This window comes from Xenopus laevis, chromosome 9_10S (assembly GCF_017654675.1).
Source record: "Xenopus laevis strain J_2021 chromosome 9_10S, Xenopus_laevis_v10.1, whole genome shotgun sequence".
In the NCBI taxonomy this organism is placed as follows: Eukaryota; Metazoa; Chordata; class Amphibia; order Anura; family Pipidae; genus Xenopus; species Xenopus laevis.
In genome coordinates this window covers 94,504,080-94,576,168 of record NC_054388.1, presented here as the reverse complement: position 1 = coordinate 94,576,168, position 72,089 = coordinate 94,504,080, and the positions used below count along the sequence as shown (strand labels likewise).

Below are 72,089 nucleotides of genomic sequence, written 5' to 3'. Positions count from 1 at the left end.
TTAGAAACACTGAAATGGTGAAAAGATATACAGGTATGGGACATGTTATACAGAATGGTCAGAACCTGTAGTTTTCTGAATAAGGGATCTTTCTGTAATTTGGATCTTCATACTTTACGGGGCAGATTTATCGAATTTGTAAAAACTCCCATAAACTCCCATGAACTCGAAATTCGGAAAAAAAAGACCAATCGAAAAAATTTTTTAATTTTGAATGGGTGAATGGGATAGCTTTAAGAAGGGGTTGGATGGCTTTTTAGCAAGTGAGGGAATACAGGGTTATGGGAGATAGCTCATAGTACAAGTTGATCCAGGGACTAGTCCGATTACCATCTTGGAGGAATTTCATTAGAAACACTGGAAAAAAAAAAGATCAATCGAAAAAAAATTAAAATTTTGAATGGGATTGACCCACAAACTTGAATCGAATTTGAATCTGAATCGTGTTTTTTCACCAAAAAAAAACATGATTTTTAGGATGTTTCCAAACAACTCCAAATTGATTCCAGGACATCTCCCATAGGCTAAAACAGCAATTTGGCAAGTTTAAGGTGCCGAATAGACGAATTCGAACTCTTAAAGAGCCAGTACATGATAAATTTCAAAATTCAAATCCAATTTTTTTATAAAACTCAAATCTAATTTTAACTATTCCCTAGTCGAATTACACTAAAATAAATAGAAGTCACACTTTTTAATTAGAAATCAAAATTCTAATTTTCATTTCAACCCCTGGTAAATCTGCCCCTAAGTCTTCTAACAAATAATTGAAACATTAATTAAACTCAACAGAATTGTTTTGCCATGAATAAGGATTACTTATATCCTAGTTGGGAACAAGTGCAAGACACTGTTTTATTATTACAGAGAAAAAGGAAATAGGAGTCTGTGGGAGATGGCCTTTCCATAACTCTAAGATTTCTTGATAACAGGTTTCCAGATAACGGAACCCATACCTGTACACACAACTAGCTTGTGATAGATGTTCTTTAACCAAAAATGGATCTGGTTTAACATGGGTTTTGTTTTTGGGCTTTACCCTTGCTTGGAAAGCGGCAACAGTATCAAACTACTTCAAATCTGATATTGTTTCAGATCATTTCTTCCAACCGCTCTACAATTTCTACAGCGTTAATGTAATTAAATGATGTGGGACTTTTTTGTCTAAAAATATCAGTGAGTGGGCGTCTCTGACAAGATACAACATGGCACCTGTTACATAGGGGATTACCCACAGCATTAATAAGACGACCTCTTAACAGGAGACTGCAGCACAACTAACTCAACATTTTTATAAACAACCGAGTCATGTAATTTCACATGGAAACTGAGGGCTCCAGTTTAGCTCAACACATTGGTCGTACTGTATTTGAAGGGGGTCAAAAATTGTCAGAGAGAACTAATTATACTTCTAGCTAACTGCCTCAGTGACTGTAAACTGCCATCACACTCTCACTGACTTGTCTAACATTTGATCACATATGGTCATCCATGACCTTCTTCATGACTATTGGCCCTAGCAACCTATGGTAAATAGGATACTGATGCCATGAATAACCGATAAGACATATGGTGCAAAGTGATGTCATCTGTGCTTTGTGGTGTCATGTGTCACATTATTAGAATACGCATATTATAAAAAGTAATATACTATTGTAAAATACAAGGATATTTGAAGCCACTTTGAAGTGGAAGGTGACTTCTGTAAAAGGACTCAGGGGACATGGGGCTCTTAATATACTTATATATTATAATAGGGGGTACAGCTAATATAAGTAATTTTAAAACAACCGGACTTGCTGAGTAATCATTGAAGACGTTTCACTACTCATCCGAGCAGCTTCTTCAGTTCAACTGATTGTCATGGGAAGTCCTCGGCATATAAACTCTTCCACTAATCCAATCACAGTGGCACATTGTAACTCTTCATATGAAAGCACATTATATATGTTAATACACATCTGTATTAATGGTGGAGAAGAGTGTCTACACCTGTCCGGGACGGCGAAGCATCCAAGGAGAACTTGCAGATAACAGGCAAAAGCTCTAGTATGTTGTAGCAGCTCCAGGTCCTGTCTTACATATTGGGCTATACTTGCAGATTCGTTTCTATGTGTTTCTAGACCTGGACCCAACAGTGCACATGTAATTATCTTAATAATAATTTCAAAGTCTTGAATGTGTAAAATTCTAAATGAGATGAAATTAAACGTCAAGCCACCTTGGTACAATGGCTTGGTTTTGACACAATTATAGCAACTATTTTACTAGTAACAAGTTGACACTTCCATAACCTTTTCATCTCTAATATTAGAGGGTCAGTGGCATTCCAGTTGTATCTCCCACAAGCTAATGAAGAATGTTGCGCTTGGAAGACACAACTCAGTGTTGGGCTGTATTATTTGCCTGTGGCTACAGGGCTTAACGTATACAATAGTTTCTTTTTTTTGTACCTTAAATTTTATTAAGCATAGCAATGTTATCAAACAGTCAGCTGTTATAACCATACATTAGTGCAGTGCTCAAATTACAAAAATAAGAAGATCAACAACATAGCATTAAAAAAATTACAATGTTATCTTTGAAGAACAGAAACACCGGCAAGAAAAAGATATGGTGGAGAGGAGCCAGTCCTCAGGATCACGGGATACGATATCCCGTATTGCCTAGGTCAATCCTCAGAGGCAAGTATTTCCCATGGTGCCCATGTCTCTAAATAAAGGGGAATTTTATTATGAAGTTTGACGATACCATATTCAAACTTCTGATTAGCCTTTACTCTCTGCTTAATTTCATGTAAAGTGAGTATAGTGACAGATTTCCAATGACATGCTATCGAGATTCAGGTAGCCGTAAGAATCTGATTTATCAAAGCTTGGCCTGTTTTATCTACTTTAGAGAATGGTCTGCCCATCAAAACGGTACACATGTCCATAGGGACAGGGGTCCGCAAGATCCTGCTCAATAAATCTGCGATTTCGGACCATAGTGGGGTGATAACTGGACAGGACCAAAATATATGTGGGAGGGTACCAACTTCCCCACAGTTCCTCCAACACAATGGGGAATGGTCATTGAAGAGGGTATGAAGTTTGGCTGGAGTGTGGTACCAGAACATCAGTATCTTGTAAATATGCTCCTTTTGTCTAGAGCATTGTGACATCCTTTTCCCGTTATCCCATATAGCAACCCAATCATGGTCCGATAAGGGCTGATTTTAATCTAGGGGAGGATCTACCTGCGGCTCAGAAAGCTCGGTATATTTTAAAAATCATCCCTTTTTGTGGGAGATCCCGCTTAGCCAACATCTCAAAGCAAGTTGATGGATTTGCCTTCACACTGTCCCTATATGGTTTAGCAAAATGTCGTAGCTGAAAATATTCAAAACCCTTTAAATTATTTTGGGGTAATTTTTGAACTAGATCCTCAAAAGACAGAATCTCTTTTGTAAGAGGGTGGACCAGGTTGCCTATTCTTTGAGTATCTGTAGCTTTCCATTTGTTAATAAAAGAGGAATGAACTCCTGGTTGAAATTCTGGGTTGTTCAGAAAAACAGTGTTAAGTGATTTAAGAGACATAAGCCTGTGTTTCTGATTGGTAGCGTACCATATAGATAGAGTGTGCCTTGTCGAGGATAGGAGAGCAGGCACTCCAGCCAAACTACGTGTAGGTGACCAAATTAAATGATTCAAGTGAGGTAGGGGAGTCATGGAATTCTCAGTTAGGCCCCATTTAGTGTCAGACTGCCAATATGACCAAGCCAAAAGTTGTCTGATGTGAGCCGCTTCATAATACCTCCGGAAGCTAGGAATCCCCAAACCTCCTAATCTACAGGGTCTTATTAAAACCTTCGCCTTCAATTTCCCCATATAAATTCATGACATAGTAGAAATTGAAGACCTTTAAGTGTCCTAAGGGAGACTGTAACCGGGAGTGTTTCAAAAAGGTACAGGAGTTTTGGCAATCAACATTTTGATAGCCGAAACCATGACAAAGAGAACTTGGACCATTTCTGTAAAAGTAACTTAATTTGCTGGATCATAGGGACAAAGTTGTGTCTATACAGGTCTGAATATGTCGGAGTAATATGTATACCTAAGTACGAAATTGAATCCGTTTTCCAGTGATAATGATGCGCTTCCTGAAGACGTGACAGCAGCTGGTGGGGGATATGTATAGGGAGAGCTTTGGTCTTTCCCATATTGATCTGATAATCGGAAATTTCACTGTATACATTTAAGACTTTGTGCAGATTCGGAAGAGAGATAAAGGGCTTGGTCACTGTAAGCAAAACATCGTCTGCAAAGAGAGATGTATACAATGGTTTCTTATAAGACATTAAAACAATTTCTGCCCATGGATCACATACAGGATATGCCTAATTGAAATAATTAGCAGTTAGCATAGCTCAAGACCAGGCGTTTTATTCCAGTTAACAACGGGCCATTGTTCATCCATCGGCATAGCGAAAGGATGGACAACTTGAGCCTGAGATTAGAACTTCATCCCAAGTATTGAGATGTGCTGCCAGTCTGAAATGTGTTGATAAACCTGTCCTGACCTATATTATACCCTCTACGTTCTCATGGGAAAGATGCCGCCTTTTCATGCTCGGTGACCATGAACGATTCCAGCCAAGGACAGGTGACCTTGGACTTATAGATGTTTTACTGGAAAATTAAAATTTCAAAACCATTTAAAAGTTATGTAGGTCTCCAAGCATGACAGCCTAAAAGCACGCTTGTCTGGGAGAGACTGAAAGTATAGATTTACACACCAAAATCACATTGTCGGGGGGGAGGGGGTTGAATTTCCATTTTCAAGCATCTCCATTGTGCTGCTATGGGATTCATAAAGTCAGCTAATCACTGTGCCACAGAATGAATCAACTCCAGATGCGGACGCTGCTGGAGTCCGACTCCTTAACAAATGTAGCTAATTTATTAAAGCAATAACTCCTTTGATCGGCCAGTCGTCTTTCACCTACACATTCGCGTGTCACTGATATTTCCTGTGCCATAATTGCGCAAATCAAAATTTAGAGAATTTTGTAGGGGTTTAATAAAAATTCTGACATCCACAGGACTCTTGATTCTGCTTCACTTTGTTTCAGCTAATCCCTTCAAAGCCAGTCTGACATGTCACTCTGTGTTTCCCAGGGCCCACGGCATTAAAAGGGCCCCACGGGAGAAAAAAAAAGGAAATAAAAGTGAGCGTTTCTTTGGGCTGGATTTGAAACTGCTGTCAGGTTGCTAGATTCTAATCACCCTAGCAACCAGAAAAGATGAATAGGAGCCTGGATAAAATCATATGCAATATGGAGCCCAGCAGTCATTACATTTTTCTTTTGGTTGACTGGGTCAGTGACCCCAGCAATTCGATACCATTTTAAGTTACAGGTTTGAAACAGGCCGAATGGGAACATTTAAGGGGTTATCTAATAAAAAGTGCTACAAGTCTTCTTACCAATCAGCAGGTCACATTTACTGGTCACCTGTAATAGTAATAATAATAATACAGGTATGGGACTTGTTATACGGTAACCCATTATCCAGAAAGCTCTGAATTAATGATTGATAAAACAGTACCTTGTACTTGATTCAAACCAAAATAAAATGAATCCTTATTGGAGGCCAAACTAGCCTATTGGGTTTATTTAATGTTTACCTGATTTTCTCGTAGACTAAGGGCAGGACTACATGGCTGATTCAGCCGCGATCCGATGCGCTGCGCAAAATCGCAGGCGTCACGTCGGATGCGACGGAAACAAGGTAAGTAATGGCAGTTTCGCATCAACATTGTTGATGCGACACGACTGTTGGATGCAGACGCAGCGTGCAGCGTCTGTATCCGACAGCCGTGTCGCATCAGTGCTGCTACACAATGCGACAATTTAATTACTTACCTTATTTCCGTCGCATCCGACGTGATGCCTGCCATTAAGCACAGCGCGTCGGAATGCAGCTGAATCGGCCATGTAGTCCTGCCCTTAAGGTATGAAGATCCAAATTACAGAAGGATCCATTATCCAGAAAACCCGGATAACACCGGATAACAGGTTCCATACCTGTAATAATAAATCCATTAAAATCACTAAATAAAAAGTGTAGGATATGCCCATATATTCCAGTGATTCTTAACCTGGGAATTGGAACCCACAAATGACTGTTTAGGATGGGTATCTGAATACAGTAAAACGTTTTCCTACACTAGAAAATCATCAGACGAGGTATATAATGTATCCCACATTATTGGGCCCGCAAGCTAGTTTTCTAAAACTCAATTTGTGCCCCCTGATAATAAGGTGTAAATGATCTACGACATACCAAACGTTTATTTTATAGGGAACTTCCACTTTAAAGATGTCAATGAATATTACGGCATAACCAATTTGCTGAACTGCAACATCTGACATCACTGGATTCAGGGTGTTGTTGCCTGTTTTAATTCTCCTAAGCTGTGGGGTTTAACACGTCTGTATTGTCCCTGATTTTTATATTTTATTTATTTATATATTATTTTATTTGTATTTCTGCAATGTACTATGTAGGAGAGCACCCTTAAATAGAGGCTGTAAGACCAGATACAAGTATATAATTAGCTTCTTCCTGAGGACTCTGAGAAACACTATAAAAGTCTCCGAGGGAATCCTGGGCTCTGAAAGATGCCTCTTAGTCATGCCTCCGCGTCACATCTCTGTCCAAAAAAATGCCTTCTGGTCATAAGATCTCCAAAAGAAGCAGAAATAAGTTAATCTTCACTGGGAACTTGACTCATTCTTGGCTCAGACGGGCAGACACTATCCCATGGCCCTGCTTTGTTCGTCTGTGTCTGAGGCACTTCTTGATTCCCTACTTTGAGAGGAAAGCCCCTCACTCAACTCGTTTCTGTTCTTTCCTTTTGATGGAATATTAAATCCATATGATGCTGCCAGTATCATGCATAGTTTAGGCTGTGTTGCCTATTAAATCAACCGACGATAGGGTGGGGGACAAAAGCCCTTATACGACCTGAAAACACTACACCCTAAGTTACATTTAAGTTATGCATGTTAATCCGTCTCTACATGAATATCATTTATTACATAATAAATACATTTTAACTCTACAATATATATTTATTGTTTTTTAGCATTTTTATGTTATGCATGTTAATCCGTCTCTACATGAATATCATTTATTACATAATAAATACATTTTAACTCTACAATATATATTTATTATTTTTTAGCATTTTTTTCAATCACATTTTCAGCAATCAGTATTGAAAGCAGCATATGTCTGCCCATTTATATATTTTATATTTGATCCCAACTAAGATATAATTAATCTTTACTGGAAGTAAAAACAGTTTATTGGGTTTATTTAATGTTTAAATGATTTTCTAGTAAAATTCAGATATGAAGATCCAAATGATGGAAAGATCGATTTCCAGGTCCCAAGCATTCTGGATAACAGGTCCGACTTTTTATTACTCATCTTTCTATTCAGGCACTCTCCTATTTATATCCCAGCTCTCATTCAAATCGGTGCATGATTGCTAGGCTTATTTGTACCCTAGCAACCAGATGAAATTGCAAACTGGGGAGCTGCTGAATAAAAAGCTAACTCAAAAAACACAAATAATAAAAAAAATGAAAACTGCAATCTGTCTCAGAATATCACTCTTTACAACATTCTAAGTTGATTTGAAATGTGAATGGCCCCTTAAAACTATAGCAGAGGGCCTACTACCACCACGTTAAAATCTAATAGGACCAAATTCTATGTTTGACCAAAAAGTCTAAACCCAAAGTCTGAAGACTTCTTGCCAATACTTTTTCTGTAATCATAAGCATTTGATTTGTGGAAAAGTTTATTCTTACTTATAAAATAATCAAGTTCTACACTAGGTTGGTATATTTATTGGAGGTGTGGACTTATGTGACTTTTCCCACATTTATCTAGAACATGTTTTGCTGCAGAGACAAACTACGATTCAAGAAAACCTTTTTGAATATTTTGATGGAACCTCCTTTCTTCTAAACTGCATGGATGCCCTTGTGTCTTCTGGATGGACTTTCAGTTCAGTAAAGCAACACAGAGTTTATTACTCCCTCTATACTTTCATACATAGTTATCATTTCTCTTCGGTAATCTTCGGGTCCTCTTCCGGCAATTTCCGTCACTTTCGGCGCATGCGCAGTTGCAGAGAACCAGAAGATTGCTCCAACTGCACATGCGTCAATATGTTGATCTCTTCCTGGAGAGAAGAAGATGGCGCCCGTGAACGCAGCTGCACAGAATCTGCACCAAGGGGTAAGTTAAGAGGTGGGGCATTAACCGGGGCTAACACCTAGGCTGGATGGTAGGGTCTATGTAGGGTAGGGGTTTTTATAATTAAGGGTTCGGTTCTCATTTAAGCACCTCTACTTCAATGTAAACAACCCCAACTTGTTAATTCTTTCCTCATAATGGAGACTCTAGATACCCTTAATCAGCTAATAGCTGCCCTTCTTTGACCTCTCTTTAATTCAGTGATATACTGTATGTTTCAGCGCTGGAGACCAGAACTGCATGGCCCTTTTATAGATGGGGCCTGACCAGAAGTTTATAAAGGTAATAAAATTACCCTCTCCTCATGTGAATCTACACTACTTTTTTTAAATACTTGTTTTTATTGGAAATGATAAAATTAAATCACATGATATATTTGTACATGTTTCCATAAAGCAAAGATTATAGTGATTATGACATTAAATATAAAACATTTCAACAACTTTGCAAACATTCATCTCAGTTATGGTGAATAGCATGGGGGGTAGGTCCTATGGGGATTAGTTTAGATAGGAGGTCAGCAATCTCTTTATCGGGTGACTTCTTGGAGGCGCAGTATCAGGTTGCAATTGTTCTTGTTGTAGTGCTGTTAGATATTGGGATGATTCCATGATCAAAGGGTGGTCCTTCAAAGTTTCCATATCATACCATGATATATGTCTAAAAGTATAAATTGTGAGGTATTTGATTTGTTGGGGGAGGTATGTTATGTAGGTTGTCCAAGTATTAAAGAATTTCGATGTATTATGTTCTTTTCTGGTTATGGTTTCTAGCCAGTTCATGTGAAAAATATGGTGTAGTTTATTTTTCACCAGTATCAATGGTGGAGGGTCAGTGTGTAGCCATTGTTGCAGTATAGTTTTCCTGGCTGCTGCTGCCAGTCTCCCCATGAGGCGTTTGTCGGTTTTTGTAATTTGTGTGAACGAATTAGTGTTGCTGAATAAAGCCCATTCTATGTGTGTTTGGAGGGGCTTCCCAATCATCTGTGCACCGTAGGAAATTACTTCCTTCCAAAAGGATTGCATTAAGGGACATCATATGGTATGTTCTAGGTTTGCTTCAGGAGTGCGGCATTTTAAGCATTCATCTGAGGAGAGGTTACCCATCTTAAATCTCCTAATTGGGGTGAGATAAGAGTTATGGAGAATCTGCAGTGACATTTCCGGATATCTGCTTGCCGGGAGTAGTGTCATAATTTTAGTATGTTGTTTCAGAATGTGTGATTCTGTGGCATTAGGTATCTCTGTAGTCCAATTAAAGTTGGGTTTATTTTCATTATCTATTTCTATTAACGGTTTAATGGTTTGGTAAATGTGTGAAGTTGTAAGTTTCTTGCTTTTGTTTTTCCAGAGTTGGTTTAATAAGTTGTTTTTGTCGTTATTTGTTAGGAGTCTTATTGTAGTATTCGCAAAGTGAATGATTTGCAGACTTAAGTATATATGGGTGTTTGTAAATGGAAATTTTTCATATTTAAAGAGAATACTGAATATTTATTGTCTAGTATGTCATGTATGTTATGTAAACCATTTACACTCCAGTAATAAAGGATAGGATTTCGTATACCTTGTGGGAAATTTTTGTTGTCTATCCATGATAAGTAGGGGGAGATGTATTGTGAGATATTTTGTTTTTTCCTGACCTGAGTGGCATGCTTTGTATGTATCTAGGAATAATGGCTTATTTTTTATGTGTGTTGGAATGTTTGGTATAGGCATGTGCAATAGATAATTTAGTGAATGGTTGTCAGTTTGATATTGGTCTAAAGAGAGTGGTGTGTATAAATTTCTATTAAGAATCCAGTTTCCTGCATATCGAAGAAGGGCTGCTTCGTTGTAAGCCTTAATGTTAGGGAAATTGAGACCGCCTAGAGTTTTGGGTTGTTGTAGTTTAAAGAGACTGATTCATGGATGTTTTTTATTCCATATGAAGGTTCTGAATATTTGGTTTAATCGTTTTGATCAGTTGGCTTAATACAGTATGGCAACATCTGTATTGGGTATAAGAGTTTGGGGAATAAAATCATTTTAATGAAATGTATTCTGCCCAAGAATGACAGGTTAATGTGTTTCCATTGCAGCGTTTCCTGTTGTATAGCGTCAATTATTTTCCTTATGTTTAAGGAGTAAAGATCTTTGTGATGTGAGGGGATTTTGATTCCTAGGTATTTAATGTTTTGTTTTTTTGAAAGGGAAGTGTGAGAGCCAATCTGTATTTTCTGTATGATGTAGTTGAAGGGCTTCTGATTTATCTAAATTGATTTGAAATTCTGCTATTTTGCCAAATCTCTGTATAATTTGCAAGAGAACGGTATTTCCGTTTTTGGTTGATTGACAAAAAGCAGGATGTCATCAGCAAAAGCTGTCATTTTAAGATTTGTTTGGCCTATTTGTATCCCCTGTAATTGTTGGCATTTCAATATGTGTCTTAACAATGGATCGATCGCTATGTTGAAGAAAAGAGGCGATAGTGGGCAGCCTTGACGTGTGCCTCTGCTGATTACAAATCTGTCTGAATTAGTGTTATTTACCTTTAGGAATGTAGTGGGTGATAAATATAATGTTTTACATAGGTTAAAGCTTTGAATGCCGAAATGTTGGAATTTAAGCAAGCGATGTAAATGTGCATGTGATATCCTATCGAAAGCTTTGTCTGCGTCTAAGTTTATTGACATTCCATGTTTTCTTTTTTCTAGGTTACTGTGATAGACTGCTGTTATTATTTTCCTAAGTGGCTGGACTGGGTGACGGTGTTTGATGAATCCTACTTGCTGTTCGGTAAGTATTGAGGGTAGTATTTGTTGCAATCTATCTGCCATTATTTTAGTCAATATTTTGAGGTTCTGATTAAGTAATGATATTTGTCTGTATAAAGTTGGGTCTGTTTAATCCCTTCCTTCTTTGGGAACCAGTATTATTCTAGCTACGTTGGCTTCATGCAATAGGGGTGTGCCTTGTAAAGTGTCATTATATAGTTTAGATAGAATGGGTGTTATAACTGGTGACAGATGTTTGTAAAATTCTGCTGAAAGGCCATCAGGCCCGGTGTTTTCCCATTTTTTTAATTGTGTGATTGTATGTGATATTTCTCCCTCTGTTACAGGTGCATCTAATATCTCATGGTCTTGAACTGTCAATTTATGGAGACCAGCTTCCTGTAGAAATTTCACACAGTCATGTGGATCCTCAGGGGATGACTCATAAAATTTGTCATGTGTGCATCCATTTGGTGGTTTAATTCTTTGTATATATGTGTTGCGGACCCTTCTTTTAGCTATTTGTGCCAATAATTTTCCTGATTTGTTACCATATCTGTAAAATTTGTTTGCAGTATGACTGATTCGTGTGCCTTTTCCATAAATAAAATGTCAAAAAGTTCCTTTGTTTCTTTGTATTAATTTTTGTCTTCTTGTGTATTTGTTTTTTTAAAGGTTGTGTAATGGTTGGTTATTTGTTTTTGTAAGAAGTTACATTTTTCATTATATGTCTTCCTCTGTTTGATTAAGTATGAGATAACTTGTCCTCTTAATACTGGTTTAGCCGCTGCCCACAGTAGTTGTGGGTTATCCCAATGATAAATATTATCGTCTATGTAATTGGCCCAACATCGTTTTAAAAAGGTTTGGAAGTCTTCGCTAGTGCACAGATATGCTGGAAATCTCCAGTTATAAGAATTAGATTGGGGTGTAGGTAACTTTAAAGTGATTGAGATTAGCGAGTGGTCTGAGATGTCTATAGTATCTACACTACTTTTAATACAAGTCAACAGCTCACTGGCCCTTGCAGCTGCTGACTGGCATTGCTTGCTACAACAAAGTTTATTATACATCATTAATACCCATAGGTGCTTCTCCAACATTAATGAACAAATTAAAGTTAGTTTCAAAAGCAGTAGTTTAGGCAAATCTCGGTGCCTTGTTCACATTAATTTTGAGTAAACATTTAAGAACTATATCCTGTCAGTCACTGACTTGATAAAGTTGAGCCATCTGTGCTCCTACTTTGTGAGACTTGAAACTCTGACTCCGCTGTATACTGATGTATAATCAAATAATTAAAATTTTTAATAGAAACAAACATTATTTACTACTGATATACCTCAAAATGTTTTGGGATTAATCTTTGCATGTGAAGCAATGAGTTCCTTATTCAATCCAAGAAAGAAAATACAATTCTCATTGACTTCTCTGGCATCTCGACAGGTTTTGGGTGGCAAGATTTTTAATGATTGGTCAGTAGGATTTTTTCCGTATTTAAGAGGTGTAACATAGCTACCCAGCAGATGAATGAATATAAATATTTCACACACACACAAAGTACAAGAGCATGGTAGGTGCATCACAAGTTTTCATCTACATCAGTTTAATGGATATACAAATCTTTGTTTCATTAGATATTTTTAGGCAATAAACAAACTGAGCAACATTATTGGCATCCCATCAAAACATAAATATATAAATTACACTTTTATACAGGGTTTCTTTTTCTTTACGCAGACACAGACATTCATGTGCATAACATTATGAATTGTACACTTAATTGCAGAAGAGCACACACAACTGAATACACGTTCTTCCAGTTTGGGCTTTGGATGCAACTTTGCGAGAAAATGATTACAGCATAAGGCAAGAACGTCCAGCCTGCATCCCTTTAACTGTTTATGAAAGGTGGTCAACCCCCCCAAAATAAAGATTAACAGAGGGCACAAGCAATCTGTCACTTCTAGCCAATAGCCTACAAATTGAAAGATCTTCCAGAAAGGACGCTATGGTTGTAGGTCTGTAACAGCTTTGGTACAACTGATAACATATTTTTAAGACTGTTGTGGATACTTAAAACGGCAATGGCTCAGGGCCGGAACTAGGGGTAGGCAGAAGAGGCACCTGCCTAGGACACAACAATAAGAGGGTGCTTGGCAGGTACATATTAAGAGTCTTCTGTCTACCCGTAGTTGTTGTTCACTGCCCTCTGTAGCTCTCCCCTCTCCGCTACTGCGCAGGAGTGCATTCATGGCGCACACACGGAGGTAGTGGGCTGGCCGGTCAGTTTGACTAGGGCGCCCAGTCGGCTTGGCCTGCAATGGCTTATGGGAATGTTCTCTAAAGAAATTGATTATTTCGAGATGCTTTTATATTCCATGTAACATAATATCAGTTTAATCTCTTTAACAAAAAAGTTTTTAATTTGCCAAAAATGCATTTTGGCTATAAATTCTGAAACTAAATTTTTGGCTCACACTGGCATAGTTATTTTCGAAGACACTTTAACATATATAATCTTACATGTGAGCGTTGCCACGTGTATATGCATGTGGCAGTTTCCATACTACAATAGACCCTCAAGATATGCAACATCAGCTTACTATTTTTCAACAGGAAGTATGAAATGTTTTTCAGGATGAACCAATTTGCACAGTTACAGTATCTTTTTCTACTGTAAATGGAAAAATCCTCCAATAACCTCAAAAATAATGTACTTATTAAATTGGGCGTTAGCTTTAAAATGACCAGGGTTATGGACAACCCCTTCCATAGCCTAGAAGTCCATAACAACCAATCAACCATTTGCATCGGAGTAGTCAAGTAAAATCGAACAGTTAATTGGTTGCTATATGTTACAGACCAGGGTTAACTTATACTGGGCATATCTATATTACTTTCACTTTGTAGGGTTCTTGGACTCAGACCATATGGATTAACCAAAACACCTGCTGAGAAAGAGTAGATCAGTTTTAGGTCTTAAGGTCTACTGGAGTATGAAAATGTTTATTTATCTGCAATGGCAGAAATATTATTTCATGCATGTGAAAACTGGATTTAAGCACATGTTCATTTAGCAGCAGCCTAACAAATCCAGACCTCCTATCTTGATCACGTTTGTTTTGTAGTCAAATTATACCGTTTATAAATCGTTATCATTTGCCCCCACAACGAAACAAAAACAAAGTGAAAACACCACTGGTCTGTGGAAAATATCTCTTCTCTGCATTCATTAAGACATTTAAGGTGCCGTATGGCTACCATAGCAGATCTGTAAATCGTTAACCGTCATTTTATAATGGCCATAAGAGTGTTCTGTCATATTGAGGCCCATGGAATGAAGCCCTTTTTTCATAATGTGTAAATGGAAATTTGCAGAGAATGAATATTCTGTACACAGAATAATCTAAGCATCATACGATACCATTAGAATATATATAAAAAGTGGAAAACATTATTAAAATAGGAGCAGGTTATAAACAGGGTGTAACATTACTTTTATGATATTCACTCAACCATAATAATAATGAGTATATAAGTGTGTGCATTTACACATGTTGTGTGTGTATCTGCATGTGAATCTCAAACACTGCAATGTTTCCACTCTAGTAGTGTGTTTCTTTTACAAAGCCTTTAAATGCAAACAATACGACTTTGTCGGCTTTCCCAAACTGACTTTATCCTCAATGCAGACTATTTAAAATAAGGCCTTACTTCACCGTAAATCAGTTTGTCTCTATACAAAATTGTCATCGGTTTCCTAGAACACAGTCCACTCAATGAATAGGGAGGTTATGGAGCTTTTGATTTGTATGAATTAAAAAGTCAGTTGGACCTACTGATATTCAAACAATCTTGATGTCAGTATTAGGTAGAAGAAACAATCTAGACAGAAACAAAGGATAATGTGCATCAAGTGGTTAATATGTTATGTGTACTGATACCCATTCATGATTTTCAGTACCGCCAAGTTGCCCGTCGTGTTAACTTGCAACTTTAAAGGGAACATAAGTGCAACTTTGTACCAATATCATAACCAATATGGATCAATTAATCTTGATCTAGGACACAAAGGGGCAGATTTACTTAAGAGTGAAGTGGCTAACGCTAGCGACTTTTTTCCAGCGTTACCACCTGCAGGGACATCGCCAAATTACTAACAGGCGCCATCGCTAGCATTCATCCGCACTCTATCGACAGACGACTTTTCGCTCTGTCGAACGGACGTTACTCCGCAAATTCACTAAAATGCGGATTTTCTTCTCTTGTCTTTATTAAGGTTCCCTGGACGTGTGTAATAAAAAGTGGTAACTTCAAGCATTTGCACCAACATTTATAATAAAGTCCATACAACTTTAAATAACCCGCCGTATGCAAATTGACCTAAGCGCAAGGTCAATAGCGAATTTTTGCTAGGCACAAACGAACCCTAGCGCATCTTCACTATGAAATACTCACACTGCCGAAGTAACGCTAGCGAAAAGTCCCCCGGGACTAAACTTCGCATTTTAGTGAATTAACATATTCATAGCGCCTTTGCGCCTGCCGAAGTGGTGCAATGTGTGCGAAGTGGTCTTTGGCGACAATTCGGCCCTTCAGTAAATCTGCCCCAAAGTCCCTATGCTATTAAGTTTTACCCTTTGAGTCTGAATGGAGCAACAACAAGATTTAGGACAGAGTATGCCCAGCAAGCATATAAAGATAGGATAGGGCTATATCTATTTACTACCTGATTTATGTATGTTTATGACACAGTTTAACTCCCAAACCAATCTGGATTCTACCAACCTAGTGGAAGCCGAAAAACCTACAATTTCTATAATCCTTTTAGAGGTTCACTTAAAACCATACCAGGCTCAATGGCGTTCAAAGGCAGGGTGACATTTGGAAATATATACTTTTTAATAAATACTGTATATATAGAGAGAGAAAGACATTTCATTGTAGAATTGCCATATGGGAGGAGCAATTTCCAAAAGGAATTTTCAAAAACAGCAGTAAGACATAGGATATCATACACCTTGTGCTCAAACACTTATTGGAAAAAGCTACAGTATAGCTAAAAAATATCTGTTATGTTTAGGACATGGTGCTACAAAAATATGACCACAGTATGTATATATATATTTTTTTTTTTTGGTTCAAGAAAACATAGCAGGCTTTCTTACTTATATAAAAATGTTAATTTTAGATAAAAATACAAACTTCAACTTTACAAAAAAAAGGAACACAATTCTGTCGAATACACATAAGCATAATTTTTTTTTTTACCAAAAATAAAGAATTTTTAGGATTTGTTCAAGCACAAGTAGCAAATATTTTTTTCCCTTGCTACTGTGACACTGTACAATGCACTTACAAGAATAAAAATGTCCATTTCACGCTTTTTTTTTTTTTTTTTGCTTTTTTTTTTGCTATGTGAAAATGTTGGTTGTGCATGATCAAATAATAACTTGCCAGAAAAAAAAAAAAAAAGAAAAATTAGCGCTATTAGGCAACTGGCACAAGTGTGATGTTTCACGGATATCCCATGATTTATTAATGTACATTTTATTTAAAATTATTAAATTATGCAGACACAACGGAAACAAAAGTTTGGGGGTGGTAGCTATATATATATATATATATATATATATATATATATATATATATATATATATATATATATATATATATATATATATATATATATATACCTTTGCTTCTCTATATTTGAATACAATTCATTAGATTGCACCCTGATAGAAAATAATACTATAGATTCATAGCAGACCTCTATGTGTTCTTTGCAAATATTTTCCATTGGACATTAAAACAAGGGAATAGGTGGCTAGGGGAACAATTTAAGTAGATTCACTCTTACAAGGATAATATGCAGCCTCTTTCTTCTTTGTTTGCCTCCAAGTTCAGAGTGACCATAGTTGAAGTAACCCACAGAACAGATGTTGGCTAATGTTATCTTAACTGAGCTAGGTTAGTGAAAGTTACTTCTGAGTGGTTTCTATAGCTAAGTGGACCATTGGAGTCTGCTCATTCCAGAACAGAAAACATCAAATTTGCTTAGAAGTTGGTTCTCTGACTTATAAAAGTCATAACACTCTAGAACAGTGGTTGCCAGACTTTTTCATTCTAAGCCTTCCTTTGAGGTCCAACCATTAATTAGGGCCCCTGTTAGCTCATATGGAGGTTACAGATATGGGGAAACATTGGTGATCACTCATTCAGATATAGTTTCAAGAATATCTAGGACAATTACGAAGTTCTCATCCAAACTGACCTTAAGCTGGGGTTTCAACCATTTCTAGAACAGCAAATCTAGTCAATCCTTGCCCTAACCACGCTTAGAGGAGAACCAAACCCTTGCTAATAAAAACCCCTACATAGACCCCCTCCCTGCCCCCCCCCAGCCTAGGTGTTACCTTTCGTAAATGCCCCTAACTCTTTACTTACCCCTCATTGCAGATTCAGGGCATTGGAGTTCACGGGCGCCATCTTCTTCTCTTCGGTAATCTTTGTGAATAGAGCAGTGTAACGGCACATGCGCAGTTGGAGCAATCAACTGCGCATGCACAGAAAGTCACGGAAACTGCCGAAGCGCCGGAAGACAGAAGATTGCAGATTAGAAGAAGATGGCGCCCATGAAATCCAATGCCCTGAATCTGCACCGAGGGGTAAGTAAAGAGTTAGGGGCATTTACCAAAGGTACCACCTAGACTGGAAAGAGCAGGGGAGGGGGGTCTATGTAGGGTAGGGGTTTTTATAAGCAAGGGTTTGGTTCTCCTTTAGGGCTGAGCACCCACCCTTCCACTACTCAGGTTTCCACTGGGGGCCAGCCCCATAGTTTTGGAATCACTGCTCTAGAGAGTGGCTCCATCCACATTCACTTGAATACTGTTTTACACACAGAGCATAAATGATTACGATAGGTGCTCCCAGATCAGCATCCAATTCGCTATGTTGGGTCTCATTTCTCTTTTGCCATATTGCACATCAACATACATTTGTTAGTCTGTTCAATAATAAAAGACTATTAAACTTAAGAACCATCAGCTCTTTGTATTTCCGGAAACAAGTGTCAAGTTGGAATTTCAACAATAATTACAAAATAATAGATACATTATCGAATATTTTATACCTGCATAGCCATCAAGAGTGAATCCACCTAAAACAAATCCAACACTATAGAACTCTTCCTCTGCCCAATAGGACTAGACCTATGTCTAGCACTCATGGACCGCTAAAGAGGCAGACGGTTGCTTAGTGCTAGGATGCTACCCCAAAGCTTAATAGGTACGTTATGTTTAATTTAAAAAAAAAAGTCCACTTAAGGCTTCCCAGGTATTTGTGAAGACTTTAAACACCACTGAGCAAGGATGCATTGTTTTTGTAGCTTCTGTGTAGACACATTCATTTGATACATTCCTGGCTTATCTTTGCCATGTTTCCATCAATAAACATCCATCTTAAACCAGCAAAAGCAGGCACATCTCTTGACATAAAGCACCATTGCTTGGACATCAGGCCTCTATTCAATCTGTTTGCAGTACTTTTAATATGATATCCTTCTTTCCACCATCTTGATTTGTTGCTGCAGTTTTTTCTGACAGGGGAAGCGGTCTCTTCTCTGTAAGAGTGCTGCAATACTTGCTTTGATGTCACATTAAAGAAATGCACATTGTTCCTTTGTTCTCACAGAGTGGCGTTTGAACAAGTTTTTTTTCCCTGTCTTTCTGCACAAGAGAACAAACACGAAACAGTCAATAAAGCACCATACGTAGAAGATTCGGGAATGTAACATGGCGTACACATCCGAGTCCCAGATGATCCTGTCTAGCTTATTTTCACCTCACATCTGCAAATAAAATTAAAATAAATAAATAAATAATGAACCAGAACACATTTTAGCGTCACTTCTAAAAAAAAATCAAACAAAAATTTGTAGAAATGGCAAAAGTCCGTACATTGCTTAGTCAGTCCACAAAGACATCAATAAAATGTTTGATTTCTCATTATTTGTATTTAAAACAGGCTTATATCCCAAGCGTGTTCTTAATTTGTTCTTAATAGAATACGGTTAATATTTGGATTTTTGGCAAACCTTAAAATAGTTTTTACAAGATCCCCTCAGGGTATTGTTTTCTATTAATCACGGCATAATAGTTGTCACAAAAAGAACAAAAGAATGCATTTTGCACATTTCTCCTTTAGAAATATGTCTATAAAAACGGTCAACACCCTTTTTCTATTCAAGAGCGTTTAAAAATGTTCATGGTGATCAGAGGGGTTTTGATCTCTGCAAACTTCAAGCTGGTGTGCAGTGGCCAGCTCCTATACTTTGCAGCTTCTGTCAAGTGTTCCCTGTGGTGTCCAATAAAAAGGGAGACTATTTGGGGGGTTTTAAGTTTGGATATCCATGTTGGCATATGCTATGGGGCAGATTTATCAAGGGACGAAGTGACAATTTTAGTGAAATTCAACTAGGGAATAGTTAAAATTCGATTTAAGTTTTTTTAAAAAATTCTAATGCAAATTTCAAAATTTATCATGTACTGTCTTTTTAAGAATTGGAATTCAACTATTCTCCACCTTAAACCTGCCAATTTGGGGGACATCCTGGGATCAATTTGGAGTTGTTTGCAGCCTTCCGGAAAATCCCGTTTTTTTCGGAGAGAAAACTCGAATCGAAGTTTGTGGGTCAATCCCTTTGACCCGAGTTTGAAAAATTAAACATTTTTGGAAAATTTCGATTGGTCATTTTTTTTCAAATTTCTAATAAATTTACAAACTCCCATGAACTCTAAATTTGACCCTTGATAAATTTGCCCCTTGATTTCCTTAAGAAAAATGTCCATAGGAAACTTACTGTAGCTTTCTACAAGACTGTGCATCAATAACATTTGGTCAGATTTCACTTAAACCTATATCCGGATAGAACAATTAGCCATAGGTCAGGAGTGCCGATACTTTGCTAATGCAGGGTCTACTTTTAGTGATGCTGTCTCATTATGATCTACAGCAGTGGTCCCCAACCAGTAGCTCGAGAGCAACATGTTGCTCTCCAACCCCTTGGATGTTGCTCCCAGTGGCCTCAAAGCAGGAGCTTATTTTTGAATTCCAGGCTTGGAGGCAAGTTTTGGTTGTATAAAAACCAGATGCACTGTCAAACAAAGCCTCAATTTAGGTTGACAATCCATAGGGGCTACTAAAAGGCCAATCCCAGCCCTTATTTGGCACCCCAAGAACATTTTTCATGCTTGTGTTGTTCCCCAACTCCTTTTACTTCTGAATGTTGCTCACGGGTTCAAAAGATTGGGGATTCCTGATCTACAGACTTAAAGGGATTTTGTCATGATGATGTAGTTTTTATTTTCAAAATTATACTGTTTACACTGCAAATAATTCACTCTACCATATAAAATTTCATTCCTGAACCAGCGAGTGTATTTTTTTTAAATTTCTAATATTGGTGTGTAGGCAGCCATCTCAGGTCATTTTGCCTAGTCATGTGCTTTCAGAGAGAGCCAGCACTTTAGGATGGAACTGCTTTCTGGCAGGCTGTTGTTTCTCCTACTCAATGTAACTGAATGCGTCTCAGTGGGACTTGGCTTTTTACTATTGAGTGCTGTTCTTAGATCTACCAGGCAGCTGTTATCTTGTATCAGGAGCTGCTATCTGGTTACCTTCCCATTGTTCTGTTGTTAGGCTGTTGGGGGGGTGATATCACTCCAAGTTGCAGTACAGCAGTAAAGAGTGACTGAAGTTTATCAGAGCACAAGTCACATGACTGGGGGCAGCTGGGAAATGGACAATATGGCTAGCCCCTTGTCAAATGTCAAAATTAAATATAAAAAAGTCTGTTTGCTCTTTTGAGAAACCATTGTTCATGATAGTATCCCTTTAAAAACATTGTTAGCATTCTGTTCCATGAAAATATTACTTAAATACTGATTAATGAGAAAATGTATATTGTTATATTTAACAAACAACTATTTCTTATGTAACCTTAACATAATAAATATCTGAATGAAAAGCATGAAACAGGAGGGTGATTTAGACAAGCTGTTTGTTGACAGTGTCTTGAGATCTACTGATCCCCAGCTAAACATCTACTAGTAGATCCCAATCTACTTTTTGGGCACCCCTGCCATAGGATATCCCCTTTCGTTCTGGAGTGTATTCCAGAAGATGGACACAGCATGCACTGCTGATGAAGACCTTTAAAACAGAGTCTATTAGCTATGGAGGTTCTGTTAGCAACAGCAAGCAATTTAGAACCCCTCAGTGTACCTTGTGACTCATAATGAGTGATCATTCATTTACAGAAATAATATTGCCAGTAATTCCAATCGTCATAGGGGTCAACATTGACCTTTTTGCTCCAATAGTTTCAATATATGTGAAACTCTTGAATGGGGGGGTAGGTTTACTCTATTGCAATCATTTCAGTGGTCTGTTAGCTCAATAAATAAGCAACACTATTGTACAATGAGAACTCCCAGCATACCCAGTTAATCTGCAACAGTTGCTTCAAAGTTTTAACCAATATTAACCCCAACGTTTTCCAAGTTCAAATTCAGAAGTTAACATTGCTTATCTTATGACTTGAAAATGGAAATTTAGGCTCTTTTTTTCTGCTGGTTCTTCTTCATTAGCATCAAGATCAAGGGATTAAACAATCTTGCACCATTAACTTGATTTTATCCCCTTAAATTCAGTTTTATGGCACACAAATATTCCCACCCTCACCGGACTAAAAAGCTTTATCTCCTTCGTGATCTAAAACAAATATTTGAACATTAAGTAACAAAAAGTGTGCATTAAGAGATTAGTGCTGCAAAACTTGGATCACTTTGTGCTTTCAACAATCTGTTCCGCTTATGCTCAAGGAATACAATAGACTTAAAAAAACACCTGATTCCAAATAAACATACGGCAAAGGCTTTTTCATTCATATAAATGTGCGTTTGTGTCCATAGACATTTTTTTAGTTTGAATCCTCATATATTAAGCCTAGAAAATCATGTAACATTAAATAAACCCAATGGTCCAGTTTTTCTTCCAAAAAGGATCCATTATATCACAGTTTGGATCCACTACAATATAATGTTTTATTATTACAGAGAAAAATGAAATCATTTTTTTAGAATTTGGACAAAATGGAGTCTATGGAGACTGCCTTTCCATAATTCAGAGCTTTCTGGGTGGTGGGTTTCCAGATAAAGTATCCCATACCCGTAACAGCAGCAAAACACTAATTATTGCTGTAGGACACTTTCCGGTGTGAATCTTTCCAGAAAGCACTACACGACTATCACCTGAGAACACATGGGAGATTCTTAACAAAATATATTTCTACAGCCCAGTTGACTACCGACCCAGCAGAACCTATCAGCAGATAAAATTTACTGGTTTACTGTTTGAAAGCAACTATCAATGTATTTGTTGTAGGTTACTAGACTAGGTTACTACAAATGACATAGCACTTGTTCAAAAAGAAAAGTTTGGAGATAAAAGGGGTAAAGTAATAAAACCCATTTAAGTCAAAAGCAAGCTGCAAAATATAATAGTGGAGTTTTGTTGATCTCTTTTTAAATTGAACTTTCCTTCCTAGGCCAATTCTTCATGTTTACTTTCTCACAAAACCCAGGATAGTTGATAGGCTAATCCTCTGTGAAATTATTTTTAGACTTAAGACATAGCAGACATATCTGACCACCATAGTCGCACTTTTGGGGCACTCATGGGATGACAATACTGCCCCTGGCAAAGCTCTATAATATCTAATAATATGGGACTCCTGAGGGAACTCTTAATGTGCTAGCTTATATTTTCTACATCGTTCATTTCCTGACACAGGGAAGCTTAATTCAATTCCTTTGAGATCCTTCAATCCTCCAGCAAAAAGAGATAAATAAAAGAATTAGATATTCATCTAATTAAGAGGTTGCGATATGTGCCCCAAGACCTCAAGAAAATGATGTTTAATGTTTCAAAGACCTAGATGTTTTCAGACGAAAACTTTTTCCCATGTTCTTGTCCATTAAATCATGACAAGCAACATTTTACATCAACAGAAAAATGCCTGAGAACGCTGGCACTTTGCAGCCTGAAATGCTCTTATGGGCATTTGTGGGATTAAAAACCCCTATATGGGAGGATTAAGGTATTTCCCATTTAAATGAACAGGAGCCAGAGGAAGAGGTGTGCTGCTGAAAAATGACTTTTGCTGGTAAGCTATATAGCCAAAAACACACTGTCAAGGAATAGCAAAGCTAATATGCTGTCTGCAAGATCTCCTACTCTTTATGCAAGAAATATCTATAGGATACAAGAGGAGGCCTATGTTGTACCACGTGTCATAATAGCAACCTTTCATATGTCTTGCCCGGCAACAGGTGATTTATCCCATCTTTACAAGTAACTACAGAATGCAGTACCGGAAAGTTGCGATGTGATATAAAGGAGATAATGTTCTATCCCCTTAGAAGTGCTAAAGAGAAAATACTTTTAAGCAAGGTTTCATTTCCATCTACTGTATTTTTAGAAAATATTTACTAAAACATATAGATGTGTCTGTATCCTCAAGGAACCTTAAAATAATGCAACAGAATTTGATTTTCCAGCTGACCAAAAATATGACCTAAAAGGAATCTGCAAAAATAATATCATGAAAATAAACCATAAAACATATTTGATGGACTGAGTAAGCTTTGGATCTGCTCAATGCCTTTTTTCCATTTCCACTTCAAAATTGGATACTGTTTATCCTGCAAGAAAACCATAATAAATCTTACGATCCATTCATGCACGATGACCCCACAAATCAGCCATAATGATACACTGAGAAGGAGCGCAGGACTCAGAAAAAGGTGAAGCATGAGAATTGTGAAAAAAGGGGTGAGACAGCCAAGGAATGCCAGATGTTTAGGGTGATGTATAGCTTGAAGGAACAAATACCAGCAGGTAGAATTATCAAAGCCAATCATATCTAATCTCTTTGCAGCCTTCAGGTAACGAAGTGTCAAGATTGAGACAAGTGATTGTGTTGACGTGATACGCAATTGATTAAAAGGATTGTATTGTCATTGCTTGGTGCTGTTATTTTCAGCTTAAGGTTCCTACCTGCCGTTCAAAATTACTTTCCAGACGGTTATTAAGTTGGCTTTAGTTTTTTTCTTTTCCGTTTTTTACCTGTTTCCCTAGTCCTTCCTGTTAACACAAGGGCAGGGCTGGTGAAAAAGCCTACGGAAATATATTTTTGCTCATTTAAGGATATAAATACTTCCTGATGTCCTGAAATAAAACTGGTTAGCGTGTGGGTTATTCCCTGCTTGCCCACACAACAGCTGAAAGCATACAAGAACGTGCTCCAAGCCACCTTGGCAGGAAAGTGGTTTTGATATTCAATCATACTTAAATCATACTGCCAAACACCCTATAGTTGCATAACAAGGTCCAAGAGAGTCCCAATTAGATCTGTTCTGTATATAAATAAATGATCCCAATATTAAATATATTTACTTTTAATGAAGGCATATTCTTAAAGGGCACCTGTTGCCAAAATATATTATACCCAACCAAAGGTGAGGGGTTATAAATCTCATGCTCTGGTTGGGGGTAACAGTAAGGTTTTTTATTAAAGGGATACTGTCATGGAAAAAAAAAAATTTTCAAATAGTGCTGCTCCAGCAGAGTTCTGCACTGAAATCCATTTCTATAAAGAGCAAACAGATTTTTCTATATTCAATTTTGAAATCTGACATGGGGCTAGACATGTTGTCAATTTCCCAGCTGCCCCTGGTCATGTGACTTGTGCCTGCACTTTAGGAGAGAAATGCTTTCTGGCAGGCTGCTGTTTTTCCTTCTCAATGTAACTGAAGTGCCTCAGTGAGACATGGGTTTTTACTATTGAGTGTTGTTCTTAGATCTACCAGGCAGCTGTTATCTTGTGTTAGGGAGCTGTTATCTGGTTACCTTCCCATTGTTCTTTTGTTTGGCTGCTGGGGGAAAAAGGGAGGGGGGTGATATCACTCCAACTTGCAGTACAGCAGTAAAGAGTGATTGAAGTTTATCAGAGCACAAGTCACATGACTTGGGGCAGCTGGGAAATTGACAATATGTCTAGCCCCATGTCAGATTTCAAAATTGAATATAAAAAATCTGTTTGTTCTTTTGAGAAATGGATTTCAGTGCAGGATTCTGCTGGAGCAGCACTATAAACTGATTCATTTTGAAAAAAAAATTTTTGCCATGACAGTATCACTTTAAATTGCCCAGCCAATGCTAGGACACTCGCACCGGGACTGAATACATCAGTCAGACGTCAGATTACACACACCGACGTCATGCACATTCGCTAATTATGTGCACCCGTCTGCCCCAACATTGCTGTTTGAACTGGGAGCTCCCTCACAGTGTGGGTGGTGTAGAGCTGATGGTGGGCATTTAAAAAAAAAAAATCACTACCGTTACCCCCAACCGGGCTCTATTAGCCCACACCTTTGGTTGGCAATAATATAATTTGGCAACAGGTGCCCTTTAAGGAAGCAAAGTTACTCTTGCACAGGGTTTCTCAGTGGCGAGACTTCAACATCTCCTCATTTGAGCATACATGTCTCATAGAAAATTAGAGACTAACTCATTTAAGTTGAAGCAGCAAAATACTTTGGCCTATCAGCAGCCAACAAGCCTTACTCCTATTCCAGCATTAGAAAGGCTGTTCCGACAAAACCTATGGTTCTGAACAGTCTAAAAGTTGGATGACAATGCTCTGAACTGAAATATTTATGAAAGCCTCTACTTTAGTTACAATCTGATTAGTAGGGTAAATATAGATTATTAAAATAAGAACTAGGAAGAAAGCCATACATTAAGTATGGATGGGATATGGAAACTATTACTCATGTATACATGTCAATATGCAAATATTAAATGATAGTAATTGATAATTACAGAGATACCTATAAATAATACTCTCATAAGGGAATATTAAACTCTGTACCGCCTACCAACCATAACAAAGCCATGCACAACTTCTCTACCATATAGATATGTGCAAATTAGCCGAAGAATGTAGATTTGGCAGAAATGGTAATTTCATTCATGAATAAACATCTTCAACAATTAGTGAGGCAAGCACACACAAGGATATCTCTCGCATGCACTGACAACAGTAATAAAAAGAAACGTATGTTTTATAACTTAGCACTTAAAGGTTCTCACTCATTTCTGTGCCGTTATCTAATCTAACCAATACAACTAACCATTTTAAGTCCTCTCCCTAACAAACTTCAAATGCTTCAATTCCTACCACGTTTTGCCACTCATTCAAAATGCCCACTGATTCATAAACTGCCTCCTTTGGACAAATCAATTTGCTTATTTCGTTATATTCTTTTCAGTCCAAGATATCTGGGGATGATAGATGGGGGAGGCTTTGGAGGCAACATTTGTGCCTGAGAACCACTTTCCCAGCCCCAGTCATATTTTATTTTTAAAATATAAAGACAATAGAAGGAGGAGAAGCGTGAAATGGGAATAGCAAGAAAAAAACATGGCAGAAATATGTGCATGTTTGTAATGGGAAGTGCAGAGTGATACTTTTTGCCCTATGTTTGGACACACTTTCTAAAATCTCATCTCCATTGAAACTCTGCTTCCAAAGATTGTGGGTAATTTCCCCACATTTTGTCACAATGGATTTTAGAACTGCCCAGAGAGAACTTCTAAACTCCACCCAAGCTCTTCCAAGATCACCTTCCCATCTCATCTTCTGATGCCAAATCTACCTGGTAATAGAAAAATCCACTACTAATAGAACTTACCAGTTTCTTCTTCTCGATAATCTGAATTAGAATTTGCTGTACACGTGCATTCCAGATGTTCCTCTAACCGCACAAGAACTTCTTTTAATTTGGGTTTCTTTCTTACATATTCTACTTTTGCCACCTATGGTTAAAAAAAAAAAAAAAAGAATGCATATATTTAGATAGAGACATATATTCTCATACTTAATGTAACCAGGTATCTTACTTTTGTTTTCTAAAAGATTAACTAGTATTAATGTCATAACTTTGCTATTGCCCATACACACGGCACAGTATTTTCTCCACCAGTTTTCCAGCCAGTGGGCCTCTATACCTTCATTTTGTATTTTTAATTTGTATTTGTCTAATGAACATATTAAGAACTGAACTTGTGATTCTTGTCCCCTTATCTTCTATAAAAAAAAGTCACTGATTGAGCATGTAGCTTTAGTCTTGCAAGAACCCAGAAGGGAACCTGAAATGTCACTTAAAGAGACTGCTATTACATAATGGTATCTTTCATAAAGGGCAAAGGCCTCAACAGCATGTTAAAACATGTATTTCCCTGTGCTGTGCATTATTCTACAGGCAAATTGAAGGATAATGTGTTCCTTTAATGCACCAGAAATGAAGGATAATGTGTTCCTTTAATGCACCAGAAATGTAAACACTATAAACAGTGAGTTTTTCAGATGAGGCATCTGTGGGTCATGCTCAATTATAAAGCTTGTTAAAGAAAAAAAACAATCTCAAATATGACCCTGCTGCTGGTGTTTTGACAAGAACAAAGTAGACCATGAAATACACATCTCCATTCAGACAGGATAATGCACTGTTAGTAGAATTAAAGTAAATGCTGATGTTGCTCTCCAAATTACATTTACAACACAAGACATTGTTTAGAAAATTAGATCTCTTTAACCTAGTATCACATGGGCAATTTACGTAGGTGCATCAATCTACTACTATTCCTGCTCCAAGGAAGACCAGTGACCGTTTTACTTTACACTGACTCGATTTCTGGCCAGAAGGTGAAGCCTCAAAGTTATTAACCGCTAACATCTTAGGAAAAATGACAGTGATTTGTCCAGTTGGCCCATGTGTCAAATGGATGGGGTGAGTATGAGGGATCCAAAATGCCTTCTTTCTATTGTTCAGGTTGTTTGTGTAAAGAGCATAAAGAATCACAGTTGCAAGAAGTAAAGTAGAGCAGCAGCTGCTGATGCCCCATGAACCAGCCAACATGTTGCATCAACAGGTGTAACTTTCAAACCTGTCCAATTCCTGAACCTCCCAGAATCCATAGTAGACTGATATCAGACAGGTTGGCCACCATACACATACCAATAGTCCAAATAAATATCATTGGTACATGTATGGCCATCTTAACAACCAACCTTCTCGAGATAGAAAGTGATGCACCTTTATATTGCTTAATAAAGAGGATATTACATCAGGGTTATGTTCCTGCAGGTATAAATGATAATAAAGCATCGCTGATACAAACCATATTGAAAAGAAGTTATTGTACTATAATTTTCCCTGGATAATTTTCAAAGAAAAACAAAATGTCACTCCAAAAACAGAATCCTACTATAATAAAAGAAACAGTTGTCTGGCAACAAAACTGTCCCTTTTAATGCCTACTTGCTGAGTTCCCTGAGGTTATTACATTATATTATCCTTCATTTTTATTGTGCCAACACATTGCACAGTGATTTACAGAGATTGCCCATTATTTACGTCAGTCCCTGCCCTAGTACAGCTTAAAGTCTAAGGATATCACAGACGCATCCCTTCAGAAGATCTACTCAAGGATGTTGGGAGTGGCTCACAGCAGCTGGAAAGAACAGGTTGCATTTAAGGAATATTAACACTTCTATTAAACTGAGCTGCATCTAGAATTCAGCAAATATATGTTCAGGGAATGCTCCCAATATATTATTTCTACAGAAGTCCTTTAAAAACACTGTGACAGAAAGTGAAATGTATTTATTTTTTATACCTGCTATCAGCCACAATCCCTTCCCAGACATTATTATCCCACCGCTACTTTAGGTACCATGTCTCCCTACTATACATAGTTACATCGGGTTGACAAAAGACAAAGTCCAGTTCAACCCCTCCAAATGAAAACCCAGCATCCATACACACACCTCTCCATACCTTCACATAAATTCTATATGCCCATATCTATACTAAGTATAGAGTTTAGTATCACAATAGCCTTTGATATTATGTCTGTCCAAGAAATCGTCCAAGCCATTCTTATAGTCATTAACTGAATCAGCATCACAACATCACCCGGCAGTGTATTCCACAACCTCACTGTCCTGACTGTGAAGAACCCCCTACGTTGCTTCAAATGAAAGTTCTTTTCTTCTAGTCTAAAGGGGAGGCCTCTGGTACGGTGATCCACTTTATGGGTAAAAAGGTCCCCTGCTATTTGTCTATAATGTCCTCTAATGTACTTGTAAAGTGTAATCATGTCCCCTCGCAAGAGCCTTTTTTCCAGAGAAAACAACCCCAACCTTGACAGTCTACCCTCATAATTTAAGTCTTCCGTCCCTCTAACCAATTTAGTTGCACTTAGTCTCTGCACGCTCTCCAGCTCATTTATATCCCTCTTAAGGACTGGAGTCCAAAACTGCACTGCATACTCCAGATGAGGCCTCACCAGGGACCCATAAAGAGGCAGAATTATGTTTTCATCCCTTGAGTTAATGCCCTTTTTATGCAAGACAGAACTTTATTTGCTTTAGTAGCCACAGAATGACACTGCCCAGAATTAGACAACTTGTTATCTACAAAGACCCCGAGATCCTTCTCATTTAAGGAAACTCCCAACACACTGCCATTTAGTGTATAACTTGCATTTATATTATTTTTGCTCAGGTACAAAGAGGCCCAAACAGCCCCCGCCAGCCCACTAAATACTGACTTTCTATGGGACCTTATAGCAGCCCCTCTGGCATTTGCCAGAACCCACAGATTGCCAGTCCGGGCCTGCTAGAGACGTACAGATATCGTACGTAACATTGTTTTGTACATCACCCAGGGTTTACTGCTAAAGTGTTAGATCCAAGTAGAATTCTATTGTTTCCACCTGTATATCTGACGATTCAGCTCTATGGGGGGAATTCACAAAAGTGTCGGGAACGGAAAAATGTCTTTAAAATGTCGTAGAAAGCATTTCTCCGCCAGTTTTCCGACATGTGCGACACTTTTGAATTAGTGTCGTTAAAAGTGGGCGTGGTTTTTTCGGCGCCACTTTTCCCGACATTTTTATGAATTACTTGTAAACTCATTTTTTTTACCGACAATTTTTCAGACACTTTAGGCTCTCCAAAATGAAAATGTCAGACAAATTGTCGTTTAAAAAGTCTTGGTAAATGTCGTTTGTACGATGAAAAGATATACGACATTTTAGAAAATTGTCAGACTTACGAGACATTCAGAGATGGTAACATTTGCCTTTGTGAATTTGCCGTACGTACGACATTTTACAAATTTGTCGACCGCCACTTCTGGGTTACTTTTTTTACCGACACTTTTGTGAATTCCCCCCTAAGTGTCTGTACTGAAAACCATATGGCCACCTTAAGGCTTCATGCAGAAGCAAACGTAAAATAGATTTCAGTGAGGGCATCAATGGGAGGTACGAACTGAAAACACTGTCAATAGCAGCGTCTGGGTCTTTGATGTAAACCAGAGCTGCACAATGCAGACAATGTGAAACTACTGTAACAGAGGCACACCAGATTAAGGAAGAATACCATATTCCTAAAGCATTTTACTTTGACATCCTTGTTTCAATGTCATATTTAACAGAATAACAAACCAATAAAATGATAGCAGTAAGCAGATGAAATAACTGACCTGATCTATTTTTGAGTTATCCTCTATAGCCAAGTTATAGGTAATCCCCAAAATCTAATATCCAAACCTTGGTTTCACTTTTTACTAATTCACACGATGGTGAAGGAATATATGTGAAGCTTAGCTCTCAGTCACAGCCCTTTCTGTCAACAGGACACAGAGCCTAGTTTATTAGTCGTGCAAACAAAAGTCCTATAGTGAGACAGTGGCAGAAAAAAAAAACCCAATTTCCAAGGCTGTCAGATTTCCACTGAGGAAGTCAAAGGCGTCCGTGACAAGCAAGAAAGCGCTTGCAAAAAAAGGGTCAGCTTTGGGTCGAAGTAATATGTTTTAGTTTCTTTTATCATGAATTCCCTCTGTTAATGTTTTTCAACACGCTGGATAAATTTGACTCATCCAGCATGAAAGACCAGCTAATCTGTAAAATGCTAGAAGATGAAACGACGATTAAGACTTCTAACTAGAGGTAAAAAGGCTGACGCTTCAGTGGATCCGTAATTATCTGGCTAAGCCCAGCCTTTAAGTCTCAAGCAGAAAAATGAACTTATTATGTGATCGACTTATATTGTAAATGGAGAAAAGAGCAAGATATTAAGAATTTTAGGCAAAAAAAAAATCCAGCATACATAAATCACTACATCCGTTCAATTAATAATAATAATAATTAGTGCCTGGTACGAACTCTTTGAAAGTGAGCTGTCGTGGCAACATGTATTGGGTCTGCAATTCCAACATCTCTCGTTTATTAGTTAAATTGCATCCAGCGGAATTTATACTTTTGATATATGGTCATTATCATGTATGCGATGTTCCAGGGACTGCTATTCCTCAAAATAGTTTATGGTAATTATACACTTCTTCCCATCTTGGCCAAGTTTAAGCCGATCACCATAAAAGGGACTTTGTTTTTCTTCTCATTTTCATGGAAATTTCTAATAAGTGGTACTTTGATTAGATAATAAGTAATTTTGACTTCATGTAAAATATATTGCCAAACTATTTGAAGTCATGGGTTTTCCCCTTCTCACAGTACGAGGGGGGGGGGAGGAAGAAACATTCTACATTCTATAAAGCACTGTTTCTTAAACTCTTGGCCTGGCTGCCCTTGGGCGGTTCAGGGCCTTGGTTCATGAGACCCAGATTTAAGAACAATTATGGATATATACGGGGATAATACTTACCTTCAACACTAGATACTCCTAGAAGCCCTTCTTGAGGGTTATTATAGCAAGATTTTGGGTGAACACATATTTGATGTTCTGTTTATTAATTGAAGTATGGCTGAATGGCCGATAAAGCATTGTTTGCAAAGGTCTGTAACCTAATTTATGGAGACCCTGGTCATATTGTGGACCTTAAAGTGGATCCTTAACCAAGTAAATCTAAAAATCTCCTGCTTTACAGAAAAGAATTCCAAGACACAATTCAGTCTGAATTTGTAAAACAAAATCCAATTTAAGAGCCACTGAATTTATGGAAGCCCATAGTTAGGCATCCCTGCCTTACAGCACATTAAAGATATAGGTCGCTTGACTTGCAGTTTATAAAACCAGCAGCTAACCCTGCGCTCTTCCTCCCTGCCCTTTCACCCCTACCAATTACCAACAGATAAATCTCTATTGTGCAACACTATCCTGCTGTCTGTCAATGCAGTCATAAGAAAGGGTCGCAAGGTTGGCCACAACAATGTCAACACAGGAGATCTGGTGAGGTTCTTTGTGCAGCAGCCTCCCGAAGTTTATTTACTTTTTCTTCCTTTAGCAGGAAAGGTGCATGAAGAGCCGAGTAATAAGACCTGATCAGACCAATTGCATTGGGTTCAGTAAATAATCACTAAAGGCATGAGTACATTGTTCAACTGTTAACAGATGACTCAACAGTACTTTCTAGATAGCTTTATTTGAAATATTCGGTAATGCTGAAAATGCATCCAAAAAAAATATATTTTTAGCTTTAACAGCTCCCAATTCAGTTTGCCCTGCAGTTATCCAACCAATGGCAAAAGGGACTCTTTTGCAACTACAAAGCTAAAGATCCAGCTTATCCATAAACATGAGTGTTTGTTGACACAGATTCAGGTGAGGTAGCTGCTTAGATGGAAATGTTAATGAGAGGTTGCACTTAAAGGCCAATTAAAATTCTGTTTTGTGAGAATCGTCCTCTCCTTCAGGTAAGGATCACTTGTTGATGATAATGAAAATCTACCCAAGTAATTACTCCAAGATTATATTGTCTGTTGCTTTCAGAACATTCAGGACTGTTGCAGGTTGGGGTTTCAAAAATAAGCATAGTTTGTGTGTCCATCCACTATGTACATAAGGAGGCTTATTAAAATTTCCACTTAAACACAGAATGGGTCATTTATAATTTTCACTCTGTATTTTTTACTTAAACCTGGCTATACGCAGGCCAATAAAGCTGCCTACTAGGTTCCTCTAAACAAGTCATCCTCAACTAGTGGCTCAAGGGCAACATGTTGCTCACTAATCTCTTGGATGTTGCTCCCAGTGGCCTCAAAGCAGGTGCTTATTTTTGAATTTCTAGCTTAGAGGCAAGTTTTGGTTGCATAGAAACCAGGTGTACTGCCAAATAAAACCTACTGTAGGCTGCTAGTCCACATAGGCTCTAAGATATAGCCAATCCCAGCCCTTATTTTGTACCCCCAAGGAACATTCTGCATGCTTGCTGAAAATCAGCCATGTGGTGATCGGGCAGGTTTAAAAATCCAGTTGGACCGCATCGCTTTGTTGATGTGGTCCTTGGTCCAACCACCTGAATTCTCGCCACTGTGATCCACCTCAAGGTGGCCATATCGGGGAGAGATCTCTGCAAGTATGGCCTGCTTTACTTTGCACATTTGAAATTCTGTACCATCTCTAGAAAGCATGATAAGAGGTATATCATGGCAGTTCATGAATATGTAATACCTAAAGTTTTCCTGAACACAATAGACCGGGTGAGGCTTTGTTTAAACAGGAGATATATAACACTAACTGCAACAGAAACCAGCACTTACACATCAAATTAAAAAAAAATGATTACAAGTACTGAATAAAAATAATTTTCCATTATCTGTGTTAATGGTCCTTTAACCCAATACAGTACAGGTTCATGGACAAAAATACATCAACATTTAAATATATACACAAATATATATATATATATATATATATATATATATATATATATATATATATATAGTTATCAAAAAAAGTCCAGACAACTTATCTTTGTGAAGAAAACGAAAATTCTTTATCCAGCATACATATGCATGAATATGCAACGTTTCGAAGCTCCCGCTTCTTTATCAAGCAATCTAAGTTTACAATGATTTCACATCCTTATAACAGGTTACAGCTTATAAGGATGTGAAATCATTGTAAACTTAGATTGCTTGATAAAGAAGCGGGAGCTTCGAAACGTTGCATATTCATGCATATGTATGCTGGATAAAGAATTTTCGTTTTCTTCACAAAGATAAGTTGTCTGGACTTTTTTTGATAACTATAAATTGTGTCCTTAATTGGACTAAAGTAACAGACTGGTGCATACTCCACTCCATTTTGTTTGGATATATATATATATATATATGTGGGTCCCTCGGGAAGACTGTGAACCATCAAAATCCCATGAAGGACCACATCCTAAATGCATACTTTCATTTGCCCAACTATGCAGAGAAGAAGAGTAATGCACACAATACTCATTCACTCACTTCAACAGTATCATGAAGACTGTAACATACACAAAAACAAAATCACAGTTACAGATTTTGCCACCTTGGTAAACAAGTGCAGGTAGGAAGGCTCATATCTGCAGACACACACTGGCATTTACTTGCAGGGACCCAGTACACCAACATCTCATCTTTCATTGAGTTAAAATCTGTGCCAGACCTATACTAGCCAGTGTTCCCCTGCACTATCTGCTTATTTAGACCAGTCTGACCTTCTAGAACAGCAATAATCTGTGCCTAGTGACCCAGTGTGAAAGCGATGAGGTTTATAGAGAGTGTCTATTTGTTCTAGATACCCGTGGAAACTCCAGATTAAAGGTCAGTTGGGGTGAAATTAGGAGTAAACACGTATGAGCTATCCAAGCTAATTCTGCAACCAGGGCTGAATGGCCTACACAGCAGTGTTTTCATATATCTACAATCTTGTTATGATCTAGTGGGGGCACTGAATAAATGGTGGAAAGCATGAACTTGAACAGTCCAAATCCTGCTGTTCTAGAGTAAAAATGAAAAGTACAGCTACTAAACTCTGGTGTGACGATTTACTGGCACGAATAGCCTTTCAAAAGCTTCTCATCCTACCTATCAATCTTATTTCACTGGTCGATACATTTGGATAACAGACACCAGTGATAGTTATATTAATGATTGAAAAGTGCCTTGCAACACATTAAGATGAGTAGCTAGCAGTCAGGTAACCCACAGGGCAGTTATAATGCTGGATGGGCACATATGACTGCTATGCATTGGAGGTGCTACAGCCATCTTTTAAAAATTGATGGTCTACCATTGAATTTGCTTTGGTTGTTTTTTATCTCACTATAGACTTGTGTCAAAAATATAAATAAAAATGTGAACCAAATGTTGGTGTGCAGTTCCGTTTAGGTTGGCAATGGGATAAGCAAATGAGTTACTTAATCAGACTTTGGGTGAATCATGGCTTGTCATTTTATGGTGGTATTTAAGACATGCAAGAAAATACAAAGGACGGACAAATTTACTATATTATACCCTTGCACTGTGAATAGACAGTTCATTTTGGCCTGGGTTAGTAGCAGGGTTAGTACAACACATTTCCTAAAACTGGACAAGAACTCAAGAGCACCAAAAGTACAATCCAACTCCGACATTGGGAGTCACGATTTATTTGAGCAAATGCACACCTGGTAGATTGCGATTCAGTGCAAGAAAAATCAAATGTTTCATCTAAAACCTCTTCCACAAATGCTTAATCCGCCTATGCTTAATCCATAGATGAGCTACAATGAACCAAGGAAGATACCCTAAAAGTTGCTAAGAATTATACCTCCCCGGAAATTACAATGGTAATGCCCATGTCAGCAAGAGCTCCTCATTAAGCAAGCTGTACCCTGAAAGGCATAATTAATCCAAGGAATACTGCACCATTAATGTACTTTTTTCTTTGTACATGCAGCAATTCCAAAGAATTTATTTAGGTTTCCCCAACAAGAACCTCTAATTATTGGGACTGTTCTCTGTACTTGTGATCATCACTCTCTTGTTATTGGCTACACTTGAAAGGTATTTTTGTACCTTTCTCCACTGCTGGTTCTGACTCCGATTCCCACAATGCCTTGCATGCTTCCTCACAGGTCTGTCAATCAGTTGACAAGAGTCGGAACAAGCAGAACAAGAGTCAGAACTGTATTTCACTTTAAGAGCAGAGACACACGTGGAGATTCGGGGAGATTAGTCGACTGGTGACAAATCACCTCTTCTTCGGACGACTATAATCTCCATGAACTGCCTTTCCGCCGGCTAGAATCTAAATCACCGGTGGGATGGCACACGGAGCATTTCATTTTAGGAGTTGCTTCACAAGGGAACTTCAGGCGACTTCGGAAAACTAAGCTGTCTGAGTGCCATCCCGTCGGCGATTGAACAGTAAGGAAGTTCTGGGAGATTAGTCGCCCAAAGAAGAGGCAATTTGTCACAGGTCGACTAATCTCCCCGAATCTCCACGTGTGTCTCTGCCTTTAATGGAGGACGTCTATCAAGCTTTTTTTTTTTTCAATTCTGCTCTATGCTGTTTAATAGAGCTATGTGAGGGCAATTTGTTATTAAGCTTTACTTTCCCTTTAAGTAGCTATGGTGGTAATTAGGCCTTTGAAATAAATAAAGTCCTCTTTGTCAGCCCAGGGCATAATATTTAGTTAGACATCTTAGTCTGGCTTGCTAGCATTATCTTTTATTGATCTCCAGATAGAAATACCATTTCCTCGCTGCTGCTGCCTGCGCTATGAGCTCAGTACCTTGGTCTCTTAAAAAATAACTGCTGCTATTTTAAAATGAAAATAGAGGCCTTGATAAAAGCTAGACATCGTGCAAGCTAAAAAACAGTCCAAGAATACTCCATGACGGCCACCAATATATAGCACTTTTTAACCACATCCTGCGTGACCCTTACAATTTGCTAACTGACGACACACTAAGACATCCAAGTCCCAAAGTCAGAGTTAGAAAATGCTGCCTTTCAAACAGTCGTCTGCATCAAAGGCCTACAAAAGGGCACCGCTCTGGGCCGCAGCACACACTGTGCCCATTGTTCCACAGAGAGCTGATGTGGTTAGCATGAAAGTTCAACAATTACGAGCCTTCTCCTTCCATCCACTTTAACCTCCTGCCCTTCTACTTGACTTAAACGCTTGCTTGTTCCAAGCCTTCAAATATTTTTGCAACCCAGAGAGGCAAATACAAAAAAAAAAAATCAGTAAATGGAGTAAAGCGTGGGTCTGAAATCTGTTCAAACAGAGGAATTATCACTTTAGTACGTTATGAGACCAAAAGCCCCTTTTCTTAGTGCCAGCTGATACAGTACAGAGCAGCAAATCGCCTTAAAAGGGAAAGTATCCTTAAAGGGATACTGTCAAAGTGAATCAGTTAATAGTGCTGCTCCAGCAGAATTCTTCACTGAAATCCATTTCTCAAAAGAGCAAACAGATTTTTTTATATTCAATTTTGAAATCTGACATGGGGCGAGACATATTGTCAATTTCCCAGCTGCCCCTGGTCATGTGACTTGTGCTCTGAAAAACTTCAATCACTCTTTACTGCTGTACTGCAAGTTGGAGTGATATCATCCCCCTCCCTTTCCCCCCCAGCAGCCAAACAAAAGAACAATGGGAAGGTAACCAGAAGGTAACACAAGATAACAACTGCCTGGCAGATCTAAGAACAACACTCAATAGTAAAAACCCATGTCTCACTGAGACACATTCAGTTACATTGAGAAGGAAAAACAGCAGCCTGCCACAAAGCATTTCTCTCCTAAAGTGCAGGCACAAGTCACATGACCTGGGGCAGCTGGGAAATTGACAAAATGTCTAGCCCCATGTCAGATTTCAAAATTGAATATAAAAAAATCTGTTTGCTCTTTTGAGAAATGGATTTCAGTGCAGAAGTCTGCTGGAATAGCACCATTAACTGATGCATTTTGAAAAAAACATGTTTTCCGATGACAGGATCCCTTTAAGTAAGCAAAACTAGTTTTCTTTCTTTAGAAAAACCTGGTCAAGGCTTGTTCTGCATAATGAGCATCATCTAGTTACTGAGAGGTGAACACACTGCCCTACTGCTTGCTCTGCCGGCACTGTGTGTGGTCGACCTTTATCCGACTTCAACTTTTAAAGTGGATGTACACCGAAAAAGGACACTAGAAACAAATGTAAACCATAAGTCTGAAGTTAGGGTCTCCAGGTAGAAAAAGGGATTACTCACCACAAGAGGGAAGAGGCCCAGGTGCACAGCCCTGTGCCCTCAGCACAGGGAGAGAACAATCCGAAAAAAGTCTTTGGAGCAGGTACTCAAAGAAGGCAAACTTCCACCAGGCAATTAGTTCAAAGTGAAAAGAGTTTATTGCGTGCACAGCCTTACACGTTTCGTGTCATAAACACTTAATCATAGGCTTTGATACAAATGGTTTTGGTCCTCACACACCCTGCCCACAAGGCTATACAGGGATGCCTGGTGCACACAGGTAGAGGTCCGGCCACCTCCCAATGGTACCTCGAGCAAAAAAATCCAATGGCACACAGGACTAAAGCAACACCTTAAGTGTTTATTGCGGAGTACGGTGCAATGTTTTTTGGGGCGGAACCCTGCTTGGCAAAGGGGCCCGCCCCAAAATGTTGCACCGCACTCCGCAATAAACACTTAGGGGCAAATTCACTAAGATTTGTAGTTGCGCCAAGCATAACTTCGCCGCACTTCGCCACACTTCGCCAGGCGTAGTTTCGCCAGTGCTCCGCAAATTCACTAAAATCTGAAGTTGCGCTCAGGGGTAGCGTAAGGTTGCGAAGTTGCGCGAGCGTTGATTCGCTAAGCGAAGATACGCTAGCGATGGTTAATTAGCATACGGCGCCAAATTCAAATTTCAATGGAGGAATATGTAGCAGCACTACAAATGCCTGGGAAACCTTCAAAACATCAAATAAAATTTTTATTTTGCCCTACACATATGCCTACTGTATAGTTAAGTTGCCATGAGTTAGGAAATGTAGGGGGGAAGGAGGGGAGCCCCAAAAAAAATTTCGATCTTTTTCAGCCTATCACCAATAATATAGAAAAAACGCCAGCGTTTTTTGGGACTTAGAAAAAATTTTAACTTTTTTTGAAGAAATTCCTATCTACTCTATTGCGCTTCGCCTGGTCTGAGGTGGCGAAGGAAGTCTAGCGTAAAAGGTAGCGTTCAGAACAATGCGCGCGTTAGTGAATTTGCGTAGTTACGTCCGTTGTGCAAATTCGTGAATTTGCGAAGCAACGAATTGACGCTAGCGTTAGGCGCTTCGGCGCTTAGTGAATTTGCCCCTTAAGGTGTTGCTTAAGTCCTGTGTGCGCCATTGGATTTTTTTGCTCGAGGCACCCAAAAAGGACAAGCATGAATTGTAGCCAGTGTCAGACTGGGGCACCAGGGGCCCACCAAATACCATAGGGTCCACTATCCTCTTCATCACTTCTCTTTACATACTATTATCTAGTAATAGTAATAATGGCCATGGTACAAGCACACAAGGCAAAAAGTTGGGTAAGAAGGTGGATCCACTGACAACTAGGTCCTGCAGGCGTTTTCCTGGTATCACATGGTCTATCAGTGACCCCAGACCATCCTCCTTCCACATTCCCACAGCTAACAGAGCAGAATGTATATTCTAAAGTTGCTTAAAATTACAACTTTGTAAAAAATAATTCAGGTTTACATACCATACAACATTTGTTTTGAGCCTGTGATAGACTGTGATAGCTGGACTTTTATAGCAGACGTACAGCACATAACTGTTTATGGAGCGTCCATACTGCTTCCTCTATTGAAGTAGTCTCTCTGATCATGTCAGTTGAGTCCATATTATGAAGGAAAGCAGTGTGCATGCATTCTTTACCTTGACACTCCTGTGGTGTATCCTTGATGGCTGGCACTTGACACTGCTGGTGTTGCAGCATCCCGTGCATCGTTTCACCTCCACGCATGGAGGCCAGATCAGAAAATTGGCAGATGTTGGATCAATTTGGCTACGAGGTATCTCGTATATAACAGTTCTTGTTTTACAGATAGCAGGGACTGCTTCTTCTGTCAAAGAAATGGGGAAAAAGATCATTAGTATTGTCTACCTGACAGTAAAGCAATGCAATTGAAAGTACTGCAATTGGTAAAGCAACTTCCACTATACATTGAGCATTTTCATAGGTTTTAACGTTATTTGCAAATGCAAACTATGTTCATCTCTTTCTGTCCTTTCGGTCTGAATCTTAAAGGAGAACTAAACCCTAAAAAATGAATATGGCTCAAAACGCCATTTTTTATATACTGAGCTAATTGCACCAGCCTAAAGTTTCAGCTTGTCAATAGCAGCAATGATCCAGGACTTCAAACTTGTCACAGGGGGTCACCATCTTTGAAAGTGTCTGCTCAGTGGGCTGGAGAAGCTAAGCTTAGGGGTCGTCGCAAATTATTAAGCAGAAAATTAGGTTTTATCTATAATATAAGCTGATGCTACAAGGCTGATTCTAATACGAATAGTGCTGGTTTCTGTGCCGACGTGTAATAATTATCTGTATTAATTACTAATCAGCCTTATATAGTGACATTCATATTCTATGTGTACTGTATATTGTGAGTGGGTCCCTAAGCTCAGTAAGTGACAGCAGCACAGAGCTTGTGCAGTGAATCAGCAGAAAAGAAGATGGGGAGCTACTGGGGCATCTTTGGAGACACAGATCTTTACTGCTAAAGGGCTGTGGTTGTCTTGGGCTGGTACACAAACCCAAAACATATTTTACAACATTTCTGGCTACTTCTTTAGTTAAACTTAAGTTCTCCTTTAAACCATTGCAGCACGAATCCGGGTACATCCAGGTCAGCTGGCTTCTGTTACACTTTTTCAGTAGTTGGAACAAATTAAAGTATAGAATGAATTTCAGGAAGGTGCTTAGTATTATATTTTATTTCATTATGCATATTTTCCCTTTAAATACTCTAAGACAATAAAGCTTTTATCCTATTAATATGTATTAAGCCAACAGAAAAAACACTATGTCTATTTTCCATACACACTGTCTGCTAATCCTGCCTGCACCACCTGTTCCACATACTACTCGAGTTCATGAGTCATCCCTGCACCTGCCTGGAATTCTAGCTATGCAATATGTCCCCGCTTCTTCTTCCTATATATACTCTCAATAAGTGTGAATTGGAGTGCACATGGTGTGTAACAGGTTTGCATCTTGAATTATCCATGACACATACGATCAGAACAATACTCAGCAGTAAATAAAGGCAACAAAAGGGGTCTGTTCCCATGTCAATATTAGGGAAAACAGAGTAGTAAAGAGTTAAATATAAACACTGATATATCGTTTATCTCCTATGGTGGCCTTTATTTTTATTACCAACAATAACAGTTGATTTAGTTGGGGGTCCCAGCTTAAAGACCAGCAAGAAGTGTGGTAAATGTATTCCAGTACATAGAAGTTCCTAAAATCTCTGCCTACCACCACATCCCAATGGCCTGACAAAAATCGGAAACTGCATAACTGTATCCCTTGCCCTTAAAGGGATACTGTCATGGGAAAAAACTTTTTTTTCAAAATGAATCAGTTAATAGTGCTGCTCCAGCAGAATTCTGCACTGAAATCCATTTCTCAAAAGAGCAAACAGATTTACTTATATTCAATTTTGAAATCTGACATGGGGCTAGACATTTTGTCAATTTCCCAGCTGCCTCAAGTCATGTGACTTGTGCTCTGATAAACTTCAATCACTCTTTACTGCTGTACTGCAAGTTGGAGTGATATCACCCCCTCCCTTTTCCCCCCCAGCAGCCAAACAAAAGAACAATGGGAAGGTAACCAGATAACAGCTCCCTAACACAAGATAACAAGCTGCCTGGTAGATCTAAGAACGGCACTCAATAGTAAAAACCCATGTCTCACTGAGACACATTCAGTTACATTGAGAAGGAAAAACAGCAGCCTGCCAGAAAGCATTTCTCTCCTGAAGTGCAGGCACAAGTCACATGACCAGGGGCAGCTGGGAAATTGACAAAATGTCTAGCCCCATGTCAGAATTCAAAATTGAATATAAAAAAATTGGTTTGCTCTTTTGAGAAATGGATTTCAGTGCAGAATTCTGCTGGAGCAGCACTATTAACTGATGTGTTTTGGAAAAAAAAATTTTTTGCCATGACAGTATCCCTTTAACAAATGCAGCTGAGAAAACAGCACAGAGAAATTAACATAATCACAGCCAGAACTGTTTTAAATATGTATCCATAATACCCCCCATTTCACAAAACAGGGCTTTGTAAGCAATAAAGTCCATTTCCTTTGGGAACCAAGCACTCGGATGACCTTATGGTGAGAACACACTAATTCACCAAGGGCATCTGCTTACGTAACATTAAACCTGATAATGTATTTGTATATTTAAGCTCCGGGACATTTACTAACCCAGGAGCGAGCAGATACGCGCCTTCTACATTCCGCTTCCATATTATTCAAATATGGAAAATTGACCATTTCATAATAGTTGATCCTATAGGAATATGCATTTTGAAAGACACAAATATACCTGCACAAATACGACTCCTGAAACAGCTTTAATTGAAGCGAGCTGAGTAATAGACCGGAGGCGAACAGAAGAGACTGACTACATTGTTTCAGACCCAGACAGCAGAACAGGATAAAGAAATGCTGTTTTCAACTGCAATAGCAAATCATCTTTAAATCAGTGAAAAAGTGTAATTGATGTTTATTAGAAAGTTGCTTCAAATTAGATTTTTCTTCCATTATCCTTAATAATACAGAGAGCCCTTTAAGGTTAGGGCTACACTGGTGGCCCTAGGAATCTGGTTGGGAGCTATTGCAAAAAAATATTAAATGTTAAAGCTCGATCTTAAAGCTGCACTGTCCAAAGACATCCAAAGCAGCTGCCCATTTACATAAGGGGGTCCTCCTCTATGTACACCCACCTCCCTGTTCTCTTCAAAGAGACAGTTTGCATATGAACACCTTAACCGCATTATGTCCTTCTTCCAAATGTTTATTTCTCATGCATAATTTGGCCACATCAGTACAAGCCTCCCTGTGTTAGAAAAAGCCCACCAGTCCAATATACACACCTTGTGCCATAACCTTAGACGGTAAGTTCACTTTCAAAACGCAGTATATTAGTAAACGTAGTATTTTAAAGGTGGACCTATTAAATTAAACCATAGAAGATACCTACTGTACACAGCACAAAACAAACTTAGAACAGAACACCACTGTCTAAAAGTAAATATAAATTGAACTACCCCTTTAAAATACATAAAGTGGATAATCGCAGGTTATAAATTGATTAAAGTTACCCAAAAGCATACAGTAAGATATTCAGCAATAGAGTTTATACACAACGAAGGTTGCAGCGAGTCCTAAAACTGTCCCAATAGTGCTCCGTCAGGGCACCCAATAAACAATTATAATTCGAATAAGGAACAGAAGGACAGAATCGCAGGTTTAACTGCTAAAGTGCATTTTTAATCATCCACACGACATGTTTTGGGCACACACTGGAAAAAGGACAGATGTGCCCGAAACATGTCGTGTGGATGATTAAAAATGCACTTTAGCAGTTAAACCTGCGATTCTGACCTTCTGTTCTTTATTCGAATTATAATTGCATACAGTAAGATACTTATAATTGTATTTTTTTTCTAGCTTACCAACACTTCTTTTTCTGCGACTGGGAACGGAGCGCTTTTCTGGCACCAGCCTATTATGATGGAAGTCGTGTTTTTGTGATCTTATGTTGGCTGCAGAAGCATCCTCGCCTCCTCCTGTGGAGTAAGAAATAAGGCAATACATAAGACTGGAAGATGATATTATCCAATAAAGAATATAAACCCTGAACAATAGATATTCACAGTATAATGTAGGGGAAATATAGGTGTTCCCAAGAAAAACACATGTTACCCTTTAAATAAGGTAAATCAAAGCATCAGTGCTGTCCTTAGTTACAGGGAACAGAGGGGGTGATAAAAACAATAGTAAAGGTAGAGCCACGGGTTATGTAGGCCCTTAGGTAGAGCCACAAGGTCTACACCTTATCCTTGACTTGACATTATCCTTCAGTGAAGATCAATTCAACAGAACATAAAGAGAACACTGCACAGATAAGGTTATTACAAGGTATTGTAAAACATCTATGTAATGTAATATTGCTATAATAAAAAAATAACATAATTCCTATATTAGAATATCTGAGGCCAGAGAAGAGCTCCTTGACTAAGGCTGAATGAGCAAAGTGTAAGCACTACTGAGGAGCTTTAAACTCAGAGTCATTACACTGTTCCTATTGGGATAAACACAGTACATTTTTAATTGTCCCCCATAACTGTAAAATACAGAAAAAAGAACAAGGTTCAGCCTCCCTTTCCTATTTTATATATTACAAGCTCTACTGAAAATGATAATCCATGGTAGAAACCATCATGGGGAGTTCCACGACCTTGCCTTGAGCCTTTATATGGTCACAGAACTTATCGGTCAATGTGTATAATCACAGCAATGAGGCATTTCCCTTTATATCAACATTGTTATCACATAATAAATAAAATTTAATGCAGAGTAAGGATGTTATTGCTTAAGAGAGGATGTCATAAAAGATAGGGGGTGAAAACAGATTTACTACCTCAGATATTATTCGAATTTTAGCTTAAATGACTGATAAATATGTATTTTTCTATATATCTGTAACTTTGTTATAATCTAAACGGGGTCCAAACCAAATGCTGAACCTCAAAGCAAAGTTGGACAAAAGAAAGTAAAAAAACCTGTGGCTGAGAAGGATTTAACACCCATTAGCATGGGTAGTGAATTTGCAATCTCTTATTTTTGGAACTCGAGCCATGAATAACCACTTTTATTGGTCACCTATTGTTTCTGTATCCTTGAATCTAGATACCTTGGTATTTTCTGAACTGAGCTCATTTCGAACTGAGGGAACATTGCCAACTGTTCATTTAGAATGCGTCGGTGGGCAAGGGACCAAAGAGTTTCACTTGAATTTTTTATGTCATGATGTACTGACGATGTTTAGAGAATGGATAAAATATATGACAATTAGCTCTGGCTTGTTCCATAATGTATCTGAAAATGCAACCCGAGCATTACCAGCAAAATGGCAAAATGGAGGGGAGCCAAGTAAACTAAATAATAAGGCGACCCTGCACGGAATGCTTCAGATATTGACTTGCATTTGAACGCCAGCCAGAAAACTCAATTACATTTTCTGAAGGCTGATAGGAAGGCTCCTTAAATTGATTTATAGCAATAGACAGACAAAACATGATTGGAAACACACTAGCTCTCAGATTTAAATGCACATTATATTCATGTTGAGCTAATCAACGTCAAAATGTACCAAAGCTATAGAAATCAATACCCTACTACTAGCGACTGGCATTCCAACACTAGGCCATTACAAGTAAACTAAAGGGGAAAAGGTAGAGGTTTGAAAGATACCACCCATAGGACTCAGAAAAAGTGGAAATGGGTCCTCTGACGAGACTCTGAAGTTTGGCATGTTCCAGGAGAACACTACTTGCCTGAATGATGGTGGAGGAACAATGGTCTGGGGCTGTTTTCTATGGTTTAGGCTAGGTTCCACGGAAGGCAAAACTTGAGGTTACAGCAGGGGTGCCAAAAAGGTATATAACAATATACATTTTCTGATAAATCAATATTTAAGTAATATTTTCCATGGAACATAATGCCAACAATGCTTTTATGGATGAAGATCATAATGGGACAACATCAATAAAAGTAGACCTCACGTTAGCAAAGTATGGGCACTCCTGGGCTACAGCATAGAACAACGTATTTAAGCATTCTATGCTTTCTACTTTGGCGGAATAGTTCTACAGAAGGTAGTTTCTGCTTTCAGTACAATGATTCCCCATAAATGAAGTCAGGCCCATAAAGAATAGGTATGCGGAGATGGGAGTGGAAGAACCTGAGTGGTCCTGAGCACCTGTGAGATGAACTGGGACACCAACTGAAATCCAGGCCTGTTCCCAAACATCAGCTCCCTCCCCAATGCTATTGTTGCTGAATGGAAAGAGAGCAACAATGTTCCAACACCCAGTGGAAAGACTTTTTTGAAAGGTATAGGCTGCTAATGCAAAACCAAAGTTGTATTAATCACCTTGGCTTGAAAATGAGACGTTGGCAAGTCAGGTGACCAGATACTTTAGCCTACAGAGTGTATAAACAAATAGCTAGCATCTTATTTACATTGGCCGTGTATCTTCTCCTCTTCCTTAGTACAACTGAAAGATTTACAGATGCTAGACCCTGAATAAAGGTGGAGGACACTGAAGGCCTGTCATGAAAAGTGCCTAAACCTGAATTAGCTCCCTACATAGTAATGTGGTTAGACTAGACAGCGAAGCTACTTAAAGGAGACAGAAAAAGCACACAAACAAGCAGTCGGCACTGTGCATACAAGCAGATCAGTAATCGCATTGGGATCCAGGGAAACACTGACAACCTTTCCAAATGAATAAATTATCCCCAAAAGAGGCAAGGTCTAAAAAGTACAGGTAGTATGAGGCACCCAGTGTCTAAGCACAGAATAGAATAAATATGAAGACTATACTGAGAATTATCTGGCACGTATCCCCAACACACTTGCCAGTATTTTAAATCAAATCTGTTCTATTTAGGTAGGCCTCTCTCTCCAATGTAATTATGCTCCACAAATAACACTCAGCCCAAATCTCTTCCTGCTCTCGTATCACTTTGATATTTAAAGAAAGGGAAAAACAACCACTTACTTCCCTAAATTCTTTGCGAGACGTGAATCAGCCGGCTAAGCCAAAGCAAACTCTCTTTTAACACTTGCTGCTCTCCTAAAGACACACACCTACATATATTCTTGATAACTGAAACACTGAACTTTATAAAACAAGTATAAAACTTATGGCCCTACTTGTGATGAGAAATGCAGCTCCCAAAAGCCCATCACTGAATAGGACACCCCTGTTTTCAATTGAGGGACCAAGCTCGGGTCTAAGATTGGGTTCTCTTCTCTAAGGCCCATGGAACTCATTAAGCTCCTGATTCCCAGTTGTAGCTCACTGGTGGCACCTTGGATAGTTCCACAATGGTTTACAAAATTGACAAAACAACTTCAAGGCGCAGACACCTTTTAGTATGATGTAAATAATGAGTTAGAGCAGGGGTCCCCAACCTTTTTAACCCGTGAGCCACATTCAAATGTAAAAAGAGTTGGGGAGCAACACAAGCATGAAAAAGTCCCCTGGGGTGCCAAATAAGTGCTGTAATTGGCTATTTGGTAGCCCCTATGTGGACTGACAGCCTACAAGAGGCTCTCCCTGGCACTATACTTAGTTTTTATGCAATTAAAATTAGCTTTCAAGCTTAACATAAAATAAATAAGCACCTGCTTTGAGGACACTGAGAGCAACATTCAAGGGGTTGGAGAGCAACATGTTGCTCACGAGCTACTGGTTGGGGATCACTGAGTTAGAGCATAGGGGGCAGGATGGTGAAATAAGCAGGAAAGGGCTTTAATGGTTACAGTATATAGGCAAAAAAAATGACTAAAGCCTCGCTGAGCATCAGTTGTTTGGTTGCTTGCGTCTGCTAAATTTCTTTTTAAATCAAAGCAGAAAAGAAGCAATAGGTAGGCAAACAATTGATAAAAAATATTGAAATAATGCATCAGCATCAACTGAAACATCAAGAAGGGAACAGGGCAACCGCAGTGAATCTTAAAGGGCCAATTTCACCAAGAAATCTAAATACCCTATATGCATTTAAATGTAAAATGTAAGCAAAGCAATAGCCTAATATTATTTGTGAGCGAAACTGTTATAGGACCCATTTATTGTGATGCTGGGGGCCTGTCTTAGTAAGTGGGGGGGCTGTGTGCATATACACACAAAAAAAAAAACAGCACAAAAGTGCACAATGAACACACGCTCCACCATTTTAAATGACAAAACGTTTCTATTGTTAAACTTTTTCCTTTCAAGATAAAAGCACCTTTTATCATCCTTTACACAGGCAGTTCAACATGCGGCAGTGCTGCTTCATGGGCCACCTAAAGCAGCGCCGTGTAACGCAGGTTGTGAAGTGGAAATCTCGCCCTAGTCCAGCAATTATCCCCCTATAGTCAGGCAAATGAGAAGTGGATTTCTGTGCCGAGCACACAATTACACGGACAGAGAGGAAATTGGTCCTGTGGTCTTGATTACCATTGATTTGTTTTAATACCCTGCAAATAATTGCTTTTTATTATTTATGCCTGCGGCCGCAGTCAGCAGTTCTAAGCGCAGCTTCAAAGGGAGTGCTTGGGAGATAGCTTGCGGCCATTATTTAAGCAGAGGTGCCACCCAAAATGTCATCAAAGAATCTTTCCCTATTCATTAAAGGCTAAGTCGTAACACTGCCTGCTGTCTCCTGCCTCTTGTCACCACCAGGCATAATGTGTTTCTATTTGATAGCTCTCTAAAACATCTCCTGTCAACAGATGAACATTTTAAAAAAAAAATATCTGGTGCCCTATAATCCAGAATAATTGGAATGATTAGTTAAATAGCTTTAAGCAAGTTATACATTGTAATTACACCAACAATACAGGCTCCTGAGTAGGGATAGCATACGTATAATTATAAACGTTATTTCTTAGTGCTGAAGGTAAATCTGGCAATATTGTGGAAGAGGCAGTCAGGTTGCCAATATAAGTATTGCTGCTATTTCCTGCGACTGAAAATCCCAATTAATACTCCATAATGGGCTGGAGGAAAGGCCCCCCCCAAGATAACGAAGGCCTGGGACCCCCATCTAGGGAAAACTATTGGTAACAATACAACTCCTAATGCTAAGGACACTTTTCATCTGTCCAGTTACCATAACATATATTTTTAACATGCATGTATTTAATTTCTGCTACTGCTCCAACCCTATGGGCAAGACGCAGGGATCCCCAACCTTGTGAACCCGTGAGCAACATTCAGAAGAAAAAGGAGTTGGGGAGCAACACTAGCATGAAAAATGTTCTTGGGGTGCCAAATAGGTGCTGTGATTGGCCATTTAGTAGCATCTATGTGGATTGTCAACCTACTTTGAGGATCTGTATGGTAGTACACATGGTTTTTATGCAATTAAAACTTGCCTCCAAGCCTGGAATTGAAAAATAAGCTCTTGCTTTGAGGCCACTGGGAGCAACATTCTAGCGGTTGGAGAGCAACATGTTACTCACGAGCTACTGGTTGGGGATCACTGGGCAAGAGTATACACCGCAATTCTGGGTCATTTTACCAGGTGAGCAACAAAAGTGTAAAGTGATTGGACCCATGGGTGTCCTGACACCATAGGGCTCCTTTAGGGCCAATCCATTTCTATTGAAACCAGTTCTAGGTAACACCCAGAAAAGCCGATGTATGCCGATGCCTTAAGGCATGGATTCTTATCCTAATGCTCCTCATGTTGGGTCATGATCCCCCTGATTAGTGTAAAAGCTTCAAATGAGGTAGAGGAACCAATTTTTGGGTTGCAAAGCTTAATTTGGGTGCCTTAAACAAAACAGGTTAAGAAAAAGTGCCCCTAGTATTTCAAACTACTTTTTTTATGCCTATGCTCCATTCCTTCAGCCAAAGGAAAAGATTATTATGTTTTGTTCCCCTGCACTGCAATTGCTCTTCAATGTGGACCCCCATTGGGACATTTGTCTATACTCTATTGTGACGCCATAGCTGGAAACTCCAAATGTTGCCAAATTACAATTCACAGTGACCTCCCCCCTCTGGGAGAAGTAGTTCTACAGACTCCAGTACTTTTTTTTTCCCCAATTTCCACCCTACATTGAGCCACTATGATCCAGTTTAGTATAATACACACAGTGGATTATGCCCACTCACCAGTATAATGAAAATCAATTCTATTGTGGGGGTCCAACTCTCTATTTATAGCCTAGGGATTAAGTCTACAAATAGCTTTTACCGACTGTAAACGCGAATGTCTCATTCATACAACATTGTAAGTCGGTGAGTCCACATCACACTAGACTTGGTTCTGTCCTATCATTGTAACAAAGCAGGGCCATATCTAATTTGTTAGTAACACTATATCCCTACCGTCAAATATAAGGATTTTAGAAGCCACCAAGGACCATATGGCACCAGGCCAAGTGCTTATAAAATTACAGAGCACCAAGGTGTCTTCTAATAACATTATAAATTAGAACACCTGGGACATGTAAGGTGCAGGTGCAATTCAGCGGCTGAACCAACTGCCTCTATCAGCCAATCAGAATGAGAAACAAGTGCGTAGTATGCAAGAGTCTGATCTCCTACTGAAGTCCTGCAGCTACTCAAATACTTTTGTATTTCCAACTAATCAGCACAAATATAAAATCTACACAAGAGAGCACATCAGAGCAAGATCAGTAAAATAAATCCATGCTGTCCTTGAGCTGGAAACACGCATAAAATGTAAATCTTAATAACAGACCCTAGTTACCATAATACAAACTATAATGACATAAACCTGGACACCTTTTTCTTTAGTCCAAAAAGCAAACAAAAGCCAGTGTTTTCTGCGGCACAATAGCTCAGCAGTAACCTAAATAAGCCTATTTATGTGTGGAGCAAACAAACAGACACACACACAGATCTTTGCTTTATTATTATGGAAGCTTGAGGATGAATGGAATAGGCTGCGAAGAAAAAGAACAGCCCAAACTTCTACATCTATAATGGCCTAGTTACTGGGAACACTGAGGTCCCAGAGGATGCGAACGATGATAATTGCCACCGGGTCTCATTATTCAAATAAATAAGACTTTTAAGATTTGATTTAGTCACTCCAAAGCAGATTCCGAGAAACAGAGAATAATGAGAGACCATCATGCCCCCAAAATGCTTTGCCTTATGAATAACTTGTTAAATCATTTACCAACAAAGTACAGGTTAAGGTTTCTTGTTAATAAATCTCAATAATCCAAAATGTTCTGGATTTCTGCTGATTTACCAGAACACCGTTTTCCATCCAGTCCTATCGAACCCTTCCTTTTCCTTTTTTTTTTGGATTGCAAGCATGGGACCTGTTTTTCAGAATACTCAAGAGCTGGGGTTTCAAGAAAAGACAAATTTCTGTAATGTGGAGCCCAATCAGCTATAAATAATTCAAACATTAAAAATGAACCTGGAATAATGAATAAGGATTAATTACATCTTAGTTGGGTCAAGTAAAAGGTGCTGTTTTATTATTACAGAGAAAAAGAAAATCATGTTCAAAAATGTAAATTATTTGTTTAAAATAGAGTCCATGGGAGACCTTCCTTCAAGGCTTTCAGGACAATGGGTTTACAGGTAACCGATATCACACCTGCAATAAAACATTACATATCCAGAATGGTGGCTAAATATTCCTACTAGGTTTTTTTACTGCTTAAGGGCAGAGACACACTGTCAGATTCAGGGAGATTAGTCGCCTGGCGAGAAATCTCGTCTTTTACAGATGACTAATCTCCCAAACTGCCCCACCAGCTAGAAACTAAATTGCCGGCAGGATGGCGTTTTCCAAAGTCGTCCGAAGTTGCCTCACGAGGAAACTTCAGGCAACTTCAGAAGACGAAACACTCCGAGTGCCATTGAGCAGGTGATTTACATTCTAGCCGGCAGGGGAAGGCAGTTCGGGGAGATTAGTCGCCCCCGAAGAAGAGATTTGTTGCCGGGTGACTAATCTCCCCGAATCTGAACTTGTGTCTCTGCCCTTAATGTGTTTTAGAAGCCGTAAGAAATGGTTCTCCAAAGTATGGAAGATCCCCTTATCTTGCAACCTCAGGTCCCGAGCATTCCAGATAACAGATCCCATACTTTTTGCCACTAGGTGACCAAGTAAACAATTGTTGGTTCTGCCAGTGGTTATAATTCTCAACTGAAACTTGAAGGAATGAAGAACATGTTAAAGACCGACTCCTAGTATACGGCCTAAATGACGTGGAAGGGATTATAAATATCATAGGAAGATATACAAGTAATGAATCTGCCCTATTAATTGTCTGTCTTAGTGTTGGCCATGTGAGGAGCAAAGAATGTCTGTTGGGCCCAGAGTAAGGGATATACTGTACATAAGTGACTTATTAGTCCACGCAGTGATGTTTGGACTCCCCAGCCCAATAAAGCATCATCACGCCCCATCAGCTTATCAATTGCTTGACTCAGGTTTATTGCTTTCAGAAAAGTGACCTTTCTTCTCATTCCTGTGGCCATTCACAAGCAGAGACCAGGGCAAAGACAGGGCCGGCAGCCTGACATGGGAAACGAGCAGGACACCAACCTATTATGCCCGGCAGGGAAGGGGGTGTTAGAGGAAGAAGAGCATTAAAATAAAAAAAATAAACTGAATTTACCTACGGAATCAATGTCCAGGAGACGCTGCAGGTCGCTGATGCTGCGGATTTCGCTGTGAGCCAGCCTCTCGATCAGCTCCTGGGGGATCTCTGCTTCCTTCAAGGCGCCAGGGAATAAACACATTAAAAAAAGAAATGCACACAAGACACACAAGAAAACACTTCCCCACCATAATCCACTCCCACTACTCAGGCCAATATTAAAAGCAGGATCCTCCCTCCCATCCTATTGAACATGCTGCAGGGTGAGACACATTGCATGACCGAGCACTTTTTTGCAGATCCTAAAAAGGCTACCAATGACTGCAGTGCATTCTCCACCATTACCAGCACCTAGCTGTCATAGACTGCACTTCCCAGCATCCTCCTCTAAGGTGCAATACTGCTGAGAGCAACATTTCTGCCATAAAAAGACAAACCTGATTAGGTTTAAAGGGACAGTAGTGCTTAAAAGTAAATTGGTTTTATGTAAAAGCCCAGGATGAAATATTAATTTAGCTCTATCATAAAGATCAGCATACTTGGTTGGCTGTTAATCCTATGCCACTACTCTAGAGGGAAAATGGAGGGGGTAGCACTGTTACTTGGATTCCAGGGGAAAATTAATACAGTGCGATATTTGCTTTCAGTAGATGCAAACATTAGGGAACAATCTGAATTCCAACCCAACAATGTCATACAATCTTGGCATAATATTGTTAACCAGTTTCGGGTCAATGATAAAGATCTACCAGTTTCGGGTATGTTAAGTCCGGCCAAGGAACATAAGTGTGCCTACCTAACTCGAGTTCATGCACCCAGAACACAAGTAGTCACTATCTGGGTGCAAATGTCGTATGCGTTTTTATGCGCTTGGCCCTTAAGTAGAGAAAGTAGTCTCTGGTGCCCCAAAAAAAAAAATTAAAAAGGAACCAGGGCACATGTGACAAAGGGAAAGCTAAAGTGTCTGTTTGTATGGGAGAATAAAACAGCAACGCTTTATAATTGTGCCATTCAGGTTTACTGCCCCTTATCACAGTTTCACCTTTGTCACCAGGCTTATGTTATTGTACTGCAGAGCCGCAACTGCCAACTGCTCACAAGTGCAAGAAAAGTGATTTCTTATCCCCCCCCCTGTAATTAGTGGCTTGGACAGCAGAGGCAGACAACCCCCCCTTCACACACACACACACTCTAGAGGCACTTTTCAAGTGTAGCTAGTAAGGCTGAGTTAAATCTGTTTTCCCTCTGTCTGCAGTTTAAAAACCAAGAAAGGGAACATTAAAAAATAAAGATTAAAAAAAAAAAAAGCAGCACAGCAGGTTGGCACACATAATGTATTGGCATTTGGGACTTAAAACTTGCCACGGGTAGACAAAAGCAGACTAGTATTTTATATAAATAAAATGGGATCTTTGTGGTTTCTACTACTGTTCTACAAGAACCTGGAGGCACCTGCCCCTACTTGGACCCCCAAATGGTCAACCAGATCAAAGCATCCCTGTACGTTGGCACATCACATGAAATGTAAGGGCAATACATGGGCACCTTTCAGCACAACAAGTACGAGTAGACTCTTGGCCAGATCTCCATGCATGCTCCATTTTCCTGCGTTATCCTCCCCACCCATCTCCAGCTCCATCTGTTGTTGGACTTCCAGCCCCAGCAACCTGCCATAGTCTAGCAGAGTTCCCAGCACAGCTGTAGAGCTACAGGTGGAAGATCCATGCCCGCCCCCCGAGCATTTGGATAATTAGTAGATGCTACCCAGCAGCATGTTCAATCACAAGGGGCCCCTTTCATAACCAGCTTGAAAGGCTAAGTCACACTGACCCTGCCACAGACAATTGCCATTATACTGTAGATGACAAATGATTGGTCCCTTTGAAGACTGTATCTAGGAGGGTGTAAATCAAAAACCCTTTGAATAAAAAAAAAAAAAAAAAGGCAGGTCACTGCTTCCATTGAGCCATGAAAATCCAGATCAGGGGGTATTTTAGGGGGCCACAATCTGGATGTTGTCAAATATACAGAGGATTTGTTACCCTTCATTAAAATCCTGTCTAAGTTGGGGAGGGGTGAGGACTTGCAGAACACTAAATCCTGCATCCTACAAACTGGGGGCCACTCCTGTCCCTAAAGAGAAATATAGAATAAACCTGTACCTGAGGCATCACTCAAACTTTAGCTATCAACCCCTTTTGTACTAGAGGCAAATAAATAAAGTAATATTATTATTATTTAATATATTGGCCCTATATGCGACATTCTATTCCTATTTATATTTGGGTTTTAAAGCTAATATGACTCCATACAGTAAGTCTTAGTTAGCATTTCCCCATATTCCCAAGAGATTAGGGTTGGGGGCGTTAATAGATTTGTGCTGCACTCTTTAAAAATGAAAACTCAAATTAGCACATCCTCTTAAGGTGGCCATAGACGTAGAAATCCGCTCGTTTGGCGATATCGCCAAACAAGCGGATCTCTCCCCGATATGCCAACATTGAAGTGGGTGATATCGGGCTGATCCGATTGTGGGCACTAGGGCCCAACGATTGGCTAAGAATGGATCCGATAAACGGCGGTCAGATTGCGGGACTGCATAGACGCAGGCGCGATCAGCCGGGAATTTTTAACCTGCCCTATCGAGATCTGCCTGACTTTCGGCCAGATATCCATCGGGGAAGCCCGTCGGATGATCCCATACACGGGCCAATAAGCTGCCGACTTGATCTGTCGGCAGCTTTTATCGGCCAATGTTTGGGGGCCTTTAGGGACAAGTCCCTCTAGGAATTCAGTGATATCCCTAAACCCTAATTAATTTCCTGGCATTTAAAGAAAATAGCAAGATAAGCAGCCTTGATTTACACAAACTCTCCCATATGGACTAAAACTCAACGCCGGCTAGAAAAGGAGATACAAACTTAAAAAGTAAATGTCGCCTAGCGATAGAAAACGTCATTCGAAGCAACTTTCCCCATCTATGTTTATTACCTTAATTTATCTGCAAATCTACTTTGAGTTCTGCACTGCTGGTTCTGTCTCTTGAAACAATGTATCTGTGCATGCTTCTGCTACATTGTTTCCAAAGGACAGGCAGAAGACACTTACATATAATAACTTTATAAAGCCACGAATGTGTATTGGAAAGCTTTCATTGGTAAAGACAATTATATTTGGCGGTTTATCTGCCCTTTGATGATTTTTTTTTTTTTTGGTTGCATTTTTCCGTATGACATTTCCCAGTGTTAGGGCATTAATTCCAGCGTGTAAGTTTTAGTCCTGGAAGGCAGGGCGCAGGCAGACAGATGTGCTCAGCGAGAATATAGATCACATTTAGCACTTGTGTGTGCGGCCGCTGACATACTGTAGTAGAAAATAGAAGCATTTAGCCCTGCAATGTGCAAGAACATGTTCCAGCCTTGTCTGGGCAGGGAGAGAGGGGAATGTGCTACTGCTGCACAGGGGGGAAAGGCTGGCTTTGGTGGGATTGTGAATGATGCAGACCACCCTGTGAGAGTCACATGTCCATCCCTGTGAGCGGTGCATGGATGCTCTCACAGCTGCTGCAGAACCTCTTTTTGACATTAAAAAAAATATATATATATATATTTTTTTTTTTTTGCATGGCAAGCTGGATTCAGATCGGCTTCAGCAAAGATGGGAAGCAGATTGTTTTTTTTTTTTAAAAAAAAGTGTTTCCAAGGGGGAGCTGCCCAAGAGGTTCTGCAGCAGCAGCAGCAGCTTCCCCCCGCCCTACAGCCTGTGATAGCTGGAGAAATGGCTTTTCATTGACACGCACGACCTACCTCGCCCAATGAAGGAGACAGGTAAGAGCAGCAGACGCTTAGCAGCAGAATCCAAGCCCAGATCCTCATTGCGTCCTGCTGCGATTTCTGCTCAATGACAACGCAACGTTTTGCAGTAGGAGCCGCAGACCCGCTCCTGTAGCCGGGGGAGTCAGTAACATCCCTCAGGGGCAAAACAACAGCCCAGCAAATCGCAGCTTTCTAAATCCACTCGGCCGGCTGAGGCTTCAGCAGAGGATGAGGCGCAGGATGCGCATGGTTTAGCGCTCGGATCAGCCCAACGGATCCAGTGAAACGCCCATCACCTGTCTCCTTCTGCGCCGCCTCTCAATCCAGCGTTATTAGCACAAAGCAGGCAAAGAGCAGGGTGAATGAACTTTCCAAACACGAACAGCGGCTCCCTTTGCGGCAGATGGAACACACTGGCGTCTCTGCAGTCGCACCTGATCGGCCAATGCGAACAATCCACAACGCTGCGAAACTCCTGGCGGACTGAGCGCAGCAGCTCTGAGAGCAACGGCCTGTTCTGGGGAGAGTGGCGATTATAGCGCTGCCAGTTCTCAGGCTCCGCCCCCTCTCTCTCTCTCTCTCTTTACTAAGCAACACGAGCTCCAGGCAGCCAGTGGGCAGGATCTGGGTGGAAGGGTGAGTGGCAGCTATGGGGAGGCTCCTGCCTCTGCTCCAATATTACATTCCCAACCAAATATATATAAACACACACACATATTACATCCCTATGGATTTATGTTACTCCAAAGTTTTTGCCTTCCTGCTTATTTATAGTGATGGGCCAATAAATAATACATTTATTCGCCAGGCGCGAATTCGCGAAAATTCTAAAAATTTTGGATGGCGTCAAGACGCGGTCATGGGTCAACATTTTTCGGACGCTCGTTGACTTCAACGTCAAAATTGACGCGAGCGTCAGAAGTTATGGGGTCAAATTTTCCGCCCGTTTCGTGGAAAAATTACATTTTCCGGCGCAGCAAAACAGGACGAATTCGCCCGTCACTAGTTATTTATTCTTATACAAAAGCCATGGATTACCCAGTAAAATATAGCCTTATAAACTGTGCTGAGTGATGTCATCAGCATGTTGTGATGTCACTTGCATCCCGTGGCGCTTGAGTTCCGTGTAGAATGGCTCAGTGGAGTTCCCTGGTGACCAACAGGGTGTCATTACCATTTTTTCATGTGAAATTCAAGAGTACAGAGAGCAGCAATAAAATAAAGTATGGCCTTTGGATCGGGGTCTGACCAGTAGAGGCCATTAGGACGTGCATAGCCTCACTGCCAGGCAGGCCCAGACTGGGATTCACAATAGGCCCTGGCATTTCAAGTACACAGAGGCCCAAGCAGCCCCCACCAGCCCAATAAATAGTGACTATAGCAACTTATAGCAGCCCATGTGGCATTTACTAAAACCCACCCAGTCTGGGACGGCTGCCAGGGATGTAACTACAGAGGAAGCAGAACCTGTGGTTGCAGGGGGGCCCAGGAGGTATAGGGGCCCCATGAGACCCTAATTAATGAGCAATTTCAATATATATTGGTATATGTGGATATGCTGGGGGACCTAAATTTAATTTGCTGTGGGGTCCAATAAAATCTAGTTATGCCCCCCCTACAAATCAGTTGCGACGTGCATCCCCCCACCTTCCTCACCCTAATATTTTTAGAAGAAGAGTTCCTGGGTTGGGGGGAATTCTATACTATAGAGCAGTGATCCCCAACCAGTAGCTCATGAGAAACATGTTGTTCTCCAACCCCTTGGATGTTGCTCCCAGTGGCCTCAAAGCAGGTGTTTATTTTTGAATTCCAGGCTTGGAGGCAAGTTTTAGTTGCATAAAAACCAGGTGTACTGCCAACCAGAGTCTTAATGTAGGTTGACAATCCATAGGGGCTACCAAATGGCCAATCACAGTTCTTATTTGGCTGCCCAAGAATATTTTTCATGCTTGTGTTGCTCCTCAACTCCTTTTACTATTGAATGTTGCTCACGGGTTCTAAAGGTTGGGGATCGCTGCTATAGAGGAAGCCAACCCTGCAATGGCCGGATCTGCTTCCTATATAGTTACACCACTGTCTGCTACTGCAACTGTCAGACTATGCAGGGTATAGGTGGGTGGTCTAGTAACTTGAATTTTTTGTGATGAAATTAGCTTCTAACTCAGTAGGGAATAAATCATTGTTTATAATGAAACGGAAAATAAAACATTTGAACATTCAAGAACTCTTTAGGAAGGTGACCTTGCGACTAACGAAGGTCCATGAGATAAAGGGTGTCCACTGGGGGCTGCTAAGCAGCATTAAAGAAGAAGGAAAGTCATTTATTCTTGTGGTGCCAAAAGTTAGGCACCCCCAAGTGATTCTATTTACTTACCTGTAGGTCTTGTGACAAGTAGAGTAAAAAGCTAAAATTTAACAAAAAACTGTCTACTTCATTCTACTGCGAATGCACATTGAAGAGTGAAGAAGACAATCGCTCCATGGTGCTCACTGGGAGAACCCTGGTCTGGTGCAGTTTTCTGCTGATAGGAGCACCAGCCCAGGGTTGTCAGGTAAGTTAATACAATCACTTGGGGGTGCCTAACTTTTGGAAACCCCAACCAAGTGTAAATGACTTTCCTTCTCCTTTTGCATGTGCCTATGAAAACAACCTTATTCCCAAAGTTTAGGGAGGCCGGAAATGATTTTGCTTTTGGGCCATTACACCACTAAAACTCTAATGGGTTATGTAATAAAAGGCACAAATTTGCTCAGGAGCAGAAATCCATAACAACCAATCAGCAGGTATCATTTATTGGTCACCTATTTAAAATCAAGCACCTTATAGGTTACCATGGGTTACTGTTCCTGTGCATTTTATTACATATGGGGGTATGTTGGAATGTGACTGAGCAGCATATATAACATTAGAAGGCTATTGCCATAGTAATTGCTAAGGGTGCCCATGTGGTCCTGATGCTGTACTAGGCAGTGCTAGAGTGAATCAGCTCTATTCAGTGCTACCGCCCTTATTCTGTAGACTGATGAGTCAGTGGGGATTTTATCAGTTCAGAATGAGCACATGGGATGCACAGACACCTTCACACACAGCCCTGAACACCACAACTCCCCCAGCTGTCACAACTCCTGGAAGCAGATGGTCAATGCATGGAGATACCTTCTGTACTTGAGCTGAGTGCGCCCTCTGCTGGGAGCAAGGGGAAATGCAAGGCTGAGATGTTCAACATCAATAATGTAAAATTAAGGAAACAGTATAGAAGGAAATTAAATAAAAAATGCAGTTAGGTCTCCCCCATTCCCCCTGTTTTTATCAGAAAAATCAACAAAATTAATTTTAACATAGTGATTAAACTGGTTCTAGTTTGTTTGCACGCAATAGGGACCTTAGACACTGTAGACAGAGCTTTAGGGGAATTTCTCAGGTATTCACTACCAAAGAGGCATCATTGCATTTAAAGTGTCATTTTCTGTCTGTAGCCATTCCCCATTGAAGTAAACGGGAGATGTGTTTCCTGATTCTGGTCAGTTGGGGAAAACTTGGGAACACATGTTTGTAACATATTTTTTATATAGACATCCACGGGCTCATGCCTAGGATAGCAGATTTATGGGGACAGGCCCTATACAGGAAAAAGTGATGGTCCCCTTAGCCTGCCAACAAAAACTGGCTACAGTAGATCTAGCGGCAGATCAGAAGGGAAGGAACGGGTACTGTCCATGTGCCAACCAGATCTGGATTGGGATTAAACTAAGATTGGTATTTCAAGTAAGCACAGGCCCAAACTGCTCTCCCCAAGCCCACTAAATTGTGACTGTTTATAGCATTGTACATCAGCCATTTGCCAGAACCCACAGATTGCCAGTCTGGACCTGGTGCCATACGGCAAGTGGAGGGGACTGTTTAAAGTCTAGTGCCAAGGGCAAGCACTGGACCCAAATACAACAGGCTACAGCATCCATAGAGTCCTGCAGTAGTCAGAATTATTTGTGTGCTGTATTATGTCTTAAGGGCAACAAATCTGAAATTATACTTGGATTTTCTTAGGCTTAGGCCATAGGAGTTCTGTGCTGCCTATACTGCTTAAAGGAGAACTAAAGCCTAAAGAAGTAGCTAGAAATGTTGTACATTATGTTTTGGGCTTCTATAACAGCCAAAGGCAATCACAGCCCTTTAATCAGTTCTTTAATCAATCTTCTTTTCTGCTGATTCACTGCACATGCTCTGTGCTGTTGTCACTTACTGAGCTTAGGGACCCACTCACAATATACAGTACACATAGAATAGAAATGTCACAATATAAGGCTGATTAGTAATTAATACAGATAATTACTACATGGCAGCACAGAAACCAGTGCAATTAGCATCAGAATTTAATAATCAGCCCTGTAGCATCAGCTTATAGTACAGTGGAAGCTCATTTTCTGCTGGATAATTAGTGAGGAGCCCTAAGCTTAGCTTCTCAACAGCTGCTCAGAGCCCACTGAGCATGTGAGTATCACAGACACTTTCCAAGATGGTGACCCCCCTATGAGAAGTTTGAAGGATAGGAGGGGTTTTCAATTATGTTTTATGTCTCCTTAAGAAGGGGTTGCTATGGGCTTAAGTTCTGTGCCTACTAATATGAACAAAGTCTGTGGCACCTGTCCTACACACTATTCTAGGTATTATAATCAGCCTGCAGAGAGTTTTCTCAAGAAAAATCTAACACATCCCACCAGTTACCCATCAAATTTAATGGGTGGCATTTCCCAGTCTTGCCATTAGAAAAGGCTCAGCTACACAATATAAATATGTTATTGTTTGTAGAAAAAATTTGAATGGCTGTCAACTTAGAGGTGGCACATTTTTCTTGGAGTCTTTTCTAGAGAACATCCGTTTGCTAATAAGTAAACGTACCTTGGAAGTGTCTCCAGAACACATACTGGAAAAGGGAAGATTTGTACCTTTGTGATATTACATGATATTACATGTTCGGTTCTGTGAATTTTTCGGGAAACAAATCTGAATAAATACATAAAATATTAAGTACAAAAGGGTGTTTTTGTTTCTCCATAGTGTGTTCTGAGAGCCACATGTCTGTGTGTGTTCTATAGACCTAAAAGTAATTCTCATGGTGTAAAACAATTTGCAATTGGTCTTAGGAAATGCTCCACAGTAAGGCACTTGCTGTCTAATTTGCAGGACAGCTAAAGGCTGTTATTTTAATACTAGCAAAATAACAATACTGGTACAGGACCTGTTATCCAGAATGCTCAGGACCTGGGGTTTTCCAGATAATAAATCTTTATGTAATTTGGATCTACATACCTAAAAGGTGATTTTACCAAGCAAGCGGATCTCTCCACGATATGCCCACCTTGAGGTAGGCGATATTGGGGCCCAATGATCAGATCATAACGGGTGGTCGGATAGCGGGACCGAATCAACGAACAGATGCAGTCCGCGATCCTAACAGGATTTTTATCCCTGCCTGATCGACATCGGGCCAACTCTCGATCAGGGAAGCCCGTTGGAGGACCCCACACATGGGCCAATAAGCTGCCATCTTGCTCTATCGGCAGATTTTGTAGGCCCGTGTATAGGGTTGCCACCTTTTCTGGAAAAAAAGACTGGCCTTCCTATATATTTATCTTTTTTCCCTATTAATAACATTGGGATGAACCATCATTGTTACCGGCCCGGTGGCAACCCTACCCGTGTATCACCATCTTTAGTCTACTAGAATATAATTTAAACATTATATAATCCCTAAAGGATCGTTTTGTCCCCAAAAATGTTTAATTATATTTTAGTTGGGATCAAATACAAGGTATTATTTGATAAAAATGGAGTCTATGGGAGATCATTTTCCCATAATTCAGACAAATGTTTTGTTCCTTGCATTGCTCAGTGTGCAGCCTGTTATCCCCATCCTTACTGTACAAATCCCATTCACTCAGTAGGAGTATCCACTCTGTATTGAGTCTACTGTGCTCCATATCAGTCCCACAGTGTACAAGCCATACCTTGATTAGGCCTTTAGCTCAAATATCTATGCAAGAAGCAGCCAACCCAGAGCCAGAATAATCCTGCCCAGCTAATCACAAATCTTCAGCCAGGCCGAGAATGCTCAGGTTACCCATTACTATTCAATTTCTTGCATATTCAAATGTAACAAGGCCCATATTCATTTCCAAAATAAGCTGATAACCCCCTGGAGGGGTGACTGGGAATTCTTGCTTTAAATGGCCACTGGGTATAGACTTTATCAAGCTGTCAAGTCACTTAAGTCACTGTGATTTAAAATAAAGTAGCTCTTTATAAAGAAAGGCATACAACACAGAAGGGAGTGATCTCAAGAGCGCTGAATGCAAAAATCCAGTAGCATTTAAGTGGATTAAGTACAAAAAAAAAACCACAAGTGAGCAGTGATAACAATCACCCATGAAAACAATAGCCTGAAATTGCACAGCCGTGGAACACTGCCCTTTCATCTTAGCCTTCTCTTCTACTTTGCTACTTTCTGCCTTTCAAAAGGGAATGTATTTTAGGGAGCCCTGGAGCGGTAGAAGGCAGCTGGCTGGGACTTGCTCACGTGAGATGAACCTGTGCTTTTAATGTTCAATGCATGTTTAATGCAACAGCCCACAAGTTCTCACAAACACAGGCACGGCCTTTCAACTGCTTGGGATCTCACTGCCTCACAGGGTGGTCTTTTCTTTATGGAAAAAAAGAAGATTTTGGAAAGGCATAAAAGGATGGGTGAGATGGGAACCAGTCGTGTGTCCTGAAAGCATAACCAAAGCTTTACGTTGAACAGCTATTATGAGTTCTTGTAGGATGAGCATATTGTTCTAAAACCGAAGCACAGGCTTGAGGATAGGACAATATTTGATAAGTAGGACCCACAGTGCAGTAGTTACATGCAAAGGGGAAGGGAAAAAACTTCTGCCAAACCCACAGATTTACCTTCCTATCTGGGAAGTGATTGTAGAAGAACATGTAAGGTGAGGCAAGCTGGTGGCTGTAATGCTTTATACATATGGGTATGGGACCTGCTAGGGACCTGTTGCTTTTCTGGAGAAGGAAATCTCCAGAATTTACGTCTACTAAAACATTATTTAAGCATTATTTAATAGGATTGTTTGGGAAGATTCTCATTTATCCAGGTCATATCTGTAGAAAACTGGACTTGCTGTGTTTTTTCCATGAAGACGTTTCACCCGTCATCCAACTGGCTTTCTCAATTCAGAAAAATAGGTTACTCTGAATTGAGAAAGCCAGTTGGATGACTGGTGAAACGTCTTCAAAGAAAAAACACAGCAAGTCCAGTTGACTTGACTTATGTCTACAGATATATTTAATAGGATTGTTTTGCCTCCAATAAAGATTACTTTTATCTTAGTTGGGGCGCAAGTACAAGGTATTGTTTTATTGTAACAGAGGAAAAAATGGGAGTCTGTGGGAGATGTCCTTTCCATAATTTGGAGCTTTCTGGATAATGGGTTTCTAGATAACAGATCCCATACCTGTATTAGGACTGCTCGCGTTGTACTACAACTATGGGGCAAGCTACAGGTTGGTTAGATTTGCTTTCTGTCCCATCCTGACTAAGAGCCGCCTAAGAGCAGAGATCTAAAAACTGGAGTTTAGTAGAAAGACAGTGTAACCATAGATAAGAGAGCATATAATAACAGTGACACAGTGCGGTCAATTAAATAGAAATTGTGTTATTAGGTGTGGCAAACAACTATATACTACATGCTATTATTATAACATCATCAAAACTGACAGCAGTGGTCTGCAAAGTCCCAAGCAGGTATTATTTAACATCAACTGGCACCTCTCACATTGGGTGTTGCCACCAAATAATCCAAATGAAAGCTTCCCAACAGATATTTGTTAATGCATAGGTCTGCTTCATGATTTTCGGTGCATAGTAATCCTGTGCAAATAATGTTATTTCCTCTGAATTAACCCCACTGCATATGTTTCTAGTGTTTGCTCAACTGGTGCTGATATCATGTCCATGGCCAGTTCTACACCTGAGCACCATTAAACTGCACCAGTGCTTCTCTTATTGGACACTGGGCTTAGTTAGATGTTTATGGCAATATACACAAGCATGCAAATGATAGAAAGGAATCTGACCAGTACATGAATTGCATGGAGAAGCTGCACATGGGGAAATAACATACAGTTAGTGATGGGTTCAAAAAAGTAGTGCAGCTTGTGAGCCCTGGTCACTTATTAGGTTCTTGAGGTTTACATTACTGCCTACTGCAGGGATCCCCAACATTTTTTACCCATGAGTAACATTCCAATGTAACAAGGGTTGGGGAGCAACATAAACATGAAAAAAGTCACTGGGGATACCAAATAAGGGCTGTGATTGGCTATTTGGTAGCCCCTATGTGGACTGGCAGCCTACAGGATTCTCTGTTTGGCAGTACACTTGGTTTTTATGCAACCAAAACTTGCCCCCAAGCCCAGAATTCAAAAATAAGCTCCTGCTTTGAGGCCACTGAGAGCAACATCCAAGGAGTTGGTGAGCAACATGTTGCTCGTGAGCCACTGGTTAGGGATCACTGGTCTACTGCCTGTCTGACTCCCCTTTTTTTGTGTCTATACAAAAAAAAGCCTTTCTGATGTTATTTCTCACCCAACTTTGCCTTCACAACAGATTGGAACTGCACCTATTTCATTCCTAGACTCCACTATGTGTCTGGATATTGTCTGTTTGCTTCTTTCAGTCTGCTGGCTTTCTAGCTTTATCTTAGTATTAATCAACTGTATTGTGTGCTCTTGTCTCCCCATCACAGCCTCTTCCACAGTATAAACACTGGAGCCTGCCAAAGGGCTAATCCAAAGGAGACTTCCAACCTTCACACTAAATCCAGACGGCACCCAAATCCTGGAGGTCTCAGCTAAAAAGGAAAGGTATTAGATACTGGAGGTGGTGGAAAAGCTGATCAAAAAGGTATCATTCACCTACAGATCTCAACACAGGATGACCAGTTCTATCAGAACTCCCAGAAGAATCTTTTTGTGGAATACAAGTATCCTTATGGAAACCACATCCTGTCCTACATTAAATACCCTTTATCATTGCTTTAGGTATGTATGAGATAGATCTTTAAATACCGAAGATTGCTTCTATAGGAGGCCTAGTGTAAAACTCTGCACTATATGTTGGTCCCAGGTTGTTGTAACCCATAGTAGATGTCAATCAAATTCTTTCTTTCAGACAGTGAAAATGTGACCTGCTGCTGGGTTACAATAACTGGAGCACATTTTGCATCTGTTAAAATATTGTTACCTACAAATGCCCATGGTGGATTTTAATGAGAGTTTAGAGGGGGCGAAGGCTCCCCCAAACGAATACAGGTATGGGATCTGTTGTCCGCAAACCTGTTATGCAGAAAGCTCCAAATTAAGAGAATGCCATCTCCCATAGACTCCATTTTTAACCAAATAATTCAAATGTATAAAAATGATTTCATTTGTTGTAATTATAAAACAGTACCTTGTGACTAAGATATAATCAATCCTTATTAAAGGTGAAACAATCCTTTTGGGTTTATTTCATGTTTAAATGCTTTTTATTAGATTTAGGGTGGTGGCAGATGTGGCTACTTGGGGAGATTAGTCGCCCAGCAACAAATCGCCTCTTGTTCGGGCAACTAATCTCCCCTAAATGCCTTTCTGCTGGCTAGAATGTAAATCGCCAGCGGGATGGCACTCGGAACACTTCGTTTTCTGAAGCCATCCAAAGTTTTCTCGTGAGGCAGCTTCAGGCGACTTTGGAAAATGAAGCGCCCAAAGAAGAAGCAATTTGTCGCTGGGCGACTAATCTCCCCAAGTTGCAGCCTGTGCCACCACCCTTAAGGTATGAAGATCTAAATTACAGAAAGAATCATTATCCATAAAACCCCAGGTCCCAAGCATTCTGGATAACAGGTCCCATAGTTGTACCAATAAATGCCACATAGTCTGAAGTCTTTTCTGCACATGGAATTCTCACTGCATTTATGCTGATGTCTTCTCTGCTACTATACATGAAATTGGCCCTGGGATCCATATAGAAAATGTTTTTAATTAGCCTCTCAAACCCAAAGATCACTGCCCACCTATGTATAGGCCGACCCATATTTTTGGTTTATTTGTTTAGCTATACCTGCAAATTACAGGCTCTTGTATGCAAATGACTGGCCTCTACATGAGTTTTCAGACAGGTTGTCCTACAGCACCCTGAGGCCATACAGTGTTATGCGTTTCTAGTGCTTCTGGATTTGCCCGGGGTTAAGAACAGTCAGTAATGTTAAGTGTATTTTGCTATTCAGATTCCTAAAACGTAACAGCATGCAATTACTTGTAAGTAAATATAAGTGGTAATTTACTCAGGCTGATTAGCAAAGTGATTAGTGTTATTTGCATAATGTAAATAGCAAAGCAATTTGCAGCAATCTGGTGACGATTCTTTCTGCAGACAGGCCAAGTGAATAGAAGGAGCTTCTAGCGTTCTCATTTCGAAAAGAAAACTTAATGGGATAATTGACTTAAATGGCTATTATCTGTAGGCTTACAGGACTGGGTCTTTCTGCTTATTCTCATTGGTTATTAATTTCTGTGGGAAACTCCTAAAATGACTTTCAAGGCTCATTACCAAAATATAGATAGACATGAGTAGCACCTGTAGGTTTGTCTATTGCTGGTGGGTTGTGGGGCAACACAGTCTATTGTGTATATGGAACATTCCCCCACTGCCTTATTCTTCAACAATCAATGCTGTGACCCACTGAAGCCTATGGAGAATGGTTTTATTTCAGCAGATAATATGGCAGCTCACATTGATAGGAGTGAAAATATACAGAGAAACAATTTTGGACTGGACTGTAACAGAACAGAGGTCTGACCTATAAAGATCCTGGGGCCTATAATTCAAATGAAAGAACATGGGCTGAGCATGGCTTTTCTTATATATTTTATTACTCATTTCTCAGCTTTTGAATGTGACCTTGCCCAAAACATATGAGCATTGCTCCTTTGAGAGGCAGTTCTGACAGACCGTTTTGAAGTCTCATGACATCACAGCTTGTCTTTCTGGATGGAAAACACAGAATCTGTCGATTCTATCCCATCTGTCCATGTGGCAGCTCGTCAGTTGGTTCTTTTGTAGCTTTCCTTACCTTCTGGGGAGGTTATTAATCATCCGAAATAAGGATGGGTGTACAAATTTAGTGGCTTTTCCCAAACTTACCACCAGAAAAGGCTCGTTTATGCTAGTACAGGGATCTATCGTGCGGGGATATTGAGGCCCTTTCCCTCAGAGCTTACAATAATAAAAGACAAGTAATTTTCATATGTTATTGAGTATTTCCCCTTTACCTCAGCTCCTGCTGCACCATAGTAACTCATAGTTCTGCAATAACAAGTAGGAATAACAATTAAGCCATTAATTACCACCAGGAACTTTGCTGTATGCAGTTCAAAGCTAAGATCAGAACTAAGATCTGTAATAATTGATGTAACAATCAGAAGAGACTGGCAAATTTAATTCAGCAGCTACATTATGCTACTTTGGGCACATTTTGCCTTTGCTTGAACAGAATAAGGGATTTCAGATGGATTATCACATCAAACTCACACAAATGCACCTTCCAGGCTCTAAAATCGAAAGATGAAAAAAAACCATAAGCAAGTCGTGGCCTGCTCTAAACCCAAAACACATTGCCCTGGGACAGGTCTAATCAACCAACAATTAGAGATTTCATAGGAAGAAATTCAGGAAGTGTCTAAGTTTGATTAAGTCTTTTTTGGCCTTGGTCTCAAGAGTGAATGGCTTACAGCTCTTTTGTTTGCAGAAAAACAATATAGGCAATATGAGTTATGCAGGGAGCCAGGCACTGCCTATAAAGCATTTTCCACAAAGCTAAAAAGTCTAACCTTCTCAGGTATTTGTGTTAATGTTCTTGAGAACTTCCCGTCACCTTTCACTCATCAGACCACTTGTGTTCTCTTGAAAATGACGGAACTGGTAGTGCCACATCTGAAATCCGCTCAGCGAAATGCTAGACACTTTCTTAGGCACAGTCTGCAACGGACGTTCATCCAACCAAGGCAGTTTAGATATCTCTTAAAATGACTTTGAGAGGTGTCAGGCCTGTCACTGCTTGCTTTGTCTTTTGTATCTCAAAATGCATCTTGAGAGAGACCACCCCAAGAGAGATTAGATTTGGATCCACCAACCTTAAGGCAAATGATATTTCTAAGCACTAGTCCACCCTGGAGGACATTTTTCTATGGATACGATGACCTTATTTTTATGGGTCATTACCTACAAAATCACCATATTTCATGTCTATGCTCATCAAATATGAGCTTAGCGAAAGCCACTGGAATAGATTTGATATTAAGGCAAAAGCTATTAAGATTCATATTTGTTTATAAAACACAGGAACCATGACTGACCTGTAAATTATATCTTTATAATACACAAAAGCCATAAATATTTTATAAATTATATCATTATAAATGGTGACTAGTGATGTCATCAATTATAAACGGTGAGTAGTGATGTCATTTTTGTCACATGACTCACTAAAACTTGTGTATTATAATAAATAAAGTACACCTTGTTGGAAAATATGAGGATATTAGAAGTAACCCCGGAGTTCGGCCTTGTGCTTTTATATGGTCATGAAACTCCTCGGTGACTTATAATATCCTTATATAATATCCTTATATTTTACAATAGCGGGTACTTTATTCACTATATAAATGGTACTTGGTGATGTCATCAGTTAAAATCAGTGCTAAGTGATGTCATTTCTGTGTCACATGTTTCACTGAAACTTGTATATTATAATAAATTAAATATCCCCTGTTGTAAAATAGGAATATATTAGAAGTCACGTCGGAGTTCCATGACCTGTATAAAAGCACTCAGCCTTCAGCCTCGTACTTTTATATGGTGATGGAACTCCTTGGTTATAATATCCTTAAATTTAAAAAATTTTTAATAAGTGTTGTCAGCAATTATAATCTATGCCTGAAGATGTCATTTGTATCACATGACTCGCTGGAATTTGTGCATTCTAAAAAATACTGTACCCCCTGTTGTAAAATATAAAGATATTAGAAGTCACTTTGGAGTTCCATGGCCTATATATGGTGATAGAACTCCCCGGTGACTTCTAAAATCCTTATATCTTACAACAAGGGGGTTCTTTATTCCTTATATAAGGCCCCAAGATTGCTTAGTATGTCCATGGACTTATTTATAAGGCATTAGAATTTGAATTCATTTAAGACTACACTGATATAAAACCTTTGAAATGGGTTAGAATCTTTATTTGTAGGAAATATTAGAATCCCGTGGATGTGGACCCAAGAAACGTCATTCTACTTTGTAAATATCAAAGGAACCAGCCCTTTATTTCATGCTAGGATGTCAAACGTCTTATCCAAAGTACTTGACCTAATCCTACTGATGTGAGGAGCTGCATAGGAAACAGTTTTTGCTCCGGAACATTTCAAGCATGCTGCTATGTTTACTTTACCTTTTGAAAAGAGTCCCATTATCTTTCTATACTTCCTACATTAATTGTTGACTCTACCCGTGGAATTAATTTGTGACATTTTATTCTAATATTAAAAATAATAAACTGGCCCCAACAAATGTCTAATTCCCAGAAGCCCGAGGCACCCATGCATATCTTTAATTACATCATAGATTGATTAGTGTACTCTATAAAACAATTATATAATAACAGAGAGCAAAAGCCAAATGCTGAAAATGCTGAATAAGTAGAGTGATAGATAGATGATTAGATAGATAGATAGATAGATAGATAGATGATTGATAAATGATGCATAAAAAATAAAGAAAGATAGATGATAGAAAGAAAGAGATGAAAATAGATAGATAGATAGATAGATAATAGATAGATAGATAGATAGATAGATAGATAGATAGATAGATGATAGATAGATAGATAGATAGATAGATAGATAGATAGATAGATAGATAATAGATAGATAGATAGATAGATAGATAGATAGATAGATAGATAGATAGATGATAGATAGATAGATAGATAGATAGATAGATAGATAGATAGATAGATGGATAGATAGATGATAGATAGATAGATAATAGATAGATAGATAGATAGATAGATAGATGATAGATATATAGATGATAGATAGATAGATAGATAGATAGATAGATAGATAGATAGATAGATAGATAGATAGATAGATAGATAGATAGATGATTGATAAATGATGCATAAAAAATAAAGAAAGATAGATGATAGAAAGAAAGAGATGAAAATAGATAGATAGATAGATAGATAGATAATAGATAGATAGATAGATAGATAGATAGATGATAGATAGATAGATAGATAGATAGATAGATAGATAGATAGATAGATAGATAGATAGATGGATAGATAGATGATAGATAGATAGATAGATAATAGATAGATAGATAGATAGATAGATGATAGATATATAGATGATAGATAGATAGATAGATAGATAGATAGATAGATAGATAGATAGATAGATAGATAGATAGATAGATGATTGATAAATGATGCATAAAAAATAAAGAAAGATAGATGATAGAAAGAAAGAGATGAAAATAGATAGATAGATAGATAGATGATAGATAGAATGATAGATGATAGATAGATAGATAGATAGATAGATAGATAGATAATAGATGATAGATAGATAATAGATAGATAGATAGATGATAGATATATAGATGATAGATAGATAATAGATAGATAGATAGATAGATAGATAGATACCTTCACCAGTCTGACTATCCTGCCTGACTTGAATATTCTTATATTTTACTGTAGGGGATAAAACATTTCTGACATTGTATACTTTATCCAATGTTGCAGACCAGGCTATAATAAAAAGTCAACATTTCTCTATTGTTGCAGGTACAGGTTACATATAAGTAGCTTTTGAGAAAGTGGCCTAGTCCACGAAACGCGTCAAGCGTGCTTTTGGGATACATGTCCTGCTTGTCTTTTTAATGAAGAATTAATAAAATACGGATTTTACTGACTGCTGGTGCTCCGTGTTCAATATATCCACTTGAAGGTTGTACGTGTCGGGAGCGTTTCTCTCACGTGTTAGCACAGCAGGAAGGTGATCCATAAGGTCTGGTAGTGCTCCCTTGTTTTTTTATTTTATATATAAGTGGGGGACATGCATTCCATAGCAGACTATTTACAGTATATTGGGTATTACTTTATAGGGCGAGAGACAAAGACAGAACTTAGTAAATGGTAAGAAGAAAGTTTCTGATATTCAGTTAAGAAATCTGCCACCTGAAAAACACGCAAACAATTTGTCAAGCGCTGCTATTCCCCTGTACTTTGAAGAGCCCGTACAAACTGCGTGCACTCCGGAGTTCGGAAAAAAAGTATCACATAAGCAGTTTGGGAAGTGTGCATTGTGACTCAGATGAATAGAGTGCATCCTTCCACAATAAATCATTCACTATTTACCAAGATTACATCTATCATTCTGGCAGATGATAAAGTCAGCACTCCTCGCCAAAAATACACTGAGTGCAACGGAGAAAAATAATTGGGACTCTCGGCGTGTTTGACGACTGTAAAATAAATTTGCTAAGATGCTGATCCTGAGAATGTCTAAAAGTTTTGTTGTTCTGTTGGCAGCTGAAACGGCCAAACCCTTCCCAGCATAGACACTTGTGTATTTCTCTATAGGGCTCTGTTGTGTCGTGATCTTGATAGTATTATGTGTCCCCCCCTGATACTCTTAAAAAGATAGAGCCCCTATATGATAAGTGGAAGTTACCTGCAAAATGGGTGCTGTAGACAACTAAGGG

At 39.3% G+C, this 72,089-nt stretch overlaps 1 protein-coding gene across 3 annotated transcripts; it reads right to left on the bottom strand.

The window, feature by feature from the left end:
• Window positions 1-18,111: 18,111 nt before the first annotated feature.
• On the bottom strand, window positions 18,112-56,783 carry pdgfa.S (platelet derived growth factor subunit A S homeolog). Of its 3 annotated transcripts, none has more exons than XM_018237304.2 (7): window positions 56,215-56,783; window positions 52,427-52,523; window positions 43,707-43,820; window positions 39,888-40,075; window positions 26,895-27,018; window positions 24,193-24,279; window positions 18,112-18,922 (listed from the first exon to the last, which is right to left on the bottom strand). In XM_018237304.2, the coding sequence occupies exons 1-6, from the start codon at window positions 56,281-56,283 to the stop codon at window positions 24,224-24,226; spliced, it is 648 nt and encodes a 215-aa protein (XP_018092793.1). In that variant the 5' UTR covers window positions 56,284-56,783; the 3' UTR covers window positions 18,112-18,922; window positions 24,193-24,223.
• Window positions 56,784-72,089: the final 15,306 nt, after the last annotated feature.

Coding starts and splice junctions, on each gene's coding strand:
- pdgfa.S (XM_018237304.2), bottom strand. CDS start 56,283: ATGAGGATCTGGGCTTGGATTCTGCTGCTAAGCGTCTGCTGCTCTTAC. Junction 43,821..52,426: donor CCTGGACATTGATTCCGTAG/GTAAATTCAGTT, acceptor CTTACTCCACAG/GAGGAGGCGAGGATGCTTCT. Junction 24,280..26,894: donor TTATCGAGAAGAAGAAACTG/GTAAGTTCTATT, acceptor TTGTGTTAACAG/GAAGGACTAGGGAAACAGGT.